Consider the following 72089-nt stretch of genomic DNA (forward strand, 5'->3'; position numbering starts at 1 on the left):
CATATCTGCTACAGCCATGGCCAAAAGTTTTGAGAATGACACAAGTATTGGTTTTCACAAAGTTTGCTGCTTCAGTGTTTTTAGACCTTTTGGTCAGATGTTACTATGGTATACTGAAGTAACATAACAACATCATAAGTGTCAAAGGCTTTTATTGACAATTACATTAAGTTTATGCAGAGAGCCAATATTTGCAGTCTTTACCCCTCTCTCTTTAAGATCTCTGCAATTCACCCTGGCATGCTGTCAATCAACTCATGGGCCACATACTGACTGATGGCTGCCCATTCTTGCCTAATCAATGCTTGGATCTTGTCAGAATTTGTGGGGGGGGGGGGGGGGGTTTGTCCACCCGCCTCTTGAGGATTGACCACAAGTTCTCAATGGGAATAAGGTCTGGGGAGTTTCCTGGCCATGGACCCAAAATTTCGATGTTTTGTTCCCCGAACCACTTAGTTACCACTTTTGCCTTATAGCAAGGTGCTCCATCATGCTGGAAAAGGCATTGTTCGTCACCAAACTATTCTTGGATGGTTGGGAAAAGTTGCTCTTTGGGGATGTTTTGCTACCATTCTTTATTCATGGCTCTGTTCTTAGGCAAAATTGTGAGTGAGCCCACTCCCATGGCTGAGAAGCAACACCACACATGAATGGTCTCAGGATGCTTTACTGCATGGCACAGGACTGATGGTAGCGCTCACCTTTCCTTCTCCGGACAAGCATTTTTCCAGATGCCCCAAACAATCTGAAAGGGGATTCATCAGAGAAAATAACTTTACCCCAGTCCTCAGCAGTCCAATCCCTGTACCTTTTACAGAATATCAGTCTGTCCCTGATGTTTTTCCTGGAGAGAAGTGGCTTCTTTGCTGCCCTTCTTGACACCAGACCATCCTCCAAAAGTCTTAGTCTAACATCTGACAAAAAGGTCTAAAAACACTGAAGCAGCAAACTTCGTGAAAACCAATACATGTGTCATTCTCAAAACTTTTGCCCATGGTTGTATACCATAATGAGAGATACCATGAATATAAGTGATAATTCAACCAGCACACAGCATTTAAAGCTCCCAGGGTAAAGCACAAATTCACCAATTTAAATGAATTTGTTCTCTTATTCAAAGACATTGCTGAGCTGTACCAATGCATTAGCCTATTTTACATTTTGCAGAACACAAATAACAATTGCCCTTCATCTGGTGTTGCTGCTGTGCCCACACACTTTGCAAAATGCTGTGCCCACAAAAACAATTACAGTGACAACTACACTTGCATACAGACTGAATTAATACACAAACCTGTAAGCTCAGGGATGTTGTAGCTAGATTCTAAAGAAAGACAGCACCTTTAACTAATCTTCACAACCACCATACACAAGTAACAATACTAAAAGGGACAATAATAAAATAGGAGAAAATGCTACGCTTGCATATAAACACACACTGTACATTTCTTTCATCTTCCCATTGGAAGAGCTTTCAGCTAATGGCAGCCCGGATTGGCAGTCCCATGGGGACAAAACACTGCCCCCTAGTACAGCCGGTCTGACGTGACTAGCAGTGGCTTCCCATTGGAAGAGCTTTCTGCTAATGGCAGCCTAGATTGGCAGTCCCTTGGGGACAAGACACTGCCCCCTAGGACAGACGGTCTGACGTGATTAGCAGTGGCTTCCCATTGGAAGAGCTTTTTGCTAATGGCATCCCGGATTGGCAGTCCCATGGGGACAAAACACCGCCCCCTAGTACAGCCGGTCTGACGTGATTAGCAGTGGCTTCCCATTGTTAGAGCTTTTTGCTAATTCACATACTGAGGACTGGGTGCTCACAGGGAAGTGGCGGACTTTATTTTTGCAGTCCCTAGGTAAAAGCAGCCACTGGTCATAAACATAAAATACTTTTAAAATACGTAATTGCCATTTTAGGAAAAAGTAATTTTAACTTGGAACTCAAGTTATGTTACATTCCAGATTTTGTCAATAAGTTGTTTGTGGGAGAAGCCTGTCCGAGTGTGTGAAAACTTTATTGCGGAAAATGATGTAATGAAACCATCAGGGTGCTCAGTCACATCACTAGTTAGAGTGGAAGGAAGTGTTCCTTCACATTTACTTATTTTGCAAGGATAGAGATGTCAGTGGAGAAGCTGAGTTGGCTGAGGAATTTAATAATTTATGTAGGGGTCAGAGGTTGCAGGATGTTTGCCTATGTGTGTGCCTCAGAGAGAGCTATGCAGAATGAGTCTAATTCTTAGTAACAAGAAAAAGGAAAAATATGAACAGGAAAACATTAAGCGGTTTAGGGTCAACGACTCGGCTAAGGAGACGGAACTTCTCTAAGTAAACATTAGGGGCAAATATGATCAAATATCCTGGTAGCCAAGTAGTATAATTGCGAGATTGCCACTGAATGCAAAGCAAGTTGGATGAACAAAGGTTAATCTGAGGCTACAATCTTCCTGTATCAGTGACAGTAGCCTAATATCACTACTCTGTGCTGTTGGAGGACCCTGCTTCTTCTATGTCACCATCAGTCTGTAGCTTTTGCTTGTCTCCATTTCCATCCTGCCATTATGTTACTGCTCCTGTAACATGCAGCACTGTCCTCAGTAACATAATTACCCGTATGCACCGCAGTGGCAAAATAACGTTTTCAGGCATACAAAATTAAACTAGCACTATGCACTTAGGGGCTGATTCAGCATTGCACACAAGTGCAGCGCTGAACGCAGATTTCCGATTATCGGGAATCTGCGTGTGTAGGACCCATTCTGTGAATGTGCAGAAAGGGGTCCTGTGTAATTGCACGCAGCCCCTTCGATGACTCTGCTTGATTGACAGGCAGTGGCATTTAAGGGGCGGTGCGGGGGCAGGGTCGTCCGGCATTCCCGGAAAGGTGGTTGTGTCCGCCCATTTTTCTGTGAGTGGTAAGGTCTGGGACTGCATTGACGGATGCAGTTTCATGGCCTTGCAAGGCGGTCAGTCTGAGTAAACTGAGGCTTACTCAGATGTCAGAGGCCCCACGCCGTCCACCATCGCGACCATCAACCGCTGATGGTCACGATGGTGGTCACTATGGTGGTCCCAGCCTGCGACCTCGGTCGCAGTGCTGGGATCACGAATGCAGCAGGGAGTGGCATACACTTCCTGCTGCATTTGCATATTTGCTTGGATGGACTTACCTGCATGCAGCTTTGCAATTCCGTCTAATGCTGAATCAACCCCTTAATCCCTATTTTCCTGTGCCTCCATTTATTATACCAGTCCTGTGCTGCAATTAAAGAATGATGAGGGAAATAAAATGATAAAATAAAAATTTAGTCAATCAAGACAAATATGCTAAGTAATATGTCATGGTCAAATGTCTTAAATTGATTCATTAATATATTTTTATGATCTGCTGTGTTTTGATACATTTTACGCCATTTGAACAAATGGCGGTGCTACAGCTGTTATTGGACCCTCAGCACTCACATAAGACAATTTAATGATCTTCTCGCTATTTCAAGATACGTGTATTGAAAACAGGGAATGCTTTTTACTCCCTGCATTTACCCCTCATTCTCTGGATGGCATGGCTGCTCACCCTTTTTGGAGGGTGACGGGAGATACCACACTTCAGGCTTTGGTGACAATCTTACCTGAGGGAGCTGCCACTGCTGCGGTGGTGGGGGCGCGGTGCATACACATAACACTGGCCTCTGAAAGCTGCTGTGTTGCAGCCCTGAGAAACCCTGTTAGGGCTGTCTGAAAGGCAGAGCAGCAGCTTCCACTGGAAGCCGCTCACTGCTAATCGCAACCCGGACTGGCACTCCCAGGGGGAGGAGTCGCCTCCCCATATGTCTGCCTGTCCTTTGCGTGACTGGCAGGTAGCGCTTCAAATGGGAAGCCGCCTCTAGACACAGTGACGCCAGTGCAGTCACGGACTGCTACTGGCTCACTGAAGTAGCATATTTTACTGGGGGGAGGGGCTGCAGCCCGCAAGCCCCTAGGTAACATCCGCCACTGGTGACAATACACAACAAGTGCCCCATGACATATAACATTGCAAATGAGACAATTAGACCTTATACATTAGTGTTCCTACAATCCCAGTTCTACGTGAGTCATGTCATGATGTTTTCTACTGGACTGGGATAATTCACTTGATAACTTGCTGTTAGAGCCTCCCCCAAAGCATAAGGCTTTTCCTCCTGGATATACTAGATCAGGGGTTCTCAAACTTGGTCCTCAGGACCCCACACAGGTCACGTTTTCCAGGTCACCCAGCAGATGTATAGATGTATTCATTACTCACTGACACATTTTAAAAGATCCACAAGTGGAGCTAATTATTATGTGAGGAGACCTGGAAAACATGCACTGTTTGGGGTCCTGAGGACCGAGTTTGAGAACCTGTGTACTAGATCATTCCAAAGTTTCCGGAGGATCAGCTAATTGGTTATCACATTCTCCGTCTTTAGATATTACCCGGCCCTGGAACGTGCCCTTTTATTCTCAAGAAAATCACTCCCAGCCAGTATGTACACAAAATTATTTCTTAATGTGTACGTACCATAGTGCCTACCTATCCCCTCTTAGACTTTTCCAAATGGGGACTTCTACAAGTCACCTGTAATCCAAATGTTACCAGAAGGAGGCAGACATTTATCATTGTTTGTGGGCTTGTCCTATCATACAATGGTTTTGGCATCTGGTGCGGCATTATACAGAGACGAAACGTATTAATTATGTCCCTTTTATCCCGGAGTGGGCTATATTAGGTGTGTTTGATCCAGCACAACGCATAACTACCGAGGGCGAGCAATTGTTGTTAGAGCTTAGTGCTGCCGGAAAGAAAATGATCTTACAGGGCTGGATATCGATAACACCACCTCAGTTCTTGTTCTTTGAGAAATGTTGTTTCCTATTCAGAATGGACTGGATGGAAGTGCTATGTAACAAGGAGAGACAGACGGGCTACTTTTTTTTCACTATGGGATTCTTATATTCACACACTGCCTGCATCAGACTACCTGGTACCTCACTAGAGGATTGCAGCACAAGATCCTCTATCCTCTTATAATGATTGATTTGTACTGGCCAATGCCTGCCCCCACAAATTGAATAGCCAAGCCGTGACCTGACCGAACTTATCTATAAGATTCTATTTTTGAAACGTGTACCTCAAATTTTATTGTTTTTTATCTTAATTGGTCTTATTTCATGTCTATATAGCTAATATGTTCTTATAATTAGCTTTTGTACTGTTTTGAGCAGTGGGAAACCTTATTTGTTAAATGGTTTCTCCTTTTTTTATGATTATATTTGTGAAAAGCCTCTTCACGTTGTGTTTTGCTTTTGTATGCACTGTAATGCCTCAAAAAACAGACCGGGAATGCTAGCAGGGCTGCCATCTCAAATTGTGGGGTCCAGGACTGACAAAATAGGCAGGGCCCCCCAGAACCCCTCCCTTATGAGTCACTTCTATTGTGTGGCGGCTGGTGGGGGGGGGTAATAGTGGGCGGCACATTGGCAGTAACCGGCTTCCGGCCAGCCTTTCACTCGCTCACTTTCAACTTCAAAGGGATAGTAGTAGCAGGCGCCCGGCTGAATGAGCGGACCCCCCGTGTGTCCAGGCCCGGGACTCCAGTCAGCAGTCCCCCCTGATGGCGGCCCTTAATGATAGTTCCATATATTGCAATAAATATTAAACCGACCACCTCATGTCAACTCCCTTTCTGGCTAGTCTCTAAACTTGAATTCAATCAGAATTTTCACATAATTATTGCCATGCTTTTTATAATATTTAGCATCTTACCTGCACACAGCTTTTTAAAGCCAGTACTCCTAAAGGTGGTTGTGTAGTACCGTAGGGGTACGTGTTGGTACTGTTACACGGTGGTGGACCTCACACATGTCTTCTGGTGAAGTATTGCATTCAGACCTAGCGGTAAAGGTCTGTCCACGCAAGGAGATATTAGAGTGCAGTGCAGACAGCAGGTGCCCTGTGCACAAAGGGACTGGGGGTGCAATGCAGTATGGGAAAAGGAAGCAGGAAGAGATCAGTGTCTTACTGCTTATCTCCTCTGTGGACGCACATAATGACATCCTGAGATGGAGTTATGTTGCAGAGTGAAGCTTCACTTCTATCATTTTTTAAATCTTTTTTTGTGCAGCTCTGATTGAATCCATTGGGGGCTGCAGCATTGTTATTAGAGAAGAGAAAATGCAGAGAAATTAGTTATCTGCACTTTTTTTATTCTAAACAGTGAAAAACTAAATTAAATGCTGGAGAAAAGCTTTCATTTCATTTACTAAATAACCCCATACTCCGCACAGACACAGACCAACTATCTGACAGTGTATGGCATAGTTGCCTTCCTTTGGCAAAGCATTTCAGGAATATAGTAAAATTAATACCCATGAGCGTGGTGTTATTGTGGACGTGTACTGGTCCGCATGTCATAAAATGTATAATATATATATATATATATATATATATATTACACAGTATATCATACATGCCTAGCCTCCCGGTTTTCGGGTAACCCCCCGCACCCCCGGAAGGGTAGGCACTTCTCCCGCATTCTGCCCACTTCCTAGTGAAGTGGGGAGAATGTTAGCAAGGATCAGCGGTTCTGAGCATTGGCGGTGGGGCCTAATGGCACGATTCTATGAGAATTGTGGCATTTAGCCCCACCCCCGAGTTGAAATATGCATAATTGCTGTGTATTCCCATGGGGAGCCGGAGCTTAATGGTGCTATTCCCGCAAGGGGCAGGGCTTAACGACGCAATACGGATGGCCCCACCCCCAACTCTTCCTACCTGCTTCACCATGCCTTTTGTGAAGCTGTAATTTGTAAGGTAAATAAATAGCTCTACTATTATAATTATGTTGACTGCTTTAAACACAATGGTTTATTTCTGGCACAATAATAATAAGCTGCCTTGCAATATGAAATAGTCGGCAAGTATGCAGTATATATGTAACATATTGTTGTATTTGTTGCTCAGTAAGATCTACTTGTTAATGAAAACACACACTTTTCAGGGCTTGGTTGTGTAAACGCAGTTGTTGTTCCACATACGTGGCCATGAGAAACCTATTAGAAACTGCATGTGCCTTATAACCAGTGCAGGTAAACTGTACTGATGATCCCATTTGAATGTATATTTTTCTGATTTCTTTTTTTTTCTCCCCAAGTATATAGCAGCTACATAATGTGGGTAAAGTGCAATCAGAGAGATTGATAGATATTCAATTAACGGTGTTAAAACCCATTAATTCTGAGGTTTCCATGGAATCAGTGGGTTTCGGCATGAATCCTGATTTATTTATTTTTTGGTACAGGAAAAAGGCTATTTGATTAGGCTTTCCCCGCGCCGTGGGGATTTTTACCAGCAATTAGTCGCGGGGTGAATCACCTGAAACAAGCTGTAGGGAGGATGGGAGCTACAATATTAAATTAATATATTTTCCTTTTGGATAATCTTGGATTTTTATAATTTGAATAAATGACCCTCATTGCTAGAGCTATAGCAACTAGTGTTAGCAATATCACTAGTTTCCACATATTTTTAGTAATGGGCCCATTCATAATTAGGGGCCCAATGGGGACACCCAGTATTCAGCAAACTCTGAAAACTGAATTTTCTGGAGTTTGAATGCACAAACCTACATCATCTTCCGAAGGCGATGGTTCCTGGAGCTGCGCCTCTTCCTATAGTAAGGAGGGTCAGGTTGCGAATAGCCATATCATCCCTTTATTTAGGGACACAAAAAGTTGTTCAGACACACAGCGGACCTGTGTACATAGAAGAAATAATTATGATGCAAAAGTGAAAGTTCTGTTTTTAACACCAAATCCCACATTTGAACAAATTATCTGGTTTTCCTCCCAGGCTGATTTTGAGGGTTTGTTTCTAAAGATTAAGAAGTAGGTTTGCACCTTGCAATACACTAGGGGGCCTATGTATCAAAGCTGGGAGAGAGATAAAATTGTAACAAATAAATCACCAACCAATCAGCTCCTAATTATGATTTTTAAAACACAACCTGCAAGATGCAAATTGGAAACTGATTGGTTAGTACTTTATCTCTCACAATGTTAGTCCCAGCTTTGATACATAGGCCCCTAGATGTGTATTTGAAGCCTGCAAAGGGGAGGGAGTGAAGTGGCCTGTGAAATGGAAGAACCAGGACCTGAGAGCACACTCATCAGACCTGGGTATACTTTATACTTGGATAAATATAGCATTGTAAGCCCACATTGCTTTTAATAAGAGCAGAATCCTAGAGAATCCAAATCAATAAGTCATAGAGCAAAAAAAAAAATTAAGGATCTATTTTGTTTAACATTTATTGCAGAAACAAACCAATTGAAAAATTAGCTTCATATCCCTTTTTCCTATACACATTTGTTAATATCTTCTGCAAATCGCAGACGCAAAAACAGCAAAAGTTGCTGCAGGGTCCGACTCAGAATCAGTAGGAACATGTGATCTCATTGAGGCAAGTGGGGAGAGAGTGATATTACTGAACGAGTAAATTGATAGCCTGCAATCACATAATAATGATTTAATCCACAAAATTAAATCCAGGTGGTGTAAAAGGGGACAGAGTTGGATTCCTGGGTCGAGTGACCCAGCAATCCAACCCAGGTAACTTTCAGGGTTTACACGGGATCTACCCGTGACACCCTGCAGTGTAAACCGGTGCCCCAGGTCATACGACCTGGCTCCCGTTTACAGCATGGGGACTTCCGGGTTTCTCGGCGCTTGGAGATGATATCATCTCAAGACATTTTCACCTATTGCAAGAAAATGTTGCAGTTTTGTTTCAAAATAAATATTACTATATGTGCTTACTTGTCAATATTTTTCTTTATATTTATTGTGTTGTGAAGTCTTTTGTAAATGATTGCTGTTAATTACACCGGAAGAACTATGTACTATGGATACAGCATGCTTAGTATAGCCTGTCGAAGCTGGATAATTGGCTGAGACAAGATCAGTTTAAAATTGGATCGTGACTGGCCGCAAGACGCCATCTTGGAAATGAGATCGCAAGACGCCATTTTGCGAATGGCCGCCTAAGCGGCATTTTTGATAAACTCACACTTTAGTACATGTGGCAATATTACTATTAGCATCATGCGATTGCATCTGTGACCATCGCCATAAGTTACGGCGATTCATCAAAAGCCCATTTCATGACTTTACGTAGTTTGGGTGCTCTGGATAAAGTGTGTGTATTATTATAATTCCCCTAAAGGATATATTTCAGAAATGGCTGTACAGTGTGTCAAAATTGGATTGCATTAGCTAAACAGAGCAAATGGCCACGTGACAACTACCCTGTGAAGACAAGCTTCATGGACATAACTTCTGCTCTCACTCCAGGTGGCCCTGCTCGAATACAGCAAGAGGGTCGTTTGTAGCACCTTACATTAGCAGGCTTCCTACAATAAAATACCTTCAAAGCCAAGAGTGTTATCTGAGGTTTGGGTCTTGTAGCTGTGCTAATTTGCATCCACACAGGCCATGGGAGAACAAAGACCAGTATTTTGGAGCCTGAAAAGGGTGGGGGGTGCTGGGGCATGAGCAAGTCATGGAACTATAATGCTCAGCATTCCACACTGCTAGGTGTTCTTATACACACATTAATACGCACAATTGCGCTGTTAACTAGTCGCATATTAGCGAATGCATAAGATCCTGTATGAAAACGCTGAATATTAGCTTCATGCACACGCATCTGCCCCAAGTTAACTAGCGTCTTTACATCAAACCCCGCATACTCACACATTACATATTCACATACAAGGTTCCATAAGCTTTAAGGTATAAAATTCAAGTATGCACATTTACTATAATTGCTATGAAATAAAGATTATTCGTAACTAAGGTTTTATACGTGATAAGTAAGCCATGTTTGGTATTGTACTGATGCGGACTCATTTTACAGTATTCCGGTAATATCGATGGAGAGATCGCAACATGCATTCTCAACTTATGGACCGCAGAGACTTCAAGCAACAAAATGTACATTTATATGAACAACTGTTAGGATTTGCATGGGGCGGGAAACCAGAGACCACCAGTTGTTAAGAGGCTGGATCGTATCTATTTGAACCAACCTGTTAAATGCCTTGTAACATATGCCCTCTCCTTTAGGACCAATAGTATTAGCAACAAACTTCTCTATTGTGTTTATTTTTGGGGGGTATAAATATGTGTGCTCTGACCCTGGGTTCCTAGTCTTCGCGCTGAATGCTGATTGACGAGGGGTTTCTTGCTGATGCCTACATCTGGACCAGACAGCGCTGCGTATGTATAATTGTACTTGGGTCTGTATAATCTCTTTGCGCTAAGATTATATGAGGATCATAGCGTGTAACTGCTGTACTTTTACTTGAATAATACTTTGTGCTTTGGAACCACAGGTTCTAGGTCTGGAGTCTTTATTTACTGTATGACTGCGTACGCAAATTAGCGTCATCCTTAGAGGTTTATAGGAAGGATATTACAAGGTATAGGCAGGGGTATATAGAGGTTCAAAGGCAGTATCCTTAAGCCTTATGGTGTCTGATCCTGAGGTGTGATGCAAATGTGGTATAAACGTTTTTGGTGGGGTTAGGAATGGGATCCCGGTGGTCAGAATCCTGACTGGGTTAGCATACTGACACCTGTCAGTCAGTATCCTAACCCTCTCCCTTCCCACTGCCTAAACCTAAACTTCCCCCCAGCACCTAACCCTTACCCTAGTACTTACCATCTGGATGCCGAACCGGCAAGCTGACAGGTGTCAGGATTCCAGCGCAGGTATCCTGTCGAGATTATGATTACATCCCCTTGATAGCATCCAGTCTCCACAGCTGGTGAATGTGACCATTAACTCTTTACTTTAAAAGGAAATCACAGACAAATATACAAGAGAGTAGTAAACACATACCTAGCAAAGAATACAACAATAAAAAGAAAAAAAAGAAAATCTTTAATTCTGTAAGGGAAGCATCAGTAAAACAAAGAAGAGTTTGGAAAAAGCTGTAAGGTAAAGACGCTTGCATTTATTAGCCAGTTAATAAAAATTGTTCCTGCATTCAAGCTGGCAGTATGAATGTTGTTTCACAGCACAATCTCATCTTCTAGGAGCCTCACATTGTCTCACTACTTTTTGCTGCCGGACGACCCTGCACGTTGCATCTTCCACTATCCAACTCTCAGATGGATACTTACCAAATAGGGATTTGTGCACACCAACCATTTTTGGTCTTCTTCCCTGTGTTTTTTTTTTTATCCTCCGTATTTACTAGCCCAAACTCCTGGAAAGCCAACCTTTTAGAAAACGTCAAAAGAATCATCAGCATCCCTATATTTTTACACATCAAGATGCCAAACCACCAAATATATTATGCAGTGAATTGCCAAAAGAAAATATGTGGTGCTGCTTGTGACAGGCAATATAGCTCAGAAAGCATGCTGTCTGACCTATCAGAGATGAGTAGGCTCAATACATTTATTATGTGGGCAATCATTATGAATGGAATAAGGTAGACAAAAACCTTAGTAATTATTTTATGGATGCCAAAATAATTAAATTAAAAATGTATTTATGATGCGGAAGACATTATTTTACATCACTATAAATGGTTTCCTATCAATAAGTGTCAACAAAGGGACAATGAGAATGATTAGACCCTAGTCTAACACACCTTAATATGCTGGGTACACACTGGTCGATATATTGGCCGATCAATTGATCAGCCAATATATCTGCGGGTCGTCTGTCAGTATGTACAGATGATATGTCTGTGAACCGCGTCGTTCGCAGACATATCACATTGGCTGTGCTGTACAGCCGATGGGCAGATATGTCTGCAGACATATCTGTCCATCGGCAAGTGTGTACTGCAGACCGCCCGTACACACACACAGCAGCAGCCGCAGGGATGGGGGTGGCCTCCCTGCCAGCGGGACCCGCGATAGATGATGGCCGTTCACTGTGTATGAACGACCATCGTCTAAAGATATATCTGCAGATCACCTGATCTGCAGATATATATCTTTCAGGTGTGTGGACCTTAAGACTTTAGTTCATTCTTTCCACAAATATCTGAGTAAAGGCCCCCATACATCAGAGATTGATTGCAGCAATCGTGCAATTTGCAATCGATTAAAAAAGGGAAAAATTTGTATACACAATCGATTACAAATTGCACGATTGCTGCAATCAATCTCTGATGTAAGGGGGCCTTAAGCCAGACAGACACTTTGAGGAAAAATTAATTTTAGTAAAGGTATAAAATCAGGGGAGCATGCATTGGCTAGTAAACATATCTCGACTGTCAGGCAAACAACGATCTACTGAAATTATATCACTGATGGATCCGGGTGACCTCATCAGTTTCTAAAAACCATGGCTTATAATTAATGTTATCTTCCCCTAATATTTATAGTAGTGATACATAGCAGTTACTGGATGGAGGAAGACTGTTATGCTAACTATGGATAGATTCACAGTATCACTTGGGAGCTGTTGCAATATCTATTGAATGAGTTAGCTCATAAACGCTATAACTTTGTATTCCTTATTTTCATTTTCTTCTACCAAATGAATCCAGCATTTAATGCACACAACATAGCAGACATTCAGTAAATAGCTTTGTTAAGTCTAGTGCAAGGTGCACTAATGGAAGCAAGAAATTGATTGGATGCCATGGATAACTGTACTGGGAAGTCATACTTATCTCCCTTTTGTACCAAGTAGCAAGTTTAAATCAGGTCATTGTGCAGCAGAAGTGAGATCTGGGAGAGGGGCCTACTTAATTGTGAATATGGGGGGAATCCCTGAAATTTAATAGTCTCCCATACATTCCGGGAGAGTATGCAAGTATGCTGTAAGTAGGCACTTATGTATGTTGGACAGCATTGTCACCTCACAGCACAAGTCAAGGGTTTGATTCCAGGCCTGAGCCATATCTGTGTGGAATTTGGGTGTTCTATCCATGTTGTGTGCGTTTCCACAGGGCACTCGGTTTCTTCTAACACTCTACAAACTTACTAAAACAGGTTGTTAATTGGAGGCTGCCTAAAAATGTACCCTAGCATGTGTAATAAACAAAAAAATACTTTATTGCGTGGTGCCTGAAGACAAGAGACAGCGGCTCTCTGGACCCCACAGATCCATCAATAACAGCTGCTGCAGTGATCAGCAGGGCGCAGGCAGCAGGGTTTGCTCCCTGGTGCCCCCAACAGCTAGTGATCGAGGCCAATGAATCCACTGCCTCCGGGAGTTCAGCCAATGCATGTGTGCGTGTTTGCGTTATGAAATTTAGGGCCTAATTCAGAGACTGACACAATGCTGATATTAGGCAGCGTTTGGGGTGGTAACTGGGGGCGGTTAATAAAATGAAGGTGTGTGACAGTTTGAATGCGATTTCATGGACGTGCATAAATTAGCTATGGCGATCGCCTTCGGAGTATGAAAGCTTTCTGCATGTCAGGAGAGCAGCAGTGTTTGAGACAGGTTAGACTTGACTACATGCTGCGTGACTGCCCGATGTGCATCGATAGTACCGATGTTATGCTGCTGTACATCATCGGACATAGTTGTTAGCGTTCTATAAATAAAGGATAACATTAGCATAGAGCTTACATGTTAAAATTCCATCCAAACATAAAAACTACTCATCTTATTAGAATGTTTTGTAAATAATGACAGTATAATACAGGTTATCATTTAAATAATAGTTTAATTTTTCTTTAACCAGAATAAAAACAAAGATCTCTAAAGGCACAAGAACACATTTGGAGTGGAAGAAGTTTTCATGGAAAATTTAAATAGAAAGCAGTGTGGTAATGTATCCATCAAATAGCAATTAGGAAAGCATGGTCACAGAAGATCACATGATTCTCCAAATAACCAGGGCATTCCGACATACATACAGACATACAAACACATTCATATGCAACATATAGTGTAAAAACTACAGTTTTTACATTTCTTTTATACAGAATGTCAAATAAAATATACACAAAAATATTCGTGTTTTTTCCCCCCATTTTTAAAGGTAAGAGAAACTGCCCCATAAATAACAGGTGACAAACAGACTTTTAGAATAGAAAGTTGTCTTGAAGCCACTAGGATATTCAGTAGCATTTTGGCAGCAGCTTTTAACCTTTATTACCATATAAATATATATATTATATAACTTTATAATGGCTGAAAGGTTGTCTATTGCTATCCACTGTCAGAACACCTAGTAGAGGAAGCCATTTTGTGGGCCGAGCCAATAAATCATGAAAATTAAAATTACAAATCCAACAGGAACTAATGTCATAAGTTCTTAACCGAAACATGAGGCACAAAATGGCTGCCTCCATGACGTGTAGGCAATGTATGAACTTCAAAAATTACTGTGCAAATAAAGCATCAAACCGCATGCGGTTGCATAATGTAACGCCATATTAACTTAAAATTAATAAATTTGACCTTGCAATGACCTCTAATCCCTTGTATTTATAAGTCATGTTAAACATGTGCCATGCTGCCTGTAATGGTGAGTCATGAGAAGATGGAATATTGGCAAAGATGTATTTACTCAACATAAAATGCTTGTTTCGGCATAAAATGCATAGTAGCCTATTGAAAATTACTTTTCAACAGACATTATAAAGATGAATGCCCACCAGCAATGACCTATAGTACCACTGTACTGAACATCCTATCAAAGATATTCTGCAATTAAGAGTGTCAGCTATGGGTCCAATAATTAACTGAGAACTGTTCTTTGTTTTTGTAAAGGGGGAGGGGAGGCGAGGGGATTTCCAGCTTCAGTTATTGCATAATCAGATCTCACCATTGACTGTACGGAGAGTTTGGCTGAAACAAAGTAAAAAAAAAACAATGTAGAAATAGTGTCATATTGATACAGCAGACCAGGACATCTTAACTACTCAAGACCTCACTGTTATATGCATAACCAACGATTCCCATCAGTTACAACAAACTTACAATCCCTGTGTTCCAGTATTACATTAAAAGCCACGGCTAAAACCAAATGGTTATATTGTAGGATGACTGATCAGTGACAAGGTAAGGTAGGGGATTTCATCAATAATCCTCAAGAACCTTCAGAAGGTCATGTTTTCAGGACTTCTGTCTTTGGGAAAGGTGAGATAATTAGTGACCAAGCAAAATAGAATAATTCACCTGTGAATTATTATAGAGGTCCTGAAAATATGATCTATTGGGGGCACCTGAGAATTGGAGTTGAAAAGCTCTGGGTTAAAGGAATAAGACATGATATGATTAATATTTCAAGCATAGAATTTAAATGCCCAGGCCAGTCTAGAAATGAGACTATAGAATGTGAAATACATTACACTGACTTAGGTGTGTTATTCTAATTGTCCATTGGAGAACACACACATATACTGTATGTATAATAGTTTAGTCATTATACCTGAGCATTATTTGCATTGTGCCTGTTCTGGCCAGAGTATGCGTCCTCTGCCCTCAAAGTGGAGTTTCCGCTGATAGCTGGGTGAGTGTTGGCAGTGGCTCTTGGAATGATTACATCGTACGGAAGTTCTGCCTATGGCCCCCCCCCCCCCCAAAAAAAGGAAGCAAGGTTATTGGTGTAAGAAATAAAAAAATTAATGGGGGACATACGAGAACATTAATAAAAATATAGTTTGCTGGGGCCCATAAAATACAAGTTGCCTTAAATTCGCAATACATGTTTAAAATATGACAATGTTATACCAAATCTATTCAGACAAATACTGCATAATTAATTGTTAAATTGCTAAAATCAATAAAATATTCAAATTTAGTTATAAATTTTAATTATTCAGTTAGCAGATACGTCATTTTCCATCAAGTTTATTTTTCACATTGGGCTACAGTGGATGAGAAAAATAATTCTATTTGATATTGAATCAATTGTTATATGAAAGTTATCTCCAACAATCCAAAACATACTAATGGCTTATTGGATGCTGACGTGTGTGGGTTTGTGTTTTAGCGTCTTTACACTATACTCTTCAGTGGGGCAGGGACTGATGTGAGCCTTATACTGTATATTACCTTTACGGCGCCGCATAAAATGGTGGCACTATATCAATAAATAATAATGACAAATTGTTGAACTGAAGTCTAGTAGGACAATTCAGTTTATAGGGTATGTTCTTAGCTTCTCCAAATGTAATTGTTGAAGAAAACCTCCATAACATGTGAATAGTACCCTGTTCTGTTTAGTAAAAAGACATCAACCTTTAATAATTCAGGAAAATTAGTAATTTCAATGCTAAACCCTTGCTTACTACTAAGTATTGTATATAGTTTGCACAAAATCCCTTTAAAATGTATTTATTTTATTAAAGTCATCCCCACCATAACTGTGCTGACTGTATAGTACATATGCTGCAATACAGTACTGCACCGTTTTCTACTGACTTTCCAACTACTGTACATACTTCCTTCTATTCTAGTACATTGTCATATTATATCTAATAATATATTTAGCATCAGGAACCTGACAATTTGCATGGCCCAGGCTGCAGCACTGGAACCAGGGCCATCTCTTCCATTGGGCTTGTTGGGCAGTTGCCCAAGGGCCCGAAGCTTGTAGGGGCCCACCTACCCGCCACCCTGCAGCCGTGGCCAGTTGGTAAATTTGTGATATTTTAATAAGACGCACTGTATTCTGATCTAACCTCCCCCACCGGAACCCTCCCCATGACGAGTACTCACCTCAGTCACAGTTTCACTTCATCCGCCGACTTCAGACCACTCAGACACAGGGGGTCATTCAGACCCGGTCGTTAGCGCCGATGCGCTCGGACCGGGTCGGTGGCCCCCCACAGAGCATGCGCACGACGGCGCCGGCGCCGTCGTGCGCATGCGTGAGACCCGCTACGACCGACAGCGCCGGTCGTAGCGGGTCTTGAACCAAAGGGGGCGAGCTGTCGATGTTGATTGACAGCTCGCCCCGTTTGGAAGGCGGGCCGGGGTGGTGGCAGCTCAAACGGGGGCGTTCCCATGGCAACGCCTGCCGTTTGGGGGAGGCCCCACTGACATCACTAGTGATGTCAGTGGAGAGCTTCCGGCTCTGACAGAGCCAGAAGCTCTCTGGGGCTTACGACAAGTGAGACCCTACCCTAGGGTCTCGTCGTAAGCCCCGATGGTCTCTGACCATCGCGACCATCACCGAGCGGTCGTTAGAGCTGTGGGTGTTAACCCACAGCCTAATGACCGCAACAGAGGCGGGCGATCAGGATGCAAGTGGCCGCCCAGTCTCTGAGCGACCGCTTGCATCCTCCGACCGCCTCTGAATGAGGCCCACAGTCTCTCTGCATGTGTGGGAGGTTTGATGGGCATGCAGAAGGGTTTAATTTTATTGACCATTTACATTTTTTTACCGTGAATGGGTCGATAGGGACCCCAATGCATTGCTTTGCCCAGGGCCCACACTGCTGTTAAGACAACCCTGACTGGAACCACAAGGCAGAGGGATTATGAGCACAGCAAAGCAGGAACTGTAGGCCAAGACGTTTCATGGAGCAGATCTTTATTTGCCTGTCTGAAGCAAGTGGGAGGTATTGAACTAAAGTACAAATCACCTTTACTAAATATGTTTCTTACTGATAATTAAACATTCCATGGGGGTGGGGGGGCTCCCTTAGGACCCCATCATTAAATGAATGAAGTTCCCAGCACCTACATACACCACCACGCCCGTCTATCAAACTCATTTGCCGCTGCTTTTAATTTATAGCCGCTAAATCGAACCCATACTACTCTGGAGATTAGTTGTTCTGTAGGTGGTCAGAAGAGGATTTGGCTCTATTATTGGGAAAGGAGTCCCATTTGCATTAACATTTTAGTTATGAAGTGGAAACCCAGTATATAGCAACCAGATTTATGATTCGATGATGGCATTAGTACAGTGGTTCTCAAACTCAGCACCCCACACAGGCCACATTTTCTGGGTCACCCAGCAGGTGCACAGGTGTAGTCGTTACTGATATTTTAAAAGATTCACAGGTGGAGCTAATTATTTCACTTGCGATTCTGTGGGGAGCCCTGGAAAACATGCACTGTTTGGGGTCCTGATGAGGACCAAGTTTGAGAACCTGTGCATTAGTACAAATCACATTGAAGATTTGTACTCAGAAGGGTGGTAATGTCCCCATAATATTTTACCCTCTACTGTATTTAGATCAGTAATTGGAGAACTCTTGGAGCTATGCTCAAACCACGGATGAACCCTGGATGCAGTGCATGCATATTCCGCAGCGTTTTACAGAGAATATCTACCACATGTAGAGACATAGGTTAACTGGTCCCTGACAAAAATGAAACCTATCAGTATGTTTTTGGATTGTGGGAGGAAACCGGAGTACCCAGAGGCAACCCATGCCAAGGAGAATATAAAATCTACACACAGTTAAGATCGTGGTGGTAGTTGAACCTAAAGATCTCAGTGCTGTGAGGCAGTAATGCTAACCATTACACTAACCGTATTTATGCAATCTTCTATTGCTAGGGGTTGCAGCACACGCCTGTTACTATAGCTATAGTTACTATAGCATTGTTTCCTATAGAGGCATGATTTTGCAATGACATTACATTCGGCCAGGTGAGCCATCTAATACGATTATTGGCTACTGGTTGGTCTAGCCCTGTCAATGTAGTAGTGCTCTAAATTTGTCATGTGCACTAAATGTTCTGTAATAGTTCTGTAATGCTTTAATCATTTGTCTGTCTGCCCCTCCCCGTTAGAAAGTAAGCTCTCACGAGCAGGGCCCTCGTCCCTCATGTGCTTTTCCTATCCCTACTTATAGTTTAATTTACTCCTAACTCCCTAATTGGTACCCAACATTTGGTTGCTGAGGCCCTGCTGCTTGTGCTATGCAGCTAAGCTATGTTTATAAACCATGTCCTTGTCCTGCATTGTTTTGTATTACTATTTTAACTGTTTTTCTTGTGTGCTCATTTATGTACTGTGTAAGGCGCTGCGGGACCTTTGTGGCGCCATATAAATAAAGGATAATAATAATAATCAGTATAATGAGCCAGACAGGAGCATTTTCACTTAAAAAGGCTTTTAATAACATGAAATGTGCAAAATCCCGCAACTAAATGCAGAATGAGAAGATGTCGCTCATCTTGGCAGAGAGCATGGTATGCTATGAATAGCTGCACACTGTTACCTGCAAATGTAACAGTCACCAAGCAGCATGTCAGGCAACTCTAAACGGGCCTATCCTTTAGCAGATCTTTTTCAAAAGATGAAAGACAAAAGATTATCCCTTGAGAATTCCTGGGGCTGCGGTGACAGATTTTTGCAAACGACGAACTATATTGCATGACATCATTCAGGGAGTGGATTTTTGTTTTATGTTGCTATTCATTTTCATTAAAAATATTGTTCATCGCTTACCGCGACAGATATTTCTAATAACTGTCAGCGATAATTGACCAATATGTTGGAGAGATAAAAGGCAAAATTCGTCGGCCGCGGGAGTGCGCATTTTCATCGTTCAGAGCCTATCCATTAGCAGATAAATTTAACGACTGAACGATAAATCGTTCAAATTTATCTGCTAATGGATAGGCCTCTTAAGAGGAAAACAGAGTGGAGAAGTAGCAGAGAAAACAGCCTCAGGTTCACACTGTGACGGAGTCTCTTACCTTATTCTTATTCATAAGTGCCATCTCCGTGGGCTGGTAGACATTGCTTCTTAACTGTCCGCTGTATCCACTGTATGGAGACACTGGTTTATTGGCTGGCAAGAGAGAAAAACAAAGAAGATTACATTCTTCACATTCTAAGATAATTGTCCAAATATTGTTTTTTTTTCTGCAAAGAGAGTGGCATCCAGAAGGCTGGCAAGTATGACTTTAACAGTTTATTACATGAACCATTAACATATTTCTGAGGCTACTGATTAAACTCATTGCGGGGCTGGTGGAAACATGGTCAGACATTGAGGTGCATAGTGTGATCAGATTTCTGTGTCTAAAGAGCACATCAGCAGACAGATCTGTTGGGGAGCCTTGAGGACCGCGGTTGGGAACCTCTAGTGTCTACCCAGCTTATGACTGATGAGGCATAAATGGCTGTGAGGGGAAGCAGTGGTTTACCTGCTCTGGCCTGGCAAGAAATTAGAATGAAATAGAAAACATTACACATATATGAGGTCTCGTTATCTTACTTATTGAACCACCCTGGTACTTATGGTATGTGCAGTATAGGTTTTAAAGACGGAACAGATTGGTAAAGGATATTCAAATCAGAAGTGTAGTGAGAAAGTCAGTAGTTTAAAAAAAGGTTTTTAGGGGGAATTTTTGCAGAATTACATTTATTGGCTTGAATATATCTTCCTGTAACTTTTACTAAGCACATTGTTTTTTTGTTACTCGATTCTAACTGCAGTTTGTTTCCATGCCTGCTTAGGTGAAGACCATAGGTATTTCCATTACTGTAAGATATGACACAAAGGTTCTCTCTGGACCAGAGGTGTCGCATGGGTGGGAAGGGATCTATAGCCCTAGTAGTTCCCGATCAGAGGCAGATTACTACCTGCTGTTGTGTCTTTTGACTGCTGCAGTCACATGGTACACACACAGCATGGAGGCTACTACTGTTTCAGGTCCTATGTGGCAGACAGCACTGCAGGAAATAAGGTAAGTAACAAGTGTAATGTGGGGACTAATGCTGTGGGGGTGAACTTTGGTGTACAGGGGACATGTTGGAGGCATGCTGGTGTGCAGGGGAATCATATTGATGCGCTGGGAGGGTACGTTGGTTTAATATAGGTGTGCCAGGGAGCATGTTGGTGTGAAAATGGGCATGTGCAGGGGTCAGGGGATGATTGTTTTCTGCAAGGAGGCATGTTAGTGTGCAGGAGGAGTACTTTGGTGTGAAGGAGGGAGGTAATAATGAGAGGATAATTGCAGTGGGTGAGGTAAGGGTGCAGGGAGTGATGGTGACTATTCTGTGGGTGTGGTATGCTGACAGAGTGGTAGTGAGTGAGAAATTATAGTGGGTACAGAATGGGGATCATTTTCTAATATACAGTATATATAAAATGGAAGTTGAATGGTTATGGCATCAAAACAAATGCTTAGTAAAAATGTAACTTCTAATACTATATACAGCGCAGTAGCTAAGGCTGTACCATATGTGACACCACCAAGGGTGACTACTAAAATGGAGGGGTAGGCACTATAGCATGCACTTGCTCCAGGTACCATGGCTCCATTCTCAAACAGAGAGGACAGTTCTGTTGTATCCAAGAACAGTATAAATACACAACTATTAAGTGATTATATAAATACATGGCCAAAATCAATGTACTTGATAAAAGTAGTGGTATGGGATATAAAAGAAAATAAATTCAAGTTATCTGAAGGTGCCAAACCCCTATCTGCTGTGAATGGAATAGAAATGGACTCTGTCGCACAGCACTCATGCCAAGCGGATGCATCGCCCCCTTTGCGGCCAACCTTAACATTTAGAAAAGATGGAAATTTAACTTAAAGCATTTACCAGTTTGTGGCTCATCCATGGAAAATGCTTTGTTCTCAACATGCATGCTCTGCGACGTTTGTTCCTTGAGGATGGTTTCATAACCTATCCCTCTAGCGGGATATAGCTCGTCTTCAAATGACTGTTCTAAACCTGGCTTGGTCAACTGAGAGATTTCAGGAATAATGTAGAGGAAGATGAAGGCCCAGGCATTGGAAACCAGAGCAATGGCCAATGTGGGGTCATCCCAATATTGAGGGTTTCCAGCCTTAATGTTTCCGTAGACATACATAACAATCCAGACTATCCAAATGCAAATGGACAGGAAAAGTGTGATTATAATGAAGACTGCATGCTTCCTCCAGTGGCCATACCGTCCACACAAGGCAGGCCAAGCAGTCAAAAATCCTGCAAGGATGAGGAACATGACATATATAAGTGCCATTACAAAGTCCGCATTTGCGATTATGCAAGGCAGCTGTGGATCTCCAATTGTACCATTTGTACGCACATTGGTGATAATGAGCCATTCTGTATTGATAATCACTTCCACTAGAGAAAGGGCTACAGCTATGCCAAAAATCCACCAACCACTAGGCCCAGTGTTTTTCCTGACCAGGTAGTTTAGATTCACTGCATGTATCCACAAGCAGGAGAAACAGATGGCAAAGAACAGACCAAAGAGGAATCTTCGTGATGCACAGGTGGCATAATCTTTTTTGACCACCATATCGAACACCAGACAGAAAAGGCCAGCTGTGCCAACAAGAAAAAACACCTGAGTACCCATCATGCTTTTCTTCTTCTTGTCTTGGATGAAAGGGGTGCTGGCTACCAAGACAATGGTGAGAATGAAAGTGGATACAATGCCAGCACTAGTAAAGGCTTGTAGAACTATGCCCCATACTGCCGACAAGTCACACAAGTTATAGTACAATGAATTTAAGCCTTTTTCACATCCGGTGGGTTGGCTTTGAGCATTAGCCATATAAGAGAAGCTGGACATGAGACAGAAGCAAGCCAGGAAGGTCCAAGATTTGCAGAGGCCTTTTAGAGCAGCCATGTCCTAAAAAAAAAAATGGAGACATGTTATTAAACAAAATATGCCTGTTATAAAGTTTTAGAAAGGCAATACACAGTCTGTATGAACTAGATATATTTCACTTCATTTTTCTACAAACTTTTCTAAATAACATGTTCATGTATATTACTGTATGCACAAAAGAACTTAGCATAACTGCACAGGTAAGCCGTTTCACACTCCCGGTTTGGCCATAGTAAGCTATTACATATTTCCCAAAGGCTCCCTTTAAAAAGCACAGTGGCCAAATTGTAAAATATTCACTGTAAAATGTATCCTAATAGGTTTTAAAAAGGAAAGATTCCCAACTCCTCCCTGTATGTGCCTGGTCTTGAGGCTGCCTTAATGCTTTCAATGATGCAGAATAAACATGGTATACAGCCACCACAATCTATGTCAATGGAACTTAAAGGGTTAAAATATCAGTACAATACACAGGCTAAAGAGGAGTGAAGACACAATATGTAACGAATCTAGGAATGCAATTATTTATTAATGGTTTTTGCTCAGCCTCTCCAAACTCTCTCAGTTTTATAACAGACAGCAATTCTCTCATCAGTATGGACAGTAGTCATCACCTGAGTTGGCTAAAAGGAGTGCCCGGCAGCCAGTTCCAGCGTATAAAAAGGAACTTGTACGAATGTACAGGAACTGTACGAATAAAGAACAAGGAACTGTACGAATAAAGAACAAGTATGTATGGTGAAAAATCAGTTCCTAAGCAAAGGATATGATAGGAACCACTTAGAGGAAGTGTTGGAGGATGTGGCAGCTATAGATAGAGATAGTCTCTTTTGCTAACACTTTTAATAAGGATAAGAAAATGTATGCAATTCTGAGAAAACACTGGGCAGTGTTAAAGAATGACCCAATTTTAAGGAACACATCAGAGAAACCCATAATTATTTATAAGACGGCCTCAAATATAAAGAATATCCTAGTAAAAAGCACTGTACCACAAGAGCAAGGAATGGGGACACGGGTTAAATCTAAAGGGTTTTTTTAGATACAGCATGTGTATAAGCTGCAAAAATGTTAAGACCAAGGAAAAAAATAAATGTGCAAACCTTTACATATAACTCCACCAAAACAGAATATATTATAAATCAATTCCTCACTTGCAATAGTGCAAATGTCATCTATTTAATACAATGTAAATGTATGAAGCAATATGTGGGGAGGACTAGCAGACCCCTAAATGTACGGATGGGTAAATGTATAAGAAATGTCCGGAATGGAGTGGAAACTCACTGTATGTCTGCCCATATTAAGTCCCAACACAACTGCTCGGTAGGTGACATAATAAGTTTCAAATCAATTAAACAGGGAAATTAGAAGCAAAAGGATTTAAAGGCAGCTTTAGCCCGTGCTGAAATGCACTGGATCAGGGGTCTTCAAACTTGGCCCTCCAGCTGCTGTGGAACTACACATCCCAGCATGCACTGCCACCTTTTTGATATAACAGCATGCTAAAACTATGTGCAGTGCATGCTGGGATGTGTAGTTCCACAGCATTTGGAGGGCCAAGTTTGAAGACCCCTGCACTGGATACACAAGCTGGATACCCTGGAAGCATAAGGTTTAAATGGGGAATTCAAACTCAAATGGTTCCCTTAAAGCCCCGCTAGAAGGGACGATATTGTATATTGTATATGTGGTATCAATTTTAAGGGATAGAGAAAATATATATATATATATGCACTCCCTCATACTCCAATATAGGCCCGATGGTATAGAAAATGTAGTAGGACGGCGGCACTCACAGGACAATATATCTCTAATAAAAGAGACTGAGACGTTGGAGTAAACTTTAGCTTCTCTACATCTTTTCTGAGTGCTGTGTGTGCTGCCAGCCTACTACATTTTATATATATATATATATATTCTCGTGTCGATCCTAGGACAGAGAAAGGCGGCACTCCGGGGCTTAAGAAATGTTTCATATTAATATATGAAGCATTTCCTTAAGGGCCCCATACATGGTGCGATGATAAGTTGGTAAGATGTGTAGTACGATTTCCCTTGAAATTCTTCATACGATGTGGTCAAATGCTGTACGATTGATTGTTATGATCTTCCAATATGATGCATAGAAGTGTATTAAAATTGTACTCCAGGTCGTAGATCTTACTGTTTTGCAGTAAGATCTACGATCCAACTAGACGAGTTCGGGGACGCGCTTCGGCTTTGTATGCACACTTAAACAACACACGATGTGCAAGATTGTTCGAAATCGTGCACAAAAAAATTAAATAATAAAAGAAAAATCACACAGTGTGTGGGCCGCATAAGTCCCGGAGTGCCGGTTCTTCTCTTTTGCTCTGTGTGTGTGTGTATTTATTTTTTATTCAACACAACTGTTTTTTTGTATGTTATTGGATATCTCTGTATCAAGTTTATGTTTTAGGAGCTGGAAATGTACATAGTTATGAATCAAGCTCCGATTTTAATGTAGCTGGAATATGTATATGTATCTTATAAACTTTTAGAGTGTATATTTTGTTAAGAAAACCCTGTAATGTGTATATACAAAGGTTTGTCAAGAATGAGTATACCGGATCCTAAATTAATGACAAAACCGTCTCCACCTGTGCCTTGACAAAGACCCGTTGGAGGGTCAAAACGTGGTGGCAGGTGGATACGGTTTATACCTTTGAAAAAAATCTGTGTACCTGCACGAGCAATTACATAAGCCGGTGGCACATGCTAGCACCGGAAGTCCCTGTGTCTCCTTGACCTCTCTGCTGCTTTTGACACCGTGGACCACCCTCTGCAGCTGCATATCCTTCACTCCCTTGGTCTACATGACACCGCTCTCTCCTAGTAGGTGTTCCCCAAGGTTCTGTTTTTGGACCTCTCCTATTCTCTCTCTATACGTCCTCTATAGGTAAACTCATCCGCTATTTTGACCTCCATTATCATCTCTATGCTGAGGATACTCAGATCTACCTTTCCTCACCTGACCTCTCCCCTGCTCTACTGACTCGTATCTCCAACTGTCTCTCTGCTATCTATTCCTGGATGTCCCAGCGAGTTCTCAAACTTATGTCTAAAATTGAGCTGATCGTCTTCCCACCCTCCCACATAACCTAATTTCCCACTATTTCTTTATCAATAGATGGCATAACTATCTAATCTAGTCCCAAAGTGCATTGTCTTGGAATCATCCTGGACTCTTCCCTCTCCTTCAAACCACATTCAGTCCTGTCGTTTCCATCTCAAGAATATTTCACTGCTCATCTCCAGATTGGACTACTGTAACCTCCTCCTATCTGGCCTCCCCAAATCCCATCTCTCTCCTCTCCAGTCTGTGCACAATGCTGCTGCTCGGCTCATCTTCAGCTCCAAACGCTCCACATCTGCCTCCCCTTCCCTTTCAGAACCCGAATTCAAGGTTCTCACACTCACTTACAAAGCCTTCACCCATTCCTCTCCCATTTACATCTCTGATCTCATCTCCCTTCACTCTTCTGTCCGCCCTCTTCGTTCACTTAATACACGCCAATCATTCATGCCAATTAATTACTTCCTCGCACTCCCGCCTCCAAGATTTTTCCCGCGCTGCTCCCCACCTTTGGAACTCCCTCCCTCTCCCCATCAAACTCTCTGCAGTCATTCAAACAAGCTTTTAAGACCCACTACTTCATTAAAGCCTTCCAGCTGTCATCCTAACTTGCTGCTACATCTTCCTTCCTCCCCACCTACCTCATCTGTGTTATTCCTGTTTGTCTGCCCCTCCCTTAAAGAATATAAGTAGGGCCCTCTACCCTTTTGTGCTTCTCACTACTGTAATTTAATTTATCTTTTACTCCCCACTAGGGCAACTAACACTTGGCTGCTTATGTGGATGTAAAGGTCGCTAATATAACAATGTTTATTATCCATGTCCGTGTCCTGCTTTGTAAGTTGCTGGTTACTTATTTGTTTATGTACTTTGTAAGGCGCTGCAGAACACTTGTGGCGCCATATAAATAAATGATAATTATACTCGTAGCAGTTGTATCACCAGCCGACAGCGCATGCAAGCGCTGGGAGTCACCAGACTCTGAGGAGAGAGTTACCAGCTAACAAGTGCAGAGGTCCCGGGCTAACATCTAGTTGCACAAGCAGGACGATACCACAGTGTGTGGCCTCCACAGGTCCAGTGAGCTCCCTGTTTTATTTGGTTCTATTCTGGCTTATGCTCAAACACAAAGATCTAAAGTGGACACAGGAATATGTTTTGTTTTTAATTGAAGAATAAAGAGATTTTTTTTATTATATAACGGTATAGGCAACGCGAGATGGACGGGGGGAGGTTGCCTGGAAACTCCCCTCCCCAGCCCACACCATGACCACAATAGTAATATAGAATTTTACTAGTGCTGCATGTCCTTCTCAGTATCAACAATGAAATAATTAATCACCACCTGTGGATCTTTTAACACGTGTCAGCCAGTAATAATTACACCTGTGCACCAACTAGAAGATCTGGAAACCATGTACTGTAAAGCTGGGCATACACATCCAGATAAAATGCCTGCCAGAGCGACAGACATTTTACCTGGCAGCCTGCTAGCCCGCAGATGTCTGCGGCATACACTGAGATATCTCACAGTGTATTAGCCTCGACATCTGCGCTCCGCCCCCGGGGAAGGAGACATTTCCGTGTTCTTTCCATGAGAAGGAATACAGGAAATGTCTGTCTGTCGGCCGCGGCTGGGCATACACTGCCCGATGCGGCCGACAGTTTCACTCAAATATTGCATCGGACCGGCATGCTGGACAATCCGGCATGCCCGACCAAGCAATATTTAACCCTCGGTTGCCCGTACACACGCTACAATTATCAGGGTGGTCCGCGGATATCGGGCGAATCGCCCGATAATTGTCGCGTGTATGGCCATCATTAGGGGTGCACAGCTATAGACCATCAATAGGGTTAATTATTAATACCATATAATAATACACTATGGATGGAAAAAAGTTCTCGTTGATTGAAAGTGATAATGTGTAACAATAGAGACTTTTGTGACAAAGACTTGGAAAGCTCTGTGAGATTATAAAAGTGGGAACGTTTGGAGAGGCTGAGCAAAAACCAGCAGCGCTGTCATATATCACACTAGTATCATTGACGTCTTACATTTATTAAAGCATTGGGTTGAGTTACTTTTTAGTGTGAAGGAGAGCAGCAGCTGAGAAACGCACTGTTTGGAGTTTTGCAAATAGGAGTACAATAGATTTATTATGTTTGTATTTGGAACCAATGTTTCTTTCAAATGATTACAACACATTTTATATTGATATAAACTAATTTCACCAATTCCAGATGGTCTGTAGAATTGTGTTATAAAAAACAGAAAAACATTTATCACAACCTGATCACCTCCCATTTTGTCTCCCATGCCAGGGACCAACTTCCTTTTTCAGTTATATAAAATGTATGATACAGTATATGATACAATGATGTATAATGCGGTCTAATCTGTCTCCTCTCTGTAATCTGCATACTACAGCCACAAGTATTAGGAAGCAGACCACAGAGAAAAGAGAGAAGATGTTAAAAGGAGATAAGTAACTAAAGAAATGAAGTATGTTTGGAAAAAATTACAAGCACGAGATACAGGTAGGATTATTTTACACCTTGCCTTTTAAACGATTACTACTTTAAAACATCGGGCAGACTCGCCGGAATCTCGCCGTTGTAGGCAAGTCGCAGCTATTACATTTCCTCCATAGTCTCAGTTTATTTCAGGACCGAGGCTACAAATGCATGGCTCTTCAGTTTTAGTGGCAAAGAGCCAAAGATCAGAATGATATGCTGGGATTTTGTAATTCTGTACAATCTGGAAAACTATAGGTTGCATATTTATACCTTAATTTAAAGACTGGCAAGCAGAAGCTAGGCCAGCATTCTGGGACTTGCTGCTCCACAACAATCGGTAAACTACAGTCTGACTATCTGAGCCTCAGGGAATTCGCACTCTATAATAACCGCTGACATCTATTTTTATTAGGGCAACAAATTGTTTACACTATGGGGGAGATTTATTACAGCTTGGAGAGAGATGAAGAATCAGCCAATCGGCTCCTAAAGCTGGGTACACACTAGACGCGGATCGGAGTGACATATCGGGTACATAGTCCCGTGTGGACCCATGATATGCGCGTTCCCTTGGGTCGTTAGCGACATCCTCTGTCGGTCCTGCAGTAGGACCGACGGGGGATGTCACCAACGATGCCATGCAGAATGCAGCATGACGCGTCCTCCCCCCCTCCCCCAGTCAGACCCAGCATCGGCAAGAGTGTATGCACTTGCTGCATGCCGGGTCCCGTTGCCTGTGACGTTGGGCTGAGTACACATAGTCTGATGTGTACTCAGCATTGCTGTCATTTTTCAAATACAGCTGTAACATAGGAGCTGATTAGTTAGTACTTTCTCTCTCTCTCCAAACTTTGATAAATCTCCCTCTATGTCACCATACATGTTTACAGACCTATTGTTCTCTATATGATAGCCATGTTTGGTTAAAGAACAAAATAACCCTTTTAGTCCCAGAAGCATTTAAAGGTTAGCCCCACAGTTTGTATCAAGACCCTCTGTAAACCAAAGAGTTAAAACTGCCATTAGTATAGGCTAAGCAGTTACACATGACTGCACTTTCCATGTGGTTTTGTCAATAACATCAGAGAAAAACATGAACAGTGGGATGTAAGAGGGCAAACTAGTTTCTACCAGCCCAAAGTACGTAGACAAACATCTCAGAATGTACAGTATATGAGGTAAAGCGATCACCTATTTCACCTACGACACAAAACCTTCCAACTCTCATAATTTATATTGAAAAAGTGCACAGGCATGCCTAGGGCTTGTTCAGGTAGGAGGTTTAATAATGTTTTTTTTTTTTAAAAGATTTAGTAATATTGCTGCAGGCCGGGGGAGGGGGGGTACTTGCATAATGCAGACGATTGTGCTCTGTTTACGCAGCAGCAATTCTACACTTGGCTCACACAAAAAAGAAACACACATGCACGAATGCCCTTACACTGTACCTAAGTGCTATGGAAACCTCAAGTGCCTGACCTGACATTGCTCGGTTTGTGGGATCAAAAATCATTGAGAAAATTGGATTTTTTTCAAACCTGGTAAATCTGACAACATCATTGGCTGTGACAGTCACCAACAAACGGCACTTACTCCGACGGTTAGGGTCAGGCACCAGGAGGGAAGGCTAGGGTTATGCACCAAGGGGATGGTTAGGGTGAAGATTAGGGCTAGAAAACAAAAAACGTGTCGACCATTTGTGTGTTGAACTAATTACCCTGTCGACCTTCTTACCAGTCTACCTTTAGTGTGTCGACCTTCAGACCCTGTCGACCTATTGCCTGTCTAACTTGTATTGTCTACCTTTTTATTGTAGAACTAGTGATCCACACCCCATATGCCTACTGAAGAGCACAGCAACCAACCACTCAAAGTTGGACATGGAAAATTACAGAGGATACTATCAGTAAAAGTCCCATTTATTCCTAACTTGCAAATATTTGAGACGTATCACAATGCTGTATTAAAAACCCAAGGGGTAGAACAGCTGGATATTGACCAGTTCTGCCACTACTTGGTGGTCATGCAAAGAGAAATGAACTGTCATATTAAAACTTGTGTCAGTCCGTACCACAAAGAAATCCATAAGGTTATACAAGGTTAATCTCTGGGCTTTGGTCCAGATGGTTAAACAAAGGAACTGCATGTAGCAGAGAAGTTATTTAGGAAATGTTTTTGCCTATGGCACCTGGGGGTCTATTTACTAAGCCTTGGATGGAGATAAAGTGGAAGGTCATAAAGTACCAACCAACCAGCTCCAATCATTTTTCAAACACAGGGGTCTATGTACTAAGTGGACGGAGATAAATTACCAACCAATCAACTTCTAACTGACATTTTTCAAACTAAGGGGTCTATTTACTAAGCAGTGTTAGGAGACAGGGTGAAAAGTGATAAGGTGCCAGCCAATCAGCTCCCAACTGTCATTTTTCAAACACAACCTGTGAGATGGCAGTTAGGAGTGGATTGGCTGGCACCTTATCACTTTTTACTTTGTCTCCTAAAACTGCTTAGTAAATAGACCCCACAGCCTGTAAAGTGACAGTTAATAGCTAATTGGTTGGTATCTCAGTTCACTTTCTCTCTCTCCAAGGCTTAGTACATAGACCACACAGCCTGTGAAATGTCAGTTAGGAACTGATTGGCTGGTACTTTATCTCCATCCAAGGCTTAGTAAATAGGCTGTTCCTTAAGGTACTAAACTACCCCCACAAATTTTATTCCAGCTGTTTCAATACTTATTTTGTTATATATGCCTGTAACTCCAACCAAAATATCTAACACCGATTTTTATGCTATAGTCTATTTTTAGCTACATATGCGGTTTTGTACCTAAATGAATGCAGTGTTTTGTTGCTAGTTAATAATTGATTTGACTACATTTTGGTACAGTATTGTCAGCAGTGTTGAACCAGGGGAAAAGAAAACAAGCGTAGGTAGAACATTGTTTAAATACGGCTATTCTCCATGGTTTGATAGGGCTACACCCATGATTATTAAGGGGTGATTTGTGGATGTCTTTTTCCTTACTTCAGAGGTCCTATGACCAGTGCTAGTTTTCAGCAGAAACAAGCAGAACCTCTCATTAACTAGAATGTAATCTCCTGGACCAAAATGTATTTTCCATAAGATAACTTTTAGTTTGAGGTCCCTTTTGAGTGCCTTCTTTTCTAAATACTAATATATATGACAACTGGATGGTGGGGTTTTATATATTTGTGGCATGTTACTTAGAAACCTGCTTGGGGAGTCCTTTAATGCATTGTGGAACTAGCCGGTGAAAGATGACAAACATCTGCGGTCTAAAGGCGATATACAGTATGGTGTCTTTAGGACAGCCAATTTAAAAGAAAGCAGGATGGAAAGGACACTATAGAGCAGGGGCAGGCAATTAGGTGCCCTCCAGCGGCATCAAAAAGCAGTGTAGTGTATAGGTGTTAGGACAGTAACTGTGCACGTGGCAAATGCTTCACCTTTAATAAGAGTCAACGTGGTGTGGCAGTCAGTGTCCTTTTCGACAGTCCTGCTTGCATTGCAGCGCGGGACATGCAGCTAAGGACTGCTGTCATACAGTCGGAGGTTCTGTCCCTGGTATATTGCCAGCTGGAGCAGTCTCTAAATAAAGGAGCTTCTGTTACATTGGATGCCATGGCTGGAATGGTATCCTAAATCGGGAAGATTCTCAATTTTTATTAACATGTTCCTTGGATGGTTTTAAACTGCCAGTAGAAGGGGAGGTGTTCTGGTGGAGGGTCCCCAAATAATTTACAATCAGGAAGGGATAGGCCTGCTGTAGTTAAATCTAGTGTGCAAAGTGCTGTTGATTTTTTCACCATTGGTGGTGGCTCCCAAAAAGGTGGTAGGGGAAGTTTTATTTTACCATGAGGGATTATCAATTAATGCAGCCATCCCTGATGAATTTGTTCTATTGCCATCAGTCATTTGATGAAACTTTGGAATTGGTTAGATTGTCGGGATGGGATCTCTCTTAGGAAAGGCCTTTCGTTTAATGCCCCTGCATACTGATTATTTTCAGTTCATGGGTTTTGAATTAGATGATGGGTACTACATAGATAGATGACTATCTATGGGGTCTGTGTATGAACGCTTGAGTACTGTCCTCCATTGGTGCATCATGGCTGGAATAGGGGAGCCAGGTGTGTATGATTTCCTAGTAGTAGGGCCTTGTGACTCGTCCTGGTGTTTGCAGCCGATAGTCTTAGTTCAGTCCCTGTGTGTACCAGCATTTTGGTGTTCCCATTGCTCAAAAAAAAAAAAAAAAATTCTTAGCTTGGTATCGAAATCAATACTGTGGACGAATGTTGCCACCTTTTTATGTTGACAAAGCTGTTAGATTTAATAGTCTGGTTTCTGCAATTGGAGTGGGGGCAAAAAAGTCCAAAGTTGGGGGACAAACTTAAAAACTAGTGAAATAGACTCCAGGGGGGTCCCCAAGTATGCCCCAGTTGTTCTTAAGTTTGCTTTCGGCAGGTGGATTTTTAAAACTACACTTTCGCAACTTAAAAATATGCTAGCACCCATTTTCAGGTACCCCAAATTTGCTGGGACTACTTATTTTGAGATAAAAAAAAACTGCAAAATGCTATTTTTCACCACTTATACAAAGATACTAAATAGCAGCTATTGAGAGCATTTCAGTACCCCAAATACCTTCAGCAGGGCTATTCGGGGGTATCTAGAGTGATCCCCAATGTCAGTGCATCTTTTGAGAGGTGTCAGGCTGATTTCCCCAAATCTGACAGTACTTTCGGCATGTTAGAGTTTCGCCGGTTCCCGTTTTCGACGATTTTTAATTGAATACAGGGAACAGCTGGCACACGCGCGATACTTTTTCGCATTGAAAACCATCGATGTAAGCGAAAAGTCCAGCATGCGAAAAGTACGGGACTTTTCGCCTGGAATTGAATATGCCCCTTTGTCGGTCTTTATTATTACAGATGTTAAGAGTTATTGGTTCACATTGTTGCACGATGAGTTTAGCGAGGTCCAGAATTAAATCAGATGTATGGAGAATGGGAATAGACTGGAGAGAATTGCTGAGTGTGTTCCTGCATATTTCAGATTAGAGGAAATGTCTGAAGGGGTTATGTACTGAAAAAGGAAGAGTGCAGGAAATGCAAAGAAACTCTACATTGCGGGAAGGGGAAGGTGCAATAGCCACTCAGGACTGATGTAGTAAGGATAATATACTATTTTGTAGGTATAATGGTGGATAAAAATATGACAGTCAAGAGATGGACAACTCTACCAACAATGAGACGAGTCAGAAACGCCCACTGGGCAGCTGCTTGAAGATAATCTTCCAGCAGTCACCAATGACAGAAAGACCTCCACTATTTAGGTGATTTCAAGCCCTCCACTGCTCTTCTGTCCTAGGATCACATATCTTGCACAAAAATATCAATAGAGATAAATCAGCTTAAATAAAACTGTAAGGGACTATGGGGCGGATTCAGAGATGTACGCCTGATGGTTAGCAAGCATCTCCGATTGTAGCCACTCTGCGCAGGACCCATACAGCGAATTTGCAGTATGGGTCTGAGATCCCGAGCGCAGAGCAGCAGCAGACTGTCAGTGATCGTCAGTCTACTGCCATTTCTGGGCGGGGAGGGGGCGGCATCAGCCTCAGTTTCCACAAAGCGGAGGTGTGTCACGGCCGTTGATGGGTGGGGTGATTGGTGGGGGGGGGGGGGGGAAAGAGTCCAGGACCTCCGTTGGCTGACAGAAATTTCCTGGCCTCTTTTGAGCTATTGCGATCGACGTCTTGAGTGACCACATAGTCACTCAGCTGGCAGAAGATCACGCAGATGATCCGATGCTGCATCCATGGATGCAGCTCGGATCAGTAATGCATGCAGGCAGAGTGTTGCCTCCTGCTGCATTACCACATTAGTGCCATCGCAGCTGCTACCATGTTAGCAGCTGCGATAGCAAATCCAGCCAAGCCTGAATCGCCCCCTATGATCCTATGAGTTTATCATTTTCTTTTAAACTAATGTGTAAAGGAAAAAGGAGTATTAAAAATATTTATGTTCATATTTTGAAATTAGCATATTAGGGTAGCAACATAATATTGAAATATTAAAACATATACCAGTGAAAACAGTTAAAATGAAGGAAAAGAGAATAAAATAATACAGTTGATAAGCTTTCTTTCCAGTAGAAGATGCAGATAAAGAACTTCCATTTCTTCCCAGACTAAGCTCTAGAAGCAGGGCCTTCCTTCCTCCTGTTCTCTTGCACACCTGCTACACATCCTCCTTGAGTTCTCTTCCCCTGGACCCTAATAATCGGTTTTGTTTTTTTCAGACTAACTAGACCTGTCCTATGCGCCCACGCTGACAGCTACTGGTTTCAGCTGACGCTGTACTTTTCAATTGCACACATTGCATCAGTGACTGTGTCGAGATTTGTTGTGCTATTTGTACTGTACGGTTTTACCCCGTATTGTCTTGTTTTGCTCTATGCGCCTGATTCACTACCGTACGCAGCTGCAATTACGCATGCAATCTGGCGATTGTTTCGTTCTGTGCGTGCGAAAGCATCGCAGTGCGCGAACCAGCCGCTGTGATTGCAGTGACTACGCAGATCCATCGCAGAGTGAGTGACAGGAAGTGCCGTTTGTGGGAGGTGATGGGGAGGGTGGAGGAGGACTCATAGTGTGCGATGAAGTTAGCAATTGCTGAGTAAGATCAGAGCTTGTGCAAGTGTGCGTGAAGCTGCGATTGTACCTATGGTTTTGCAGTCTTGCTAAACATTACGGATGTGTGCTAAGTAAAGTGAGCATCCTTGTGTAGTGCTGCGAGGGGATAGCGATCGCAATGGATTAGTATACTATTGCAAGCGAGACTGTGCGTAATCGCATATGCAGTTGTGATCCGTAGTGAATCAGGGCCTGTGTACGGCGCTGTGGAACATTTGTGGCAGCCTATACATAAAATTTAATAAATCTCTAATATGCCATTTTTTATAGACTGTATTATTTGACAGACTCTCTCATACATTGGTGTCAATTCAATTAGCCCGCGAGAGGGAAAGTTGCCATTAAAACAGCATTGAAATGCCAGCAACTGCACCTCAACTCTCCCCCATCACGGCCCGAACTCACCCCGGACTCACGGTTTTTGTACACAGCCCCAATAGGGCAGCAAACCAAAATCCAATAGTCCAGAGGTACCGTAAGTGCAGTGTATAGCCTCACTTACGCACGCCATGAGGAGATGCACGGTTAATTGAATCGGTTCTGCATAGTCAATATATTTCTAATTATTAGTAACTGGTTGGAGATCATAAATTAATAAAAAATATAGATATACATATACAGTAATACTCTCCAAATTGTTACAAAGAGTAAGTCTGTGCTGTAAAGAGCATGATGGACCTATAAGGGTTCTAATCCCGACGCTGGAAACCCGAAGGCTGAAGATCCTGACAGGGGAGGTAAGTACGGTATTCCTACTCCTCTCCCTCCCCAGGAGGGTGCCTAACCCTAACCTGTCCCCAGGGGTGCCGAACGCTAACCCCCCCTCCCCGTAGCCTAACCCTCCCTGGGGGGTGCCTAATCCTAATCTCCCCCCAGGGGTGCCTAAACCTACCATCCCCCCCCATTAGGTATGCAGACGCCGGTATCCTGCTGTCCTTTGGGATATCGGCGCCTGCATTTCTGCTGGTGGCGGGATGCTGGTGGCGGTATTTCAGCAGTCAGCATCCCATCCGCAGGCCATTTAACTACATCCCATTCTTATGTTGTATAGCTGAATAGAAATATATGGTTCAGAACATATATTATCCTAGTTACACAACTCTAAATTTTCTGTGATTAAATGAAAGTGGGACAGCCAATAACACATTGAACAGTGTCAATATTGTATTGTTCCTCTGTCTCCTAAAAAAACACACAAAAAAACAACAACAGTATGTTGCTTATTGAATATATATTGGTGGTTCATAATTGCAGCAATAATTGTATTACAGAGAAGATTGAGATAAGCACCTAACATTTAGGGGTCTGTTCATCGTTAATTAGCGGCCCCTAATAATTAAGTATCTAACTCACTGGTAGTAGCGGTGGATACATATTCACCAGAGCAATTCAACATTGCTCTGGTGCAGATGCAGCTGATCCGAAAATCAGCTGTCTGAAAGGTAAGCACGAGACAGTGGCATAACTACTGCCCCCGCAGTCCCCGCGGTGGCTTGGAGGCGCCAGGGACAGTGGTTACGCCACTGCAACTGTGAGTGCTGGCCTCTGAAGTGATCGGAGGCTAAGGAAGCCTCTGATCACTTCAGAGGCCAGCGTTCCCAGTAATGCAGTGCGCGGGTGACGTCATGACGTCACCCGCGACCTGGGGAACCTGTGCGGCCGCGTCTGCTGAATCTATTTAGATCCAGTCAGCGTGGCAGCAAAAGAGACAGACCGGATGACAGCGCGCGGAGTCAGTAAGTACAAGGGGGGGAGGGAGAGGCCACAACAACAGAGGGCACCACTTGAGGGGCACAACTACAGCGGGCACTACTAAAAGAGGCACAACTACAGGGGGCACTACTTGAAGGGGCACAACTACAGGGGGCACTACTAAAAGAGGCACAACTACAGGGGGCACTACTTGAAGGGGCACAACTACAGGGGGCACTACTTGAAGGGGGCACTGCATATGGGCACTACTTTAATTGGCACAATTACAGGGGGTCCTGCATTATGGGCACTACTACAGGGGGCATTGCATAAGGGGCACTATTACAGGGGGCATTGCATAAGGGGCACTAACTTGATACACGCAGTTTACAGGTTATAAACTATGTTCCCAATAATCTGGCTCTACATGGACATAAAAACTGTGCAACCAGTCTTGAGCTGAGGTGACAGACTGGCAGGAGCAGAGAGGAGGGTTGGTGAAGTAGATCTGTCAGGGTGGGATGTAATGGGCATTACTGTTTGGCTTAATGTGTATTTGGCATTACTGCGTGCACAATGTGCTATTAGAGGAATTATTGTGTGGCATAATGTGTAAGGGGCATTATTGTGTGGCATAATGTGTTATATGTGGCATTACAGTGTGGCATAATGTTAAATAGTGGCATACATTTGTTATAAGGGCATTACTGTATGTCATTATGTGTTATAAGTGGCATTATTGTGTGGCATGTGTAAGGGGCATTGCTGTGTGGCATAATGTGTTGTAAGCGGCACTCCGGTGTGGCACACTGTGTTACAAGTGACATTACTTAGTGTGTCATAATGTGTAAGGCACATTACTGTATCATGTAACCATACACCTTAAACGTCGTTTTTGGGTGTGTTCGATCATTGGCCAGGGGGGCGGGGGGGACGCCTGAAACTTTTTTTGGCATGGGGGAGCAAAATTTATAGTTACGCCACTGGCAGGAGATATTAGGGATATCTCTTGTATTACCTTTAGAATGAATAGCCCCGGTCCTTCATTTCTACAAATGTAGGTGAAAATTTAAAATTTTCACCTGCTTTTGTAGAAATTAAGTTACAGTATGTAAATGGACCCATTAGTCTATCTGTCTATATCCTATAGATGGTAAGGTAGCGAACAGGGCCCTCTTAGCTCTCGGGTAAGATGTACCAAACTTTTGAGAAAGACTGAGTGGACAAGTTGCCCATAGCAACCAATCAGCTTATAACTGTCATTTTATATAGACTGTGATAGTCTTATGGTGGGTACACACCTAAGCTACATATCTGCAGATCATGGTCGTTCATATACAATGAACAACCAACATCTGCATGCTGCAACGGGTCCCGGTGGCTGGGGGGGGGGGGGTGTGTCCAACCCCCTCCCCACGGCTACCGCTGTGTGTATACGGGTGGTCTGCAGACCGCCCGTACATACCTGCCGATGGACAGATATGTCTGCAGACATATGTCCATCGGCTGTGCAGCACAGCCAATGCAATATGTCTGTAAACGACGCAGTTCAGACATACCGCTGATACACATTGGCCGACATACAGAAGATATATTGAAGATGATGTATTGAGACGCCCACCTGGCAGCTTTGCAAATCCAATCATCTGTGTACAAAGATGCAGCATCGGTCACAGATCATTCGATTATCGCAGTTCTGAGTAAGCTTATGGACACAGAATGGCTGCTGGGACTGATACGCCAGAGTGGGATAACCGCCGCAGGATGTGACAAGCCTACGTTCTTTGCTGCCAATCCCATTACCTCCACCAAAAGCTCCCCGACTGTCAATCGCACTGCGAGTAAAAAGTTGCTGCATAGGACTACGGTTTCTTACCTTGACGCATGCGCAGTGCGACTTCGACGCATGTGCGCATTCACGATAATCGCTCAACATCGGCATTGCGTATAACTCTGAACCAGGCTCATTGTCCAATTGCACTTACCAACATGTAATCAGTTTCAATTATATAAACAGATCAATTTAATTTGTACGAAGGTCAATTTGGCACTCCACACCCTGCGATACTGGGCCAATCATCGCAGAATACAAGGGCCAGCACAAGAAGTAGCTGTAGAAGTCTCCCTAATCTTATTCAGTGTCTGCTAGAGAAGCTGTCGTTATACTCCCATCTGGAAACATTATGCTCAGCTTCCTCAAATATTGTCTAAACAGGGAACTGGAGATAATCATTTATTTTTTATCAATTCTATCAAACAGTAAGGGGTCTATTTACTAAGCAGTGTTAGGAGACAGAGTGAAAAGTGATAAGGTGCCAGCCTATCAGCTCCGAACTGTAATTTTTCAAACACAGCCTGTGAGATGACAGTTTTGGATGCTGATTGGCTGGCACCTTATCACTCTGTCTCCTAACACTGCTTAGTAAATAGACCCCTAAATCTTTTAAGTTCTTTTAAATCTAGCTATTAGCCCACTGGTGACAAAGAATTAATGAGTTTTCACTATGGTCCCAGCAGATTATGTAGAAATCATGATAAATAGGTATACATTTATTTAGATAGAGATGCACAAATTATATTCATTGTTTTAGACCCTCAAACTTGTTCATGATATTGTGATTTTCAAACCGATTTGATTTTGGAACAACTGATATGACTGAACACAGGGTTTGAATAACAATTTGTTAAACTAAAATGCTACCAGTTTAAGCTATAATTTCTATATTTATTGTATTTTTAAAGCTTCTTTTAGTCAAACTATGGGGTCTATTTACTAAGCTTGGATGGAGATAAAGTGAACAGAGATAAAGTGCCAGACAATCAGCTCCTAACTCCCATGTCACTGGCTGTGTTTGAAAATGACAGTTTCTCTCTGTCCACTTTATCTCCATCCAAAGCTTAGTAAATAGACCTGAACTTTACGGTTTTAGAATTTCTATTCAAAGTTAGCCTTTCACATGAAAATCATTTCAATGACAATACAAAACTTTATGCACACGTTTGGCTGAACCAGTTTGCATTCTTCGAATTTAGCTCAAATTTTTTGTCAGAGTTTACTACTTTGCATCCTTGAGATGTGATGAGAGTAAAAAACAAAAAGAGGCGGATGACAGGGTTTACTGTGTCATGAATTGTATGTGATGGGGAAATGTGTCCTCAAGCCTCAGTAACTAAGCATTGGACGGGTTCTCTGTGCGGCTGGGGCTTCAAGATGTGATAAGTATCTGTACCAGTACAACCTGTCTAAACTAGGTCTAAATTTAATCACAACTTATTTTTAACTTTAGAGCCAAATTTAAGAACCACTTTTAAACAAATATAGGCATCTCTATTATATAGTACTATTTACACATAAATGATCAATTTCAATTAAGAGCTCACATGATTAAATACCATTAAAATTAAAGATGAAGGGAGGCAGATGCTTCATTCAGTTTACATTTTAATTGGGAAAGTAGTACAATAGGTGTATTTATAATGGGTGCAGGGTGTATGGTGCGTAAGGGGCAATTAGTCCAGAGGAACCCTGCACTCAAAGTATAGTTACCTCTGGCAAGCGAGTCCTTCCTCCTCCACAGTGCCATCTTACCAGTGACCTCTTTGGGAAGATGGCACTACACAGTGAAAGCAAGGACTCTGGCACTCTACCAGAGCCTTTGCACTCTTGTGCGCATACCCCATCTTCCTGAATATCACTGGGAAGATGGTGCGGCGGCGGTGGAGGAGAATCACGGCCGAGCAAGGTAGGATGCAAGGCTGTGTTGGGGGGGGGGGGTTCTGCACGTGGGCCCCCTTGGGCATTAGTACGCCCCTGTATGCACCCCTTCCCACCCCACTCAGAGGCAGTTGCAGTATTATTACCAGTTATTTATATAGCGCACACATATTCTGCAGCGCTTTACAGAGTATATGTTACCATTCACATCTGTCCCTGCCCCAGTGGAGCTTACAATCTATATTGACACACACACACGTTAATTTTGTTGGGAACCAATTAACCTACCATTATATTTTTGGAGTATGGGAGGAAACCGGAGTACCCGGAGGAAACCCACGCAAGCACAGGGAGAATATACAAACTCCACACAGTTAGGGCCGTAGTGGGAATCAAACCCACGACCTCAGTGCTGTGAGGCAGTAACGCTAACCATTACACCGTCTGTGCTGCCATAATAGTATAATACTATTAAATCAGCTGCAGGTAATGCTGCACCACTGGCAGCCACAGCAGTCCCTATCCTCCTTTAGGGGCAGAGCTCGCCTGGCTGAGGCAGGCACAGGACATGCTGTCACTTTGCCTGGGTAGGAAATGGAACAAATAATTGCAAACATAATAAATGTATTTGCACCAACTGCATTGCTGCATAGTTTGTTAGGTATATGCTCCATCTTACTCTATTCTCAAATCTGAATCAGGCCCTAAAAGCAATGAGCATATGCAGAAGGATGGGTACGGGATGCCGGAGCTTGGGATCCTGGAGGTCAGAAACCAGACGCCGGCATCCCGACAGGGTTACTGATACTTGTCGATCAGAATTCTAACCCTCCCCCCTACCCTAACCCTCCCTCCCCAGTGACTAATCCTAACCTACCCCTAGTGCCTAAACCTAACCCTCCCCTCTTAGTGCCTAACTTTAACCCTTCCCCTAGTGCCTGACCCAAATGCTAACCCTCCCCTCAACCCCGCTACTTACTTTCGGAATTCCGTTGGTTGGGATTCTGGTGTTGGCATTCTGAGCGCTGGAATCTGGGATGTGGTCAGGATATTGACCACATCCCATGCAGAAGATGTGTTTCATGAGTGAATGGTTTTAAATGCTTGGCCTAGCTATCCTATCTGTGCATTCATGTAGGCCAGGCCCCTCTGTGGTGTGTCTGTTTCCTAGGACAGTCCTGTTTATTTCATTAAAATATTTTCCTACAAAATCGGTCTCCTACTTTATTAGTGTGGATAAAATAAGATCTGACAACAGTTTTAGAGCCCTATTTATCACAATCCGCATCTCGGATGCGGAGGGTGTGATTATTATTATCATCCTTTATTTATATGGTGCCACAAAGGTTCCGCAGCACCTTACACAGTACATAAATGAGTACACAAGAAAAACAATAGTAATACAAAACAATGCAGGACAAGGACATGGTTTATAAACATAGCTGCATAACACAAGCAGCAGGGCCTCAGCAACCAAGTGTTAGGTGCCAATTGGGGAGTTAGGAGTAAATGATAATGTAAGTACTGGGAAGAGAAGCACGTGAGGGCCGAGGGCCCTGCTTGTGAGATCTTACATTCTAAAGGGGAGGGGCAGACAGACAGGGGTGACACAGATGGGGTAGATAGTGAGGAAGGAGCATGGAGCAGTGGGTAAGGATATGTGCTGCTGAATGTGTGTGTTTAAGATAACCTGATGTAATGTCAAAGTTAAGTCCTTCATTCATCTATTTCTATGGCAGAAAATAGATTTTGTTTATGTGTTATTTACTTGAGATGTACAACATAAAGTTGTAGCACTTTAATTTTTGTGTGTTACATTTTAGCATCTAAATACATCCTGCTAAAAATGCAGCTATTATGAGACCATTGCGTGATGCACCATTGCAGTTAATCCTCCAAAAATGACACATTCAGAGGTTTGACCACTTACCGCATATGCACCAAGCTCCGGGCTTCTAATGCTGTTAGAGGGATCCAATCTGATCACTTCCAGCACCCCCGTGGCACATGCATCACTCAGGTCTTTTGTGTCATTAACCCGGAAAACCCTCTATCGCAAAGGACATCTCTTACCGGGAGAGTTGTCCTTTGCAATTTTATTCATGCACACCGGCGTTATCTACGCCGGTATGCATGCGATGATTGGAGGGATGCAAAATGCAATGAGTCATTCACCCTGCCCCTGATGTGATAAAATCTCCAGGATTAAAATGTATATATATATATATATATATATATATATATTATATATACATATATATATATATATATATATACTCACACACATACATACACATATACACACACACATCACTGTGTGCAAAGAATCCTCTTTGCACACTTTTCACGGTATTTTTTGCAAAAAATACCCTAAGAGTGCTGCTGGCTCTCACAACCCCCCCCCCCCCCCCCCTACTCCACACACACTTACCTCCGTTCAGGTGATCGGTGAACTCCTCTGTGCCCCGGTCATCTGATCCCTGCAGTAAAGGATGCTGGGTAAGTGTGTGTGGGTATTGTCTGTGATCAGCCTGCGGTCTATCAGATACACAGGCTGATCACTGAAACCTACTGGTGCTCTGCTTTCCCTGCCGGCAGGCTGGGTTAGTGTAAGCGAGATGGGGGCGAACCCTGCTTAACTCCATCTCTAGGCGGCGTTGTTATCGCAGGACTCCCTCCCGGTATTTCTTAACAATTTCTTTTGATGAATTTGAAGCAGATGGCATTTCCCATTACAATCATGGGAAATGCGATTGGCTTACTAAAAGAATGCAATAATTAGGGCTTGGAGTAGAATTTTTAGAATTCTACTCTAATTGCCCTTTAGTACATTTAGGTAATACTAAAATAATGTGAAAAGAGTGTGAAGACACCAGTTTTCACATTATATTAGTGAAAAAAAAAAATCTACAAGTGCTAAAGTAGTCAAATCATACACAAACAATGTAAAATCAATCTGTAACTTTAATACAAAAGGCCTTTATGTAAAATACAAACATCACAAGGGAACCTGCTCTGACTACAGTGCAGGTTGCTAGGTGAACATGTCATCTGTCAATATCCTGTTTATTGTAATTTGGAAGCAGATTTTATCTTAGGTGTTGCATTTGAACAGCCTGTATTACACCCATCCATCATTAGCACACCTCCTTTGTCCATGTCGCATAGAATTGTGCTGCCTAGTAATATACTCAGGAGGTCAGAAGCAAAGATAAGTGTAGTAACTTTACATTTTATTTATTACCATTATTTATTACCAGTTATTTAAATAGTGCACACATATTCCACAGCGCTTTACAGAGAGAATATTCAGCCATTCACATCAGTCCCTGTCCCAGTGGAGCTTACAATCTATATTCCCTACCACATGCACACTAGGGTTAATTTTTGTTTGGAACCAATTAACCTACCAGTATATTTTTGGAGTGTGGGAGGAAACCGGAGTTTAATTCATTTAAACAGTCCACTACTTTTGAAATGTAAGTTGCTTTATATAAAGAAAACCACTCGTAACATTCACTAAAATAAATGTAAAAATTTCAGGAGATTATCAAAACTAAAGATGTAAAGTTGGGTACAGACTTGCGCGGCCCAGGGGCACATGGGACATATTAATTAATGAGTAATATTCTTGTTATCGCTCATTACTAATCTTAAATGGTGCTATAACCAAACAGCACCTAACTGTCATGTGTTTGAAAAATGACAGTTTGGAGCTGGATTGGTTGGAGCACCATTTAAGGATAGTAATGAGTGATAAGAATATCACTCGTTATTACATATGCTACTGGTAAGCTATACACACTTACCAATCAGCTACTTCATACGTCTGGCCAGACATCACAACTGGGCGGGCTTTTCAATTTGCTAGCCCAGTTGTGATGTCAGTTTCAGTGGCCAAAGTATGGGTGGTCAGTGGGTGGCCCGTACACACAGATGTACCAATAGACCTACAAGATTTATCAGCATCGGCTGTGCTGCAGGGTGACCTGATATTTCTGAACGATATCTCAACATATGCCATATGTCGTTCATTCGGCTGTGCGAGCGACACTGCGCCTTCCATCCTCACTCAGTGACATAAAATGTGTCTCTGTGAAACAGCTATGTGTTCAGCTGCTGGTGGGCATGTATGTGACCACCAAGCACATGCCCCCCGAACTGTACATGTGCAGCTTTACTGCATGAATCAGCGGGGAGGGGAGTGAAATATCTCACTCTCCATGCCTGCAGCAAACAGATATAGGCTTGCCCATAAGCCCACTAGCTGTTGCTAGGTGGCAAGCCTCCAGACGAGCAAATACATATACAGTTCTTTCCACGCACAAAGCTTCTAACTTCTGCAAATAGCACCTGAGGTCACCTATCCTCCAACACAAACATACAGTTCTTGCCTGCAGCCTATGCAAGAACTGGTAGCAGGCACAGAGGTATTTATTACTGTCTATTCAGCTGCTTGTTTACAGTAAATAGGGCGCTCATAAACAGTTGGTAGAGTCTCAGTTGTGTTTTTGCAGCTGTTTGTCAGTTGTTGCATTGTGACCATCTCTAGCCCAGTGACTTATGCTGGGCATACACTGTCAGATAAAAGATCTGTGAGACCAACAAACATTTTATCTGACGGCCTAACACATCAAATATCGTGGCCATACGCTACTGTCAGATATCTCAGTGTTCCTCCCCTGTGAAGGAACAGGGGAAGTGTCTGTCTCTTGGGTCACGGCAGTGCATACACTGACCAATGCGACCGATTAGCAGCTCACAAATAGGACATGGCGGATGAGTTGGCATGTCCGACAGACCGATAATTGTGTTAGGTCCTTGCAAATACACTGCACAATTATCTGGCGAATCGGCAAGAGAATTGTATAATATATGCCCAGCATTTAATACTTTATTTATAAAATAAAAAATAAAATGGTGATTTATTTCATCCTCCTGATTATTCAGTGTATTTATACAGTTTACAGTTTACTTATTTCCATAAATATAAGGGACATGTAATTCTCACCAATGACTGTCTATAATGGGTGCAAGGCGTGCGGTGCTCCCGGGCCCCTGAGTCTAGGGGGGCCCACACCACACAGCCTGCACCATATATAGTTATTCTTACCTCTCTCCGCAGTCTACGGAATTCTGTGTCGGGCCGGCGGTCTGGTGCTGCAGAGCAGCAAAAAATCACAGGGACAATAAAGTGGCAGCCATTTTCGCACTGATTTGCGCATGCACATTAAAGATGCCCCAGGGAATAAGACACGGGTGGCATTTTCCCAGAAACCTGCACATGCGCAGTAGACTCTGGCACCAAGCCAGAGTCTACTGTGCTGCCGGAGAGGATGGGGCCCACACGGAGGCTGCCCACAGGCCTCTTCTCTCTTAAACTGCCCCCGTTTCCCACTCCCTCTTTATCGGGCTTGTCGTGCCTTGTTACTTGTAATATTGTAAAGTCGTCTTTTAAAATGCTGGTAAGGGCTCGTAAACATGGATTTTGAAAAACAATGACTGGTAAAAGCATATAAAAAACCTTGTACTTTGTCCACTAGAGAATTCAAGCATGTTCTTAAATCCTCTCTAGAGCATAGAGTATATACTGTATGTACTTATGGAGCGCTGCCGCAGAACTCCATTACAATTTACCGAGCATTAACTAGATTGAACGGAGCAGACAAAGGGCCTGATTCAGAGCCGGATGCAATTAGCGCTCGCTCGTCCAGAAAATAGGGGTGGCTATTCAAATGAACCGTTCGCTCTTAGCGGTCTGTTCATGCCTCTAGGTCTGAACGAGCGAACAAAACTTGCGGTCGTTTTTTGAAAAAATACGCCCCCTGGCCGCTCGCACCCTACGTCATGTCCGCTATTAGATTAATCGAGTACATCGACCAGGGTATGAACTGCTCGCTATTCTTGTGGTTGGTTTTTGCTACCACAATTTTGTGAGCAGTTCTGGCTATAAAATAACCCAGTGACGTGGTCAATGACGCTGCTGTTTTAATTATGCACACCCATAAAACGCCCGTTTTGACCTTTAAGCACGCCTGCGTTCGGATCTCCACTCCCCGTTTTCAAGCACCTTCCCCCGTTACCACCCACATATGCCTCCTCCTGTCACTCAAATTATCAGGCATTTGCTATTTTGCGAGCACATGAATTTCGACTGCACTGACTGGTTCGCGCATGCGTATAACGATCCGTACGCATGCGCAGTTGGGCATACATAGCTCGGAGCGAACGAGCGGCCGCTTATGAGCGGCTCTGAATCAGGCCCAAAGTCGAAGCTCTCATGAACAAATGAAAATAATACTGGTCTGACGATGAGAAGGAGGAGTGCGTAATGCTCCATTCCCCTACCTACATAAGGTTTTGCTCTGTATGCACCGAAGCATTTAACAGACTTTAAGAACATGCATTAACGTGTAAAAGTGCCTGTATGTAAAGTATTAGGCCTTAACAGCATCTAAATCACATCCTTAAAAGGCATGCATGGTATGTACATATTTCCTTAAAAAAAAGAAAAAAATACGCATTTTAAAACTGAGAGCTGCCATCTGCAAAAATAACGCAAACAGATTATGTTTATTACTCTTGTTTTGTCGGACAAGAGTTATGCAGCCACGTTTTTATAGGATTAGATTCCCTTTGTTTGTGGTTTCACAACATATTAGCAGTAACAGTCCTGCGAGAGTGACTCAACATGACAAAGTGCCATAATAATCCTTATGCATGAAAGGCACAGGGTACAATTACCATGAAATTCCGTGGTCATTTGGTTCTAACCATGGTACATGTCTCTGGCATGTTATCAGTGAGCTTAACTATAAGATAATGCTCAGCACTATGCATGTGCTCTAGGCATTGTGGTAATTGTAACCACAATGTGACTCTTTTATTTTACATTATAAAAGTTCACTTTGGTATAACACCACTATAAATATATCTTAAGGAGTCCTATATAAATATATCTTATGGTGTGGAAGGGTATGCAGGCTATTAACAATTATAAGTCAGCTCCTTCTCACACCGCCGTAAGTCGGACATTGGTCGATGACCTGAATGTCTTTTATTGCAGGTTAAAATGACAGACTCTGCTTCTAATGTTAGTTTTGACTTTTCTGTTAAAGCTAAGGAACCTCTTCCTTCTGCCTTACCTGGACTCAGGGGCAGTTTCCCAGGGTTGCAGGTTAGTCAGGATGAGGTGGTCGGGTTGTTCAAAGGGTTGGGGCACAGAAAGGCCCCAAGGCCAGACAAGGCCAGACAGAGTGTCTCCTTCTGTCCTGAAAATCTGTGTGGAACAACTGGCTCCAGTCTTCACAGGTATATTTAACAGATCCCTGGCAGAGTGTGTGGTTCCTTCTTGCTTTAAGAGTTAAAAAATTGTGCCGGTCCCTAAAAAGCCATTCATCACTGGCTTAAAATGACTACAGACCAATTGCTCTTACGTCTGTGGTCATGAAGTCTTTTGAACGATTGGTGTTGAACCATCTGAATTGGACGACTGGTTCCCTCCTAGACCCCTTGTAGTTTGCCTACAGAGCAAACAGATCGGTGGAGGACGTAGTAAATATGGGGTTGCATTATATTTTGCAGCACTTGATTTGCCAAGCACCTATGTGAGGGTCCTGTTCATGGACTTTAGTTCTGCATTCAACACAATCATCTCTGAAATGCTGTTACCCAAAATGATTAATTTGGGGGTTCCTGTTTCTACCTGCCGCTGGATTATAGATTTTCTGTCAGACAGGAAACAGTATGTAGAATCGGGAGAATTTGCCTCAAGTGTACGGAGAATTAGCATTGGGGCTCCCCAAGGCTGTGTTCTCTCCCCGCCGCTTTTTTCTCTGTATACAAATGATTGCACCTCTGGGGACCCATCGGTCAAACTTTTGAAAGTTGCGGATGACACCACGGTCATCGGATTGATAAAAGGAGGGGATGAGTCCGCCTACAGAAGAGAGGAGGATCAGTTGGCACAGTGGTGCAGCCAGAACAACTTGAGTTAAATCCTTCTAAGACAGTTGAGACGATCATTGACTTTAGAAAGCAGTCTGTCAGTGCATCACCTCTGATCTTAGCTGATGCTGCTGTGTCGGTGGTGGGCTCTTTTAAATTTTTGAGCTCCATCATTTCCAGAGACTTAAAATGGGAAAAGAACGTTGACTCCATCATCAAGAGGGCGCATCAGCAGTTGTATTTCCACGACAGCTCAAGGGAATTAATGATTATCTTCTATTCAGCAATAATTTAGTCTGTCCTCTGTTCCTCAATAATTGTGTGGTTAGGTGCAGCTAGTGAACGGGACAAGGCTAGACTACAGAGAGTGGTCAGGATTGCAGAAAGGATCATAGGAGTTGATCTTTCTCCTATTCAAGAATTCTACCTGTCTAGGGTTAGGGAACGGTCCGGAAATATTGTGGCGGACAAAGCCCACCCCGGTCATCGTCTGTTTCGGCATCTTCCATCAAGCAGGCGATACAGATCTTGCCTGGTTAAGACCTCCAAACATTTAAATAGTTTCTTCCCAAAGCAATTTTGTTGCTTAACTCATAACTAGATGTAGCTCATTATAGTTCACCTGTTTTATCTTATATGTTTTATGGTCTAAATTTTTTATTATGGTTTTTGTATATTGTGCATGTATGAATGAAGTGTTCAACTAAGTACTTGGCCAGGGGTTATCGGAGTCAAATTCCTTGTGTATATGCGTTTATACTTGGCAATAAAGGTGATGCTGATTCTGATAACACAAACATATACGGGACACAAATATCTGGGGGTCCTCTTAATACACTAATGCGGCAATACCAACATACCTCATAATGCACACACACCCACAAATGTGTGATCACAGATCTCTTATCTTAAGGCCCCCATACATCTGAAGAGGGATTGCGCGATCCTGCGATCGGAAACGCCGATCGGTGGCCATCGATGTTCTGTGATCCGTCGCAGGATCGGTGAAATTTTACATGTTAATTTTCACCAATCACGATAATTTTTTGATCGTGATCGGCATTTCTGCGAAATCCAACATGTTGGATTTCAGCGATCCTACAATGCCGGTTTGCAGGATCGTGGCAATCAGTCGCTGATGTATGGGGGCCTTAAGAGAAACTATCTTCCTAATTAGAGATGTTTCAGCTGCAGTTTGATTCTCAAACCAGTTTGGTGAATCGGTTCTAAAATTCATTGGAGTTTCTTCAACTTTACATCCATTTAAAAAAAAAAAGCTGAACAGGTCTGACCTTGTTCGAGTGCGTTCTACCAAGTTTGTGACAATTTGAACATATCCAATTTAAAATATTGCCATTTTTTATATTGCAAATGTAAAACAACCTGATAACTTTTTAAAATTGTATTAGCACTTAAAATGTTATTTAAAAAAAAACGTACAACTTTTAATTAAAAAATATTAATTTTGATTTAATTTTTTTTATAAAAAAAAAAAGTAAACAATCAAAAAACTAATATTAATGTAAACGTAAGGCACTGATTTCGAAATGCAAGTTCGATTCAGGGTACAGCTTATTCTATTTATAATGTACAGATATCAGATATGTATTCTACCTAATGCACTGATGGAAGACAAACATTATCTTCCTAGACCACTCTTACTCAATTTACCTCCACCATGAACAGAAACAACTACATACAATAATTCCACACACATTACTAGATGAGTGCCTAGTAAACAATCACACATTACACTGTCCACAATAACAGCTTTACACATACAGCTTTCATCGCACAATTGCAATACACACCTCAGTCATCCTCAATCTGATCAGTTTTGGATGAAAAGATAAATTATTACCCATACATATGTCATTTATTGCATGCTAACAGCTTTACATACACTACATTCATTGTACTCATCTATACTATTACACCAACCTCCTCTTTTTCTACAGTAATATAATTACACACTATAGTACAAAGCAAACATTATACTATATTAACCAGCTATTTAACACACACATTAGCTCTAAGTCCCACACTATGCACAGATAAACCAGTTCTACAGATACAATCTATCGCATATTCTACACCAATATCACTATTTTACCACCACTTACAACCTACACATTACTCTACTTAGCGCTTTGTCCATCATTATGCACAAAAAAAAAAAAAAACAGTACTGGATCCCTCAAGTTGTGCAATAATATCACTACATTCACACCATTTATCCCTACACATTACACAATGTTACCTACTGTTTATACTAGTGCAATCATGCAATTTGCAATCGATTGTGTACAAAAATCTTTCCCTTATTCAATCGATTGCAGAATTGCCACAATCGATTGAAAAGGGGAAAGATTTTTATACACAATCGATTGCAAATTGCACTATTGCTGCAATCAATTGCTGATGTATGGGGCCTTTACATGCATCCTAGTATTCCTCTGCTCTAATGTGTAACACAGTTATATCAGAAATACACTGCATCCCAATGTTTATTGTAACCCACAAACACTGCAGATCACCCAACAATACTCCATTCAGATTCCATGAAAAACATTCATCCATCAAACTGTGGTATGCAAATTACTTAGGACAAAATAGTATTTTGATGATTTTTTTTTGTATTTATAAAAATAATAAAAAAAGGAATACAAGACAATTATTTCCATATTATTAATAATTAATATGAACACCCTTAAGCCACGTATCCAATTGCAGATAGTGGAACGACAGTACAATTACAACGTTGTAATCGCACAGTCATTCCTCTTCCCCTGCAGTGCCTACACTGAACGATAAGTCGTTCAGTGCAGGCAGCCTCCCTCATCCCTGAACATTGTCAATCTGTCGTTATCGGCAGATTGACCGGCATGTTCAGGTGATGATTGATTATTGATGTCGGAAACGACCAGCGGGAGCGCGCATCACTGGTCATTTCCGGCATTAAACTGCCCGATCTATGCATGATTAATGAGCGATTGAACGATAACGATGTCATTATCTTTCAATCGCTCATTTATATCTGCAAGGGATACGCGGCTTTAGCTGGCGAAACTTGTTTTACACAAGTTTTGTTAATTTTATTTGTAAGCAGTTGATTATTTATTTATTCATTTTAAAAAATTACTTCTTCCAGTTCTTCCCACTTCAAGAAGTCTGTGCCACATTGTAATCAGTATGTAGTCAAGTCCTAAAGGTGCACATCCACTAGACGATTAAATTGAGCGATTGAACGATAACGTTCAATAATAGTTTGCAAATCTGTTTGCACATCATTTAAAAAAAATGTCTAAAACGGCCAGCAATGCGCGCTCCCGCTGGTCGTTTAGGTATCTATCATCAGGCAAACATGCTGGACAACCTGATAACGTCAAATTCAGCATGTTTGCAGATGATTGATGTGCCTATACTGAACGACTGCTCGTTCAGTGTAGGCACATCATAGACTGACAAACGACTGCACAATTGCAATGTCGTAATCGTGCAGTCATTTTCATGTCTTTAAGTGGATGGGCACCTTAAGGGGCATATGTATCAAAGCTTGATGTGAGATACAGTTGTGAAATATATAATCACCAACCAATCAGCTCCAAACTATCATTTCTTAAACACAGCCTGCAAAATGTAAGTTAGAAGTTGATTGGTTGGTGATATATATCTCACATCAAATCTCACAGAAATTTGGAGGTCTAGGAGCGGTTTTTAAATTGAAAACAAATATATGGAACGTGTGTCAAAAGGCCCACTGTCAACACGTAAATGTTCACAAAGAGTACATTTGTAAACAAATGTCAAGTATTAGAAATATTGAAGAGCTTCTCCAGAGTATTTTCACGAGAGGCATTTACTACTTGACCTCTTTAGGAGATAATTGTTTTCTTTTTATACAACAAATATTAGTCATTTACTCTTAAAAATTAAATGGCTAATATTCCTTCTTCTAAAGGCCCCCATACAGGCGATGTATCGTCAGATCCTGTGGAACTGCCGACCATCAATGTCCCGTGGTTCGCCGGAAGATCGGTGCAATTCTCCGTGTTAAATTTCACCGATTTGCAAATCATGATCATATTTTGATCGTGATCGGCAAATCAGAGAAATTGATCCAGCAACCCGGCATCTCTGGATCACAGGAACACGACATCCGGCGCTAGAGTATGGAGGCCATTAGTCATAGACATGAGAAACAGAACACTCACCACCTAATACATAGAGATGAGAGACATAAATATTATAACTCTCACTTCATCCTGGAACACAGATCAGATGTATGTACGTGCTGTTTTCATAGTTAACAGTTCGGGTTCATTTCAATTCACATGCGCGCCCTGCCATCCATTCATGGATTATATTACCACAACTGTGGTGGCAACCTGATCGACATATACCGTGTGTGTCATAGAGAGAGAGAGAAAATATAAATATATTATACATACACACACACACACACACACACACACACACACACATACACACAGTATATATTTTAAAACAGGCACTCATCCAAAAGAAATCAGAAAAGATTAAGGTCCTGGTGCCAAGTTCAATGTAATGTAATGTAGAGAGAGTAAAAAATAGACAACACCCTGGAGGTTGCACTAAACAACATGTGTTTATTGTGCTACCTCTTCTATAATACAATTACATATACTGTATCAGAGGTGGTCACAGCCACCCGTCTATATTATACATAGATCAGACAGCACAGGCAACTCATCTCTTCTATAAGTTCTATAATACAGCTATCAGAGGTGGGCACAGCCATCTCATCTCATCTACAGTACACAGTGTACCAGCGGTGGGCACAGCCATCTCACCTCGTCTACAGTACACAATGTATCAGAGGTGGGCACAGCCATCTCACCTCATCTACAGTACACCTACTGTTTAAGCGGTGGGCACAGCCATCTCACCTCATCTACAGTACATACTGTATCAGAGGTGGGCACAGCCATCTAACCTCAGCTACAGTACACATACTGTATCAGAGGTGGGCACAGCCATCTCACATCTTCTATAGTATTATAGTATATACAGATGTATTCTCATATACTATTGCTACAGTCACTGCATTCTGGGCGCTCTAGGTCCTGTGCGACTCGGCTTGCGCTGAGCATCTTTGTTTGCGTCATTTTCATCCGAAAACGCGTCTGTCGCAATGTGATGTGCAAAAGACGCACCAGGAGACTGCACTGGTTCATTTGATATGTGACACTGGTATATCTGTGTGTTTACAGACTGTATTGCACACAGTTATACAAGTGTCACATATCAAATTAATCAGTGCAGCCTCCTGGTGTGTCCTAGTCACATCCAGGCATCTCTAGCCACATGGCATTTTGAGACTAGGTGTATGAGTACACATCTGCATCATGTATCAGAGGTGGGCACAGCCATCTCACCTCTTCTATTATACATATATCAGAGGTGGGCACAGCCATCTCACCTCTTCTATTATACATATATCAGAGGTGGGCACAGCCATTTCACCTCTTCTATTATACATATATCAGAGGTGGGCACAGCCATCTCACCTCTTCTATTATACATATATCAGAGGTGGGCACAGCCATTTCACCTCTTCTATTATACATATATCAGAGGTGGGCACAGCCATCTCACCTCTTCTATTATACATATATCAATCAGAGGTGGGCAAAGCCATCTCACCTCTTCTATTATACATATATCAATCAGGAGGTGGGCACAGCCATCTCACCTCTTATTATACATATATCAGAGGTGGGCACTGCCATCTCACCACTTCTATTATACATATATCAATCAGGAGGTGGGCACAGCCATCTCACCTCTTATTATACATATATCAATCAGGAGGTGGGCACAGCCATCTCACCTCTTATTATACATATATCAATCAGAGGTGGGCACTGCCATCTCACCACTTCTATTATACATATATCAATCAGAGGTGGGCACAGCCATCTCACCTCTTATACATATATCAATCAGAGGTGGGCACTGCCATCTCACCACTTCTATTATACATATATCAATCAGGAGGTGGGCACAGCCATCTCACCTCTTCTTATACATATATCAATCAGGAGGTGGGCACAGCCATCTCACCTCTTCTTATACATATATCAATCAGGAGGTGGGCACAGCCATCTCACCTCTTATTATACATATATCAATCAGGAGGTTGGCACAGCCATCTCACCTCTTATTATACATATATCAATCAGGAGGTGGGCACAGCCATCTCACCACTTATTATACATATATCAATCAGGAGGTGGGCACAGCCATCTCACCTCTTATTATACATATATCAATCAGCAGGTGGGCACAGCCATCTCACCTCTTATTATACATATATCAATCAGAGGTGGGCACAGCCATCTCACCTCTTATTATACATATATCAGAGGTGGGCACTGCCATCTCACCACTTCTATTATACATATATCAGTCAGAGGTGGGCACAGCCATCTCACCTCTTATTATACATATATCAATCAGGAGGTGGGCACAGCCATCTCACCTCTTATTATACATATATCAATCAGGAGGTGGGCAAAGCCATCTCACCTCTTATTATACATATATCAATCAGGAGGTGGGCACAGCCATCTCACCTCTTATTATACATATATCAATCAGGAGGTGGGCACAGCCATCTCACCTCTTATTATACATATATCAGAGGTGGGCACTGCCATCTCACCACTTCTATTATACATATATCAATCAGAGGTGGGCACTGCCATCTCACCACTTCTATTATACATATATCAATCAGAGGTGGGCACTGCCATCTCACCACTTCTATTATACATATATCAATGAATGGCGAGCACAGAAATCTCACCTCTTTGTATACATATATCTAGCGCTTTGTTTGTGGTCAGTAGTATTCAGCAGCGGAACCTTTTTGTTTATCTTTTTTTTCTGTGTGTGTGTGTGTGTGGGGGGGGGGGTCTTTTTTAATTCTTATAACTAGTTAAAGCATCAGGAAGAGAATCAGATAAATAATTTCAGAAGAGACTGAAGTAACCCTCTCTGCACTTATCCCCGGTGTGTAGGTTACTCTAATATTGTAACACCCCGCGACTTTAGGCGAGTACAGACACATTTATCATAGATAGAAAAGCACTGCATACAGTATATCAGAGGTGCCCTTTGCCAGTTCTATTTGCCCTGTTTGCAGTATATTTGGGGCTGTGTAGTCGGTAATTTGATGAGTAGTCTCCTTACACATGCAGGAACATACTACGCAGGTTTATGTAGCAGTTGCACATATGTCATGAATGTTGCCTTTTACTTCTTCTACATAAGTAAAAAAAAAGTCAGCAGGTTTATAAGCAGACATCTCCCCCTCAGTGGAAAATCAGCCCCCGGCTTTGCCTCATTAGGACGTCCCTTGCTTGTGAACGACTCTGCTGGGAGTTGGGATGTGTTTGAAACGGATCCCGCAATTTATGCTCACACTATAGTCCTTTGTGCTACTAACTAAGCTATTTTATTTATATAATAATTCTAAGAACTCATTCATACTTAACCCGCTCTCATCCAAAGCAGAGTTGCAGGGGGAAATAAGTTGCAGCACAACACAAACGAATAACAGTGTTTCCAGCATGGGTGATCCGCATAGTGCAATCCTCTTACCTGGCACGTTGTGCAGCGGGCTTCTCCTGAGTATGCGTGTGCCCAGGTGTGGGAGCAGAATAAAAGGAGGACGTTATCCCAGGAGAGCAGCCTAGCCCTGGTCAGAGAAAGGGCTTCTGCTGCTGAATGACTTCTGTTTAATCTGAGCAGTAAGCAGGAGAGTGCTGTTAGTTCCTCTCCCGTCCTGCCTGCACGCCTCCTCCTCATGAGCTTGCACAAGCTTCCTGACATCACAGTGACATCATTGTGACTCCCCTCAAGACCTACAGGTAGTCACGGCCGCTCCTCCTGTTTGACTTCAGTTAACCCCACAAAGGGCAGGGGGCTAATAACACAATTTGAAAGTTTTAATATCTCCTTCCTCCTCAGTATAATGAGTAAGCTATAACTGAAGCATGCAGCCTACTGCTTTTTAATGTGTGAATGTCACTGTATAAAGTCCATTGTATAGCATAGGGTAGGCAACTCCAGGTACAGCTATGGGATTCTGAGCCTATCACAGCATAGCTATGAATAGGGATTGTGGTTTTGAATTAACAGAAGTCATTGGCCATATTGATGAAATAGAAACCGTATTCATCAGGAACTAATAACCATTTATTCTTAAAAAAGGTAATTGAGGGCTGCTATATATAGTTCACTATTTTATATGTAAATATAAGTGGCAGTGAGGATCGTACAAGATCCTTGATATATTCTATCCAATAACTATCTTGGACAAATAAATAAGTGTTATATGTTCCCTGATCTGCAGACACCCATCTGACATAGTTATTGGCTATAATATATGTCCCCTGATCTACAGACACCCATCTGACATATTGACAACAAACCATAGTGCAAAGATATACACCAGTAATTATTACAAGAGATTCGGTCGGTGGTAACACTTTTAATTCACTTTCACAATTGTTTTATTTAAAGTACATATTTAAATAAAAAATAGGATGGTCACTAAAAGGTAAACATCCAGTAATGTATAACCCTGCTTCCTACCTTTACAAGCCTTAACCTGGAAGTGTTGTCAGTACAATGGGCCTGATTCAGAAAGGATCGCAGTTGCTAATACGCATGCAATCGGCCGATTGTTGCGTACTGCGCTTACATCGCAGTGCGCTTGCGCAAGCTGGCCACTGCGATCAGGACTGCAAACGCAGCGGCTACGCAGACCCATCACAGAGTGATTGACAGGAAGTGCAGTTTGTGGGTGGTGACGGGGGGTGATCAGGTGAATGCAGACAGGCCAGTGCGTTTCAACCCCGTTGCAGGAGCGTGCATAAATTATCCACTGCAAAACCATACACAGCCTGAGGCTTCATAGCGTGCGCTGGAGTTAGCAATTCCTGAGTGAGGTATGACCTACCTTAACTATGCGTATGGGTCCGATTTTACCGATTATATCTATGTTGCTAAAGTATACGGATGTGAGTAAGGGGAAGTGGGCTGCGATCGCGATGCAACTGCAATTATTTGCATATCACCACTGATATTAGCAACTGTGTTGCATGTATTAGCAGAATAGCGATCCTTGCTGAATCAGGCCCAATATGCCTTATTTTATTAGCTATAATTGCTTTAAAGTGCAGTGACAGAGGGCCTGATTCAGAGCCGCTCGTAAGTGGCCGCTCGTTCGCTCCGAGCGATGTTCGCACATCTGCGCAAGCATATGGGTCATAATGCGCATGCGCCAACCAGTCAGTGCAGTCGGAAATCGTGTGTTCGCAAAATAGCGAGTGCCTGCTAATTTGAGTGACAGGATGAGGCGTTTGTGGGTGGTAACGGGAAGGTGCTTGAAAACGGGGAGTGGAGATCCGAACGCAGGCATGGCAAACGGTCAAAACGGGCGTTTTAAGGGTGTGCATAATTAACAAAGCAGCGTCATTGGCCACGTCACTTGGTTGTCTCTTAGCCTGAACTGTTCACATGATTGCGGTAGGAAAATCCAACCACAAGCACTGCGAGCAGTTCAGACGCCTTTCGATGTACTCGATTAATCGAATAAATAGCGGAGATGACGTATGATGCGAACGGCCAGGGGGCGTCTTTACAAAATAGCGAGCGCATATTTCGTTCACTTGCTCAGACATAGAGGCGTCAACAGACCGCAAAGCGCTAGCGCTCTATTAAAATATCCAGCCCCTTTTTCTGAACGAGCGAGCGCAAATACCATCCGGCTCTGACTCAGGCCCAGAATCCTAAATTTGGAAATCCCTGTTTTCTGAAGTTGTCTGTTTTCCGAGGTTATAGATTGTAAGCTTGCGGCAGGGCCCTCTTACTACTTTGTCTGTTATTACACAGTTTACTTGTATTATTGTTTTTTTCCCAGTTGTTAAGCGCAATGGAATATGCTGGCCTATATAAGTAACTGTTAATAAATAAGTGACTAGTTTCGTAACACTTTCTATGGAGTAGAACCATTATGGCTGCCCCCCATAGGAGGGGGCAGCCAGATGGGCGATGCAGGGTGCGTGGCACAGCAGAAGTGAGCAGTACAGGGGGCGTGTTCGCGCAATTGCAACATCATGGCCCCACCCTGCTGTACAATGCTGCGATTACCGAGCCTGGTGAAGCAGGTGGCAGGGCAATAATAATGTGATTCAACGCAAATTAATCTTCTTTGGTTAGTAGGCAGCCACAGTTGACTGGTGAATTGCCTCCGGAAGACTTACCCAGTCTTTCGGGCGTCCAGGAGACCCACTGGAGATTTGGGAGCCTTCCAGACGTTCCAGGAGCGTTGGCAAGTATGAGTAGCACATAGATTAGTATGGGAAGGTTGTGTTTATTGCAGTATTGGCAATATCCATGTCGATGCACAGAAATGTAACAACATTTAGTTTTGCAGTATGGGATGTTATAATATGCTCCAAAGATGGGATATTATGCATATTCAAGTTATAGTGACTGTCCAAGGCCATGTAAAACTACAACAATCCCCAACTCTTGCGTCCAAATTTGTTCTGCGGCTCCTGGCGGTAACCACCGGGACGCATGCGCAGTGCATCTTCGACACAAACGCATACTGAAACCATTGGCCGCTTGCATGTGGGATCGACACTGTGTATACCTGTGCATCAGGCCCATAGTGTGTATGTGTTTGTGTACATGTGGTAGTGAATATAGATTGTAAGCTCCACTGGGGCAGGAACTGATGTGAATTATACCCCTTTCACTCATAAACCCCAGCTCGGATCCGGGACACTGAACCCAGTTTGAAGCCAGGGTTTCTGGGAATTGATATGTAGGATCAAATACCGGCAGCCCGACAGCATCAGGTAAGTAGTCTAACCATCCCCTCACCCCCTAACCCTTCCTTGGGGTGCCTTATCCTAACCTCCCCCTTAGTGCCTAACCCTAACCGCCCCCGTTAGTGCCTAAACCTAACCCCCCGCACCCTTAACCTAACCCTGCCGGGGGGGGGCTATCCCTAACCCACCTTAGTGGTGCCTAACCCTAATGCCCCCTACCCTAACCCTCTCGGGGGGGGTGCCTAACCCTAAGTCCCCCCGGGGGTCCCTAACGCTAGGCCTCCCCCCGCGGCTACACACTAAGACACCCGGCTCACCTTCGTTCAGTATGCCGGGTGTTGGGATTTAGTAGTGGGGCTAATGATAGGAGTCGGGATTTCGACGCCTATCTTAAGTCCCACTTCGGGTTGTGGCTTCCAGGATATCGGCGGGCGGGCTAGCACCCACCGATATCCTAACTACATCCTGTTTTCTGTACTTACCCCCGTTCACACATGAGTGACGACCTGGTTTATTCTCAAGTTGTCATCCTTCACACAAGACCCAGGTCTTCCGGTGATCCGGGTGTTCTGTCAGGCAGTGGATTCTTGTAGATGATGTCATCTTCACATGCCACTAAGCCGACCAATCAGAGACTTCTAGGTATGACCTGGGTCATCGCGGCCTATATTTTGTCATTCACACTACATGCGACCCGGGTCGGACCCGGGAATAACTCTGCTACCGAGTAGGGTCGTGGACCTGGGACTCCAACCCGGGTCGGTCCCTGTCACACAAAGTCTAGACCCGGGTCGGTACACGTGCATCAGGAAAAACCTGGGTATTTAGGCTATGTGTGAAAGGGGTATTACTGATATATTCTCTGTAAAGCACTGGGAATATGTGTGCGCTATATAAATAAATAATTAGTAATCAAGAAATATAATTATATCCAGAATAAAGATGATCTGTGTCATATCAAATAGCAATTTGAACTTATAACATAATTAATAACTAACAAGCTCTAAAATAAAAATTTGTGACTAAACATGTTTAGGTGATATTTTAGAGCATAGCCTTAGTTATACTGAGTGCAAGGGGTGCCATTGTCATGGGGTCCAGAGACTTAGGGAGCCCCGAAACCAGGTCACATAATTGTCTACCAAATTCCCAGAATTGCCTGCTAAATAATTGGGTCTTGCCCATTGTCCTGAAAATGGGGGCTCATCAGTGCTCATATAGGTGGCAGAACTGGAGGGCACTGTAATGTGGTACTATATGAACTGAAGGCATTATAGTCTGATATAATATGTACTAGGGGTACTATAATTAGCCATAATATGAAATAGACTCACTATAATGTGGCATAATATTAACTGGAGGCACTTGAATGTGGTATAATATGTACGTGGGACACTGTGTGGCATAATGTGTACAGTGTGGCATAATGTGTACTGGAGGCAGTACTATGTGGCATATTATGATCTGGGGGCACTACAGTGTAGCATAATGTGAACTGGGCTCACTGTATGTTATAATGGTAAGTAGGGCTCTGCTTTAGAGCATACAATTAACTAGGGCACTACTATGCTTCATAAAATGAACTAGGCACTACTATGGGACATAAAATAGAAAGAAGGTGTCTGCGCTGGTGTCAATACATAAATCACTTAACTATAGTATTAATATAACATATACATTTATTAAACATATAAATTAATGAACTGCATTTTAAAACAAATATATCATCACACATGGGATATGTTTTAGACTGTATACAGTGCAAACCTGTTGCTGAATAAATGCAGTTGTTAAAGCTTAGACACAATGTATCACTTCTGGCTTGGAATCAATGTTGCAACCAAATTTGATCATAAACCCCAATGTCACAGTGTAAATGTAAAAATTGTAAACAAGGCAGTCTATTGAATATAGTCACCATACGTAGCTCAGGGCCAGAAACTGTTCCTTAGCAGTTGTATTAGGTGGAATAATACTGCTGATATCGCGGTGTGTGGAACCGGAGGGTCTCCTGACCAAATGCACGCTCCCTTGTCTCCCTTGCCCCAGTGGTACAATTATGCAAACGGACTCCCCAAATCCTTACCTTGCCAAGGTCTCCCAATAAGTAGGTAGGAGCAAAGGTGTATGGCTGGGTCGCACCGCTCCGGCTGCTCCCGACCAGGGTATAAAGGGGATGGGCAGATGTCCGGGTGTGGTGGACTCACCATAGCAATCGGACTGCGGGTGGGGGAGGCGAGCTCGAGGATGCGGGCTCCACGTGTGCAGCTAGGAGCAAGTGCAAATAGCACAGGCACTAGTAGAGGTGGCGGCAAAGACCGCTATCAGCCGGGGTGTGTGAAGTTCCAAATCCAAGCACATGTGTGGTGGTAAAAGGCAGTCCACTCTAGTCCTTGACTCGTTTCTCCCCTTTTACAGGGGTTTTTTCAAAAGGCAAGTAAAGGTACTATAATTAGCCATAATATGAAATAGACTCACTATAATGTGGCATAATATTAACTGGAGGCACTTCAATGTGGTATAATATGTACGGGGTACACTGTGTGGCATAATGTGTACAGTGTGGCATAATGTGAACTGGAGGCAGTACTTTGTGGCATATTATGAACTGGGGCACTACAGTGTAGCATAATGTGAACTGGCTCACTGTATGTTATAATGTTAAGTAGAGCAAACAATTAACTAGGGCACTACCATGCTTCATAAAATGAACTAGCCACTACTATGGGGCATAACATGAATTAAGGTACTACTATGGGACATATAATTCACTAGGGCACTACTATGGGGCATTAAATGAACAACCAGTGCGGGGAGAGTTGTCTCTCTAGAAACATTGGGATGGGGGCCCGATCAAAATGTTGCTGTCACGGTCTGGAATTTAGACCCTCTTACCTCAGCCACCACTGTTGCTTCACTGACTGTCTCCACAGACCAGTCATCTCAGGATGTTCCTGTTTATTCCACTTCAGTAATATGTTCCTGCTGCATAAGGGCAGCCATTTTCCATGAGGTCAACTGACACCTTGCAATCACCCACATAGACTTACTTCTCACGTGACTCCTGTGTCCAATCCCAGTGCAGTGAGTTCTATATAAACCTTTCCAAGGCATCTGTGCGTGGCCAGTTCAACTAATCTCCTGAGCAGCTTCCAACACTGCTATAAATATTTGATGCTCCGCTCTTCAAATCTGAGCAATTCCCATATTGCTGATTTACACTGTTTACAGCACTTAACTACTTTTCAGCTGGATCCTTCTCTTCGCTTCCCTGCTGCAATCAACTCTCAGCCATCACACCTTTGTGCTGTTTGTCTCATGCAACAAGTTCTGCATATCAGCTCCAGTTTACAGCTTCATCCTGCCTTCAGGTGTTCCAACACTGCAGAGTATCACTCCAGGTTGCTGAATATGTCTTCTATCTCTAGTCACTCTGGGGCCCATTCATCATTGTATATTTGCGGCTTAATTCCTGAAAACACCCAGGGGTTAACCGCAAATATTTTTTCCCCCAGATGTATGAAGGAGAGACCACAGCAGATATCTCGGATACCTGCTGCAATCCCTCCATTCCCGAAAGCAGACAATTCCCCCATACAGTAGGTTTCTATGGGGGATGCGATGCTGCCAAATTGACCAACTTCCGGAATGCAATGCCTTCCCGATATTGGCCCCCGCAGCTAACGCCATCTAAAGATGACGTTAGCCACTATAGCCTATGGGCTACACACCGCATAATTAGTCACGCCATCTGAAGCTACACATCGCATAATTACCCGGCAGAGCAATGCCGGCCGCACATATGCAGTCAGCGCGACTGCACGTACATGCGCAAACTAGTACGAGTGATCGGAGTTTGCTCGCTTGCCCTGAAAAGACTGTCCAGTGGAATGAGTGACAGCGCCGTTTGTGGGTGGTAACAGGGGAAGGTGCTTGTGAACGCAGGCGTGTCTGACCGTCAGAACGGAGTTTAATGGGTGTGCATAATTAGCAAAGTAGCGTCATTGAACACGTTACTTGGTTGTCTTTTTACCCTGAACTGCTCGCAGTGCTTGTGGGAGGTAAAGGTCTACCTCAAGCGCTGCGAGCAGCTCTGATGGCTCTCGATGTTACGATTAATCTTTCAAATACCGGAGATGACGTGGGGTCCCGTGACGATGGACTGCAAGCTTAAATGCATTGATCAATTCATGAACCAAAACCCCACTGTTTATTATGTTTATTATTATTATTATTATTATTATTATTATTATTATTATTAGTTATTATGGTGAGTGCAGAGCCCCTGTGATTTCTATTTAAACAATGCGGTCACATACCATGTTGCACCCCAAAACTAGGAATAGTGAGTGCCGTAGATTAGTGCTTTTTGTTTATTATGATTAATTTTTATAATTAATCATTTTTGTGATCACATTTTCTCATGCACCCCTTGTCAGCTGTTCTCCTAGATGCTTTGCAAAAGGTGTGCTTGGTAACTGTAGAGAAAAAGCGGATTTTGCGTCCGCATGGGCATAATTGCACATGATTGCGTCAGCAGAATCCGTAACTTTCCCTTGTAAATGTATATGTACTGTTTTGTGTAAAGGAAATGACAAACCTTTGAAGATGGACAGAAAAGTTTAACCAGAGGTTATAGGAAGATTGTTTCCCTGCCAGCCATAATTATGTCAACTTGTATATAGCCCATAAGAAGGATGTCCAGGGAATTTACCTGCCAGCTGGCCAGATCCCTGATAGCCAGTCTGTAAGAGATCTGTGTTCTGTGTATGGTCAGAGATCAAAGACTTGTTGGTTATTCTCACAGACAGTCAGGCTATAGAGGTGTATGTTTAACCACTTAATCTGTGTGCACGTTTATTGACCTAAGCCCACTTCTCAAGCTTTAGGAATGTCTGAAAGGTAATTAAGAACCCCTGCCCAAATGATAGAGAAACCCCATAGTCCAGCTAGAGGGACAATACACTCTGGGCTGAGGAGGGTTAACACCCCCCAGGGGGGGTGAGGGGGGAAGGAGCTGGGCACACATGGATAAAATACAGGTTCACTGGTAAGAGTGTGTGATTCTCTGCTTGAGGTTGTCGACAAGACACAGGGTACCGGACGTCGTCAACAGGGAAAGGCCTCATTCTCAAAGATTGTTCTATCCGTCGTGATCTGAATGGTCTGTTTTCTCCCATTTTATTATTTTCTTTGATTTACTGGAAATTGAGATTAACTGTGTTTGTGACTTTTTGTAACATCCTTATATCCTTTGTAATTTTTGTACATAAGCTTTGAAGATATATCTTGAATTAAACTAAACTAATTCTAGTTCTGGAACTGTGTTTTTATAACCCAGACGCCTCATGTTTGGCATGTTACTTATATTTAACTATTGATAAGTTGTGTGTACAGGTGAGAGCAGAAGCTTGCCTTACGCTTAGCGTTAAATTGGTCTTCTGCTGGTGGCAGTTACCGGAGTTAATAACCACAAGCGCTGAGATAACTGGTATAAGTCACGGGCAGCGATTCTCAGATTGGCGTATCTGCAGAGATCGGCCGGAGGTCCGTGACAATTGGTTTGCAGCGGTGGTATGATAAAAAAGTGTTTTATTTTTATAAAAACTTAAATGAAAAAGGGAGTACCCCAAGGGAGGAACCCAATTTCACCAGATTCCAGAACTCAAAGCTTATATTAGTAAAAATTCACACAGTGAAAGCAATTTCTGTTCCCCTACCCTGTTATTTTTATTTTGGCGAACAATGGCCGCAAAGTATAAAAAGCTCAAGAAGGAAGAGCTGGTAGCGCGGTGTGTGCAGAAAGGTCTGGTCTGGATGGATCATTCTAACAAGAGATTGATCCGGGATCTAATGGACTATGACACAGAGCATCAGAATGTCAGCGAGTCAGTACTGGAAAGGAGTGCATTGGCGGGGGCTACTGCATTAGCCTTGGATGTACCCTGTACTGGGGATTTACTTACTGCGGGAAGTAATAGCGGAAAGTTGGACTCTGATGTGGACTCTTTTCTTACCCATCCGTCCGTGGAGCTGGCCAGAGCTGAGTGCCTGGCAGAGAGAGAGAGTTCCATGGCAGAGGGGAGTTCTGCAAGACACCAAGCTGAGGGAAAGAATGCATCGGCTGGGGCTACTGCAGTAGTCTGGGATGTACCCTGTACTGGATTGTTACTTACTGCGGAAAGTAATAGAGTAACATCAGACGCAGATGTGGACTCTATTAGCAAACGGGCGAGAGATATGGAGTTTATCTCAAAGCTGGATCGATATCTAGACTCTGCTCTTAAATACGTGAAAGAGCCCAACCCGGCTATGGTACTGCAGCTTGTGGAAAGGTTCCATATTACAGAGGCTGCAGAGCGTAATGCGGAGGATGATCGCAGACTCCAGTTGGAATAGCCAAACTCAAGCACCAGTCTGTGACTGGAGACATGAATGCCAACAGACTCCATCCAAAGCATTTCCCTGTTTGGGAATTTGATGGAGAAAGCTCAGCAAATGCTAGCTGTGATTTGGGCAATCAGAGGGCCCCGGACATTACAACAGACACTCGACAGAGATCTCACCCCTCTGTTAGTTTCAGGGAGACTGCAGGATGTGTGGCAGCTAGGGAGGCTGCAGAGAGCCAATCCATTGCATCACCAGAGGGACCCTTTACCACCATGAGTACAGAGGAACTGACTGATGAATGTCAGCTGCAAGGTCTCTCCTGCAATGACAATACCCGCAGCGAGATGATCAGGCAGCTCGTGTGGGCACAGGACGACGTGTACCATGCCTTTAGCCAGTATCGGCTTGTAATTCTGAATCCAGCTTATAATATGAGTTGTGTGGAATGGCTGGACTACCTTGAGGAATGTTTTGAATTTGCTCAGGAAGAGACTGTCACATCTGAAACTGGAGAAGAGGATGTGGTGGGCCTCAGTTGGGGAAAGAAATGGAGACGAGGGGCCTGGATGTATGTTCTCCTCATCCACAGGTCTTGAGTGTTGGCGAGACCTGGGCAAAGGTGCGGAGTCTAACCCACAGGATGCTGTTCGCCAGTGACCCCCCCAATTGGGATATGGGCTTAGCTGCACCCCGTGAGCAGGTCGCGGTCCTTTGACCAGGTAACCAAGCCCTGCAGGGATAGAGACACTACACCCGTGGCCCAGCGAGGATATGCCTGTTAGGCACAACACAGTCCCTGAAAATACTGTATAGACAACAACTTGACACGAGGATCAAAAACGTCAATAAGGCTTTCAAAGTGGGAAGCGACTCACGGTTACTTGAGACGTCACCAGAGATAGAAGGCACACGGGTAGAGGTGGTAAATGTTGTAGCACGGATGTCCACGGGAGACGTGAGGCACACAGGTGGGGATGATCACACTGCTGCACGGGTATTCACCAGATACGTAAAGGCACACAGGTGAAGGTGATAACACTGCTGCACGGGTATTCACCAGAGACGTAAAGGCACACAGGTAAAGGTAGTAACACTGCTGCATGGGTATTCACCAGAGATGTTAAGGCACACAGGTAAAGGTGGTATCACTGCTGCTGTACGGATGAATAGGAACCTGGACCGGGAACTCACTAAGACACGCTAGGAGACAACCGTTGTTCAGGCAATTTCCCATAACCTGTGGGACAGTTTTATACCCAGGGGAACCCTTAGACAGGTGCACAGCATCAGCTGGAAACGAGCCAATCAGGAGGAAGGATCCAGTCACATGGGCCGACTGTCATGGCGGCGCCCATGTCCGGATTTGAGATGCCGGACACCAGCCCTCCAGGAAGCAACAGCAAGCGGGGAGAATCCTCAGCTTCTCCCCCGCCGTCGCGCAGGCCGACCGACCACCTATTTGTCTATTTGAGGCTGACAGAGAATGGGAGCTCGAGAAAAGGCACCTTTTAGGTTTTGAAAGGCTTGTACTGCTGGAACACACCATTTAGAAGGATTGGCTCCTTTCCTTGTGAGGGAGGTAATGGGTGCTACCAGTGTAGAAAAGTGTGGAATAAACCTCCTGTAATAGTTTGCGAATCCTAGAAAACGCTGAGTACCTTTTAATGACGTTGGCAGGGGCCATTCAGAGATTGCCTTTAGTTTATCAGGATCCATCTGGAGAGTCCCCCCGGAGATAATATGGCCTAAAAAAGGTACTGAAGTTTGGTGAAACATACATTTGGAAAGTTTCCCGAAGAGGTGATGAGTGCGAAGGCGGAACAATACCTGCCGTACATGAAGACGATGACTCTGTAAATCTCTGGAAAGGATTAAAATATCATCAAGATAAATCACAACAAATTTATGAAGAATATCCCGGAAGACCTCGTTGACGTAACCTTGAAAAATAGCTGGTGCATTACAAAGACCGAAGGGCATTACGAGGTACTCAAAGTTTCCGTCTCTGGTATTGAACGCGGTCTTCCACTCGTCCCCGGTCTTAATTCGAATCAGATTATACGCACCACGTAGATCCAGCTTCGTGAAAACCTGAGCCCCTTGAACCTTGTCAAACAGTTCTGAAATTAAAGGTAGCGGGTACCGATTTTTTATGGTGATTTGATTCAACTCTCGATAATCTATACAGGGCCGGAGTCCACCATCCTTCTTCCCTACAAAAAAGAAACCTGCCCCTGCAGGAGAAGAAGAAGGCCGAATTAATCCTTTAGCAAGGTTTTCCTTAATGTATTCCTCCATGGCCGCGGTCTCAGGTACGGACAAAGGGTAAACACGGCCACGTGGAGGACTTTTCCCTGGAAGCAAATCAATGGCACAATTTTTGTTCACAAAATACGTCAGCGAAGTCTTGATAAGCCTCGGGCAAGCCCGGCTGGGGGGGGTGTTTAGAAGACTCTGGTCGAAGGGACTTCTTAGCCGAGTTGGCAATCATCGCTTGGTTACATACTGGAACGACCTTGGTCAAACAATCTTGGAAACACTGTGAACCCCAGGATAGGATTTGCATAGCATCCCAGTTGAACACAGGATTGTGTTTTCTCAACCAGGGCAGCCCTAATACCAGCTCATAGGAGGATTCGGGTAACACAAAAAATTCCAGCATTTCATGATGTAGGCACCCAATTTGGACAGACACCGGATGAGAGAGTGAAGAAATGGGTAACCCCACCAGAGTTTTACCATCTAGACCAGACAGTAACAATTTATTAGGTAGGGAAACGATTGGAATACCCAAGGTGTGAATCAGTCTCTCTGCAATAAAATTACCAGCAGCACCAGAATCAATTAAAGCGTGAACCTTTCTTGTCCTGGACTTATGGGAAAGTGACACTACTAGAAGACTTTCGGATAATTGGGATGGCTTGAGAATAACCCCCAACTGAATGCTCCCTACTTCAGTCAGGGTTTCGCATTTCCCGCAAGTAAAGGACAATTCCTCAGAATGTGGTTAGGTGCAGCGCAATAGATACACAATTTATTTTGGAAGCGTCTATTGCGCTCTGCCGGGGTGAGTTTGGCTCTGTTGACCTGCATTGGTTCGTCTTCACTAGCTAGGGTGGGTATAGGCGGACTAACAGCTGAAGAGCAGACTGGTAGACGTTCACCTCTCCCCCTACTAGCCCATCTTTCCCGATGGCGAAGGTCAATTTTGATACAGAGAGAGATAACATCAGCGAAGGATTCTGGCAAATCTCTGGAGGCAAGCTCATCCTTCATCCTCTCAGAGAGTCCATGAAGGAAGGACGCTTTAAGAGCTTCCTCGTTCCATTTTAATTCAGATGCCAGGGTCTGAAATTGGACTACATACTGCCCCACGGGCCGTGTGCCCTATCGCACTCGGAGGAGGTCAGAGGATGCAGAAGCAGACCGGCCTGGCTCGTCAACAATTCTCTTAAATGCGGAAACAAATTCCTCGTAGGTAGATACGATGGGGTCGGCCCGTTCCCATAGAGGGGAGACCCAGTCTAATGCTGCTCCTGTTAATAATGAAATCACATATGCTACTTTGGCCCGAGACGTGGGAAAGTTCTGGGGAAGGCATTCGAATTGGATTTCACATTGGTTGATGAACCCGCGGCACTGCCTGGGGTCGCCATCAAACCTTTCTGGAGTGGCAAGCTGTAGTCGGGGTTTGGGAGTAGGAACCACCGGTGGAGGACCTGATGGAGAAGGTACAGGAACCGCAGGCGGGGAACCGGGAGAATAGAAGCCAACGTGGTTTGGATCGAAACCAGTTGCCTCGAGAGCTTCTGTAAATACTGAGCCACTTGTTGTTGTTGCGCCTCCTGGTTGTCCATCCGAGAGGTCAACTCTTGCAGAGACCCAGTACCTTGGGATCCTGCAGCCTCCATTGGGCCTGAACAAACTGTCATGTCTGAAACTGGAGAAGAGGACGTGGTGGGCCTCAGTTGGGGAAAGAAATGGAGACGAGGGGCCTGGATGTACGTTCTCCTCATCCACAGGTCTTGAGTGTTGGTGAGACCTGGGCAAAGGTGCGGAGTCTAACCCACAGGATGGTGTTCGCCAGTGACCCCCCCAATTGGGATATGGGCTTAGCTGCACCCCGTGAGCAGGTCGAGGTCCTTTGACCAGGTACCCAAGCCCTGCAGGGATAGAGACACTACACCCGTGGCCCAGCGAGGATATGCCTGTTAGGCACAACACAGTCCCTGAAAATACTGTATAGACAACAACTTGACACGAGGATCAAAAACGTCAATAAGGCTTTCAAAGTGGGAAGCGACTCACGGTTACTTGGGACGTCACCAGAGATAGAAGGCACACGGGTAGAGGTGGTAAATGTTGTAGCACAGATGTCCACGGGAGACGTGAGGCACACAGGTGGGGATGATCACACTGCTGCACGGGTATTCACCAGATACGTAAAGGCACACAGGTGAAGGTGATAACACTGCTGCACGGGTATTCACCAGAGACGTAAAGGCACACAGGTAAAGGTAGTAACACTGCTGCATGGGTATTCACCAGAGATGTTAAGGCACACAGGTAAAGGTGGTATCACTGCTGCTGTACGGATGAATAGGAACCTGGACCGGGAACTCACTAAGACACGCTAGGAGACAACCGTTGTTCAGGCAATTTCCCATAACCTGTGGGACAGTTTTATACCCAGGGGAACCCTTAGACAGGTGCACAGCATCAGCTGGAAACGAGCCAATCAGAAGGAAGGATCCAGTCACATGGGCCGACTGTCATGGCGGCGCCCATGTCCTGATTTGAGATGCCGGACACCAGCCCTCCAGGAAGCCACAGCAAGTGGGGAGAATCCTCAGCTTCTCCCCCGCCGTCGCGCAGGCCGACCGACCACCCAGGAAGAAAGGGGAAGCCGGCGGTGCGGTACGCAGGCGCCGATCCCCGGCTGAGCCCTGACAGTACCCCCTCCTTTAAGGGTGGGCACTGAACACCCACCAGGCTTATCTGGGAATCGCCTATGAAAACTCTGGATTAGTCGCGGAGCGTGTACATCCGAGGCTCTGATCCAGGCCCTTTCCTCGGGGCCGTAGCCCTTCCAATCGATGAGATATTGAAGGGTGTGGAATCTGTGCCGGGAATCCAAGATCTTTTCCACCTCAAATTCAGTGCCTTGTAATGTCTTGACTTGAGGCAATTTAGGGGAACACTTCTGAAAACGATTGAGCACCAGGGGCCGTAAGAGAGAGACGTGAAAAGTATTTGAAATCTTCATTTGAGGGGGAAGTTCCAATTTATAAGTTACTCGACTGATTATCTTAATGATACGATATGGACCGATAAAACGCGGAGCAAGTTTCATGGACGGGACTCTTAAGCGGATATTTTTGGAAGATAACCAAACCCTGTCCCCGACTCTCAACAGGGGAACCGCCAAACGTTTCCTGTCCGCAAATTTTTTGTAATTCCTAGAAGATTGCTTTAGGGATAAGTGAATTTTATTCCATAGAACTGAGAAGGATTGAATCTCTTGATTCACAGCTGGAACATCTATAGATGGAAGCTTCTGGAAATCTGGAACTCGTGGATGTCTACCAAAAACCATAAAAAAAGGAGTGGATTTAGAGGAAGAATGAAATTTAAAGTTATGAGAAAACTCTGCCCATGGCAAGAGGTCCACCCAATCATCCTGGGAAGAAGACACAAAGAGCCTAATGAAGGTCTCCAGCTCTTGATTGACCCTTTCCGTTTGACCATTCGACTGTGGGTGGTAGGCTGAGGAAAAGTTCAGTTTGATTCCACAGGTACTACACAGGGCTCTCCAGAATTTGGCTGTAAATTGAACACCTCGATCAGAGACTATTTCCCTGGGGAGACCGTGTAATCTGAAGATGTCTCGAATAAAATTTTTTGCTAATTGAGGAGCAGAAGGAAGGCCAACGAGCGGGATAAAATGTGCCATTTTAGAAAAGCGATCCACGACCACCCATACCGTGTTATGTCCCTTGCACCAAGGTAATTCGGAAATAAAATCCATTGAGATGTGGGTCCAAGGAGCAGTTGGGATAGACAAGGGACGAAGAGGGCCAACCATCTGTCTTTACGGAGTTTTATGTTGGGCGCATTTGATACAGGAGCGGACAAACTCCGTGACATCCTTCTTCATGGTCGGCCACCAGTACGATCGAAGTAAGAACTGGTAGGTCTTGGTAATTCCAGTGTGACCTGCGAACAAGGATGCATGAGCCCAAACCAGCAATTTTTTACGTAACTTAGGAGGTACAAAAATTTTCCCAGGTGGCAAGCACACTACTTGAGTAGGAGCAAATACAATTGGGTCAAAAATGGAATGAACTTGAGAACACTCCTCCTCCTCCAAATTAGTCATGAAGGAGCGAGATAATGCATCGGCCTTCTTGTTCAACACACCAGGACGAAACTGGAGTTTTAAATCAAACCTAGGAAAAAAAAGTGACCATCGTGCCTGCCTGGCATTTAACCGGTGTGCAGTTTGTAGATAGATCAGATTCTTATGGTCTGTAATAATCGTGACAGGAAAT

At 43.3% G+C, this 72089-nt stretch overlaps 1 protein-coding gene across 1 annotated transcript; it reads right to left on the reverse strand.

Annotated features, from left to right (window-relative positions):
- Positions 1-13705: 13705 nt before the first annotated feature.
- Positions 13706-56130, reverse strand: LOC148540874 (G protein-coupled receptor family C group 5 member C-like). Its single transcript, XM_088474505.1, has 5 exons — positions 55904-56130; positions 21535-22579; positions 19674-19768; positions 15439-15570; positions 13706-14855 (listed from the first exon to the last, which is right to left on the reverse strand). Exons 1-5 carry the CDS (start codon positions 56108-56110, stop codon positions 14829-14831), a joined length of 1506 nt encoding a protein of 501 aa, XP_088330631.1. The 5' UTR covers positions 56111-56130; the 3' UTR covers positions 13706-14828.
- Between the last annotated feature and the right edge of the window lie 15959 nt (positions 56131-72089).

This window comes from Taudactylus pleione, unplaced genomic scaffold (genome assembly GCF_031769625.1).
Source record: "Taudactylus pleione unplaced genomic scaffold, aTauple2 ptg000016l, whole genome shotgun sequence".
Classification (NCBI taxonomy): domain Eukaryota; kingdom Metazoa; phylum Chordata; class Amphibia; order Anura; family Myobatrachidae; genus Taudactylus; species Taudactylus pleione.

Excerpts from the sequence above, each read along its gene's own strand:
- LOC148540874 (XM_088474505.1), bottom strand. The coding sequence starts at position 56,110 with ATGAGGAGGAGGCGTGCAGGCAGGACGGGAGAGGAACTAACAGCACTC. Across the intron at positions 22,580-55,903 it reads CCCGCTGCACAACGTGCCAG|GACATGGCTGCTCTAAAAGG; the intron begins GTAAGAGGATTG and ends TTTTTTTTTTAG. Across the intron at positions 15,571-19,673 it reads CACTTATGAATAAGAATAAG|GCAGAACTTCCGTACGATGT; the intron begins GTAAGAGACTCC and ends GGGGGGCCATAG.